The sequence below is a fragment of the Rhipicephalus microplus genome, chromosome 4 (assembly GCF_043290135.1).
Source record: "Rhipicephalus microplus isolate Deutch F79 chromosome 4, USDA_Rmic, whole genome shotgun sequence".
Lineage (NCBI taxonomy): Eukaryota > Metazoa > Arthropoda > Arachnida > Ixodida > Ixodidae > Rhipicephalus > Rhipicephalus microplus.
Window position 1 is genome coordinate 88,134,753 of NC_134703.1, and position 72,089 is coordinate 88,206,841.

Sequence of the window (72,089 nt, forward strand, 5' to 3'; positions counted from 1 at the left end):
CAATGCGCACCCTAGAGCATAACATGGCAGAACACAGATGAGCAAGTGAGTGCCTTATCACAGCTCAGTTCAACATTTGAAACGGACATTCAAAATCTTTACTATTGTTACACAGTACAACGTCATTCCGTAACTTATTCCATGTGTCAATAGCGGATACAATAAAATAATTCTTGAACGATTTTGTGTTATGCTTCAGAGGTTTAATTTGCTTGGTGTGTTTTGTCCGTGAATGCGACGTGTCTAGAGTGAAAATTTTTGTTATCTCTGTTTTGTAGATACCGTGGAATATCTGAAAAAAAGAATTTCATGATGTTGATATTCATTCTTTCGTGCAATGTAAGAGTATGAGCCCTAGTTCTTAGTCTTGTTACGAACTGCGTTCTACGGTAGGAATTAAAAATAAATCTTAAGGCTCTATTTCGAACCTGTTCACATTTTGCGTATATGGCTTCCATATCGGGCATGCATATTCCAGCAACGGAAGTACTGTGGTTTTATAGCCCCGCCGCGGTGGTCTAGTGGCTAAGGTACTCGGCTACTGACCTGCAGGTTGCGGGTTCGAATCCCGGCTGCGGCGGCTGCATTTCTGATGGAGGCGGAAATGTTGTAGGCCCGTGTGCTCAGATTTGGGCGCACGTTAAAGAACCCCAGGTGGTCTAAATTTCTGGAGCCCTCCACTACGGCGTCTCTCATAATCATATGGTGGTTTTGGGACGTTAAACCCCACATATCAATCAATCAATCAATCAACTGTGGTTTTATATGCTATAAGTTTTACTTCAGGTGTCACGTCACCAAGCCTCCGACGAAGCATCCAAAGCTTTTTTGTGCGATTTATCACAGATATAATATATATGGCGGTTCCAGTTCAAGCTATCTGTGACGTAAACACCCAGGTATTTATATTCTGACACACGGCAGAGTGGTTCGTCATTTATGACGTAACGAAATAAGAGAGGCTTGGTTTTTCTTGTAATCGGCATAAAAACTGTTTTGCTTGGGTTCAACATCATTTGCCATTTTTTGCACCAAGAGCCTATCATGTCAGATGTTCACTAAGCTTTTCCTGGTCGTAGTTCGATTCTGCCTTTGAATAGATGACTGTGTCATCAGCATGCCCCGCCCCGGTGGTCTAGTGGCTAAGGTACTCGGCTGCTGACCCGCAGGTCACGGATTCGTATCCCGGCTGCGGCGGCTGCATTTCCGATGAAGGCGGAAATGTTGTAGGCCCGTGTGCTCAGATTTGGGTGCACGTTAAAGAACCCCGGGTGGTCTAAATTTCTGGAGCCCTCCACTACGGCGTCTCTCATAATCATATGGTGGTTTTGGGACGTTAAACCCCACATATAAATCATGTGTCTTCAGCATAGTGCTTAATGGAAACATCGGGCGAGAAGCCGCTGTTCATATCATTAATATATAGTAAGAACAGCAGCGGCCCTATGACAGAGCCCTGCGGAACTCCTGAACCTACCGACTGGCTCGTGCTGTTTGTACCCCTAATGCAAACCACTTGCTCTCTGTTTATCAAATAAGCCGCTATCCAATTTATGAGCTCATCGTTCTGCAGGATCATGCTAAGTTTATGCAGCAATCTTGGATGTGGGATTTTGTCGAATGCTTTTCTGAAATCAAGAAAAGTAATGTCAACTTGCCCTCTGTCATCTAAGATTTGACTAATGAAATGTGAAACCTCGGTGAGAATTGTCACTGTCGAGAAACCTCGCCTGAAACCATGTTGTTGTTCTGCCATTAGTTTGTGCTCTTCGAGAAATTCTGTTAAGTGCTTAGTAAGTACATGCTCCAGTGTTTTACAGCACGTGCTTGTCAAAGACACAGGCCTGTAGCTGTTTACACAGTCTTTCGCACCTCCTTTATGAATCGGTATGACCTTAGCACATTTCCAGTCATTAGGAATCTGTCCGTCACGCAAAGATTTGTTAAATATATCAGTGAGATAATAAGAGCACCATTCAGCATACCTTTTTAAAGAGACACTCGGAATGCCATCTAAGCCAATTGATTTCTTTTTATCAAGGTTTAGAAGAAGGTTACAAATGCCTTCCTGTGTAACGACAATATCAGGGATTGGTGAGGCAGGACAACCTAGGCTGAATTCCGGCAGTATACCGCCATCATCCGTAAAAACCGATTTGAAATAATCATTAAAAGTACAGGCTAACTGAAAACTATCGGGTAACAGTGCCGGTTTCTTTATTTAAATACACAGTATTCAATTTTTTCTTTCGATAAATATCGCCAAAATTTCTGCGGTGCTGTTTTAATAAACTGCGTTAAAGATTCATTCATGTATCGCTTCTTTGCGTCAGCCAGCTCAGCTCTGAACGACAAAGAGAGCGTCATAACGTCAGCCGATCTGAGACTGTTTACTACTTTTTCGTTTTGCCCGCATGCGCCTTAGTTGTCATTTCATGTGAATAATTTTTCGCGAAACCCATGGATTCATTCTTTGAACCTTTTTTTTCGGCCAGGTATGTAACGTTTTATTAGTGTGTGTACAGTTTTTTTAAACCTTTTCGACGCATCATCAACCGTTGAACTATCACATACAGCATTGCGCTTAAAATCTTCAATGTCAAAATCAAAGCTCAAAAAAGTCCAGAATTGTAACATCATCAGCTCTAGAGTAGTGGGGCACTATTACAGACTTTGTGGCTTGCGCTTCATGACGCATGCCCAATAGCTGAAAAATCACCATACTGTGATCTGAAATACCGTCCATCACTTCACAAGTGTACTTTTGTTCAGCCAGTGATGGACTCAAAAATACAAGATCAAGTAAAGAGCCACCCTTTTCGTGTACTCGTGTGCATTCCTGTACAACTTGAACCATACTGAGCGAGAATACCCCATCTAGGAGAGCTCGGGATGGTAATACATCAACCTGACCCGCTTTATACTCCGCCCAGTTAATACGCGGAAGATTAAAATCACCGGCCATTACAGTTTTTCTTTTTAAATTCTGAAATTCGCTATGTGAGAAGTCATTGAAAGCTAGCATGTAGTCTTCCGAAGAATCGGGAGGACGATACACTGCAATGAATGTGAACGAACTGCCGTATAAAGTCATGTCACATGCAATACATTCAATTTCAGGTGGCGAAGAACGTTCTATGCACTCAGTTGATCTTTTACAGATAATCGCAACACCACCACACCTAGATCCGCGATATCTACTATAAGCTATCTAGTTTGGAGGAAGAAACTCGCAGTTTTCAATGCATTCATTCAACCAAGTCTCAGTAACAATAAGTACATCTGGTTCATGCTCAAGCAAAACACTTTCAATGGCTGAAATGTAATTCAAGACGCTGCGCGCGTTCAGATTAGTAACCGTCACTGCATCAGGAGTAGTGCCCACGTTCCTGGATTTTCACGTGGTTTTGAAGATTATCAGCAACTAAGCATGGCTTCCGTGAAACGGGGTTTTCGTCCCAGAAATATGTCTCCATGTTCACGCAAAGTTTTGTCATGAACAAGGCGCGCGCGCCCACCGCTTCGTTTTTCTTCTTTTGCACTCTCCCAAAGGCGCTTGCGACAATAAAGTACGCGCTTTGAAAAGTCTTCACGCACCGAAACACCTGTTCCTTTCAATTTCGAACACTTCATCAAGATATCGCTCTTTTCTTTGGAGTTGTATAAGCGAAATATTACAAGCCTGGAATGGTCTCGCCTTTTTCCAAGTCGGTGTATGCGTTCTACACTACACGGGTTTACACCTATTACAGAAAAGAGCTTTTTTGGTTTACAGTTTCAAACAGTTTATCGGCTGATTCACTTGGTCTCTCAGGAAGACCATAGACGATAAAATTATTTCTTCGTTGCCGATTTTCCAGATCGTTGACCCTCCGAGAAAGCACAGCCACTTGCTCGGTTAAAGCAGAAACCGCTTCTTTAGTTTCGGTCGATTTTGGAAGGGATGACTCAATCATAGACAGTCGTTCTTCAAATTTTTTTTTTGACGCTGCCATTATCTTTTACTTCCTTCTGAAGCGCACGTTGATCACGTTTTATATCAGCAAGTGTCTTTGTCTGTTCTTTCAATGTTTGCAAAATTTGTTCAATTTTTTCCTTTAAGTACAGCGGGACCGGGGTTTGTCTCAATATCACTGCTCCTAGCCAACTTCAGCAACACAAACCAGCAATCACAAGATAGAGACAACAGTGTGTTGGGGCACAGCACGACTATAATTAATAGTTTATCGCTTCGAAAACATGAAAAGCACCGCCTCACCTGTAAACAAGCAAAGACAAGCGTATTTGAGGTCATGCTTTGGTGAGTGCTGTTTATGGCCTATGCGAGGGCCTATACGTAGCTCTTAAACGGTAAAATGAAGTTCATTGTCTTTTGACGGAGCGAACAATTCAAGGTACCAAAATTCAGCAAATACTATTGTGTCAATGTGGTCAAAGTACGAAAAAATAAACAACTTTAAAATCTGCTGCGTCAAGCTGATATGTTGAGAGACTTGGGCGCAAACATTGGAATACGTTACTTCCAATTTAACGTTTTCCTGTTATTATTAAATTTGTGATAGGGACATTAACGAGAATAGAGTTTGTAAGTAGGTTACTTCACCGTAATTGATTAATTGAGACTTTTTGGAGCCCCTTTTATGAAGTAGTTTAACGCAATATTAGTGTGTGCGTCACTGAAGCAGCTCCTGAGTTTCAACTAGTAAGCAATGGACGACGAATTTAAATTGTGAATTATTGATGGGAATTCTTTTGGTTGACGAGACGTTTCCGGGCAACACTGTAAGACATATGGCTTTTATTGCATTAATTTACCCCAAAGGAGATTCGTTAAATTGTAGCTAAACATCTCGCGTGCTTCAAAAAAGCAACGTTAAAATTTGGCCCTAGAAACACGAATTCCAATCAAGTTCGATGATACCTTAAAATCGTGCAGTGTCCTTACCCTTCCTTTCTCATTCAAACCAGTGTCTAGGTGGAAGTAGGCTGTCTCTGATCATGGGTCAAGCTCAAACTCATAGTGCTGCTGTATATCACAACATGCCATCAAATCACGAGAAGCGCGGTTCTAAAAATGCCAAATTGTTGGCAATACCTCATAAATGAAGGAAAATCTTCGCAGACCTCTCACCAGATATTGTTAAAAAGAAGAGAAAACACGTATATTGTTTTGGACTCCTCCGTTGGGTCATTTTTTATCAAACCAAACGTGGTTTATCTCTCTATATAAGAATTGGTATAACACGAAAGTAAACCGATCATTACAGGTATAGTTAAAGTTTTATTGTGCTTTGTTTCAGCAACAGCAAAAACATTCCAGTCACGTGAAGAACTGCAAGCAGCTCAAAAACTTGCATCGCATACCTCAAGCAGAAAGCAGGCACGAAATTATAATACACAAATCGAGCACAGACTCACAATTGTCACAGCTAGACACTTAAAACGCGCTGTTCAAGAAAAAATAATGGCACATGAAAAGAACGGACAGGTATGCACAGGATAAGCACGAAAAGCTGTCGAAACTCTCCCTGCACCGTGTGTCAGCAGCGCGCTCCTTTCGTAAACGCAGCCGAGGCAGCGTGAGAAGTGACCTTCGTCCTCTGCCGAACTACGAGAAGAGACCACGCTCCGTGGAGGTGAGAATATTTAGGGCCCGTCGAGCCATCCCGCCACTGATAACAAAACGCGCTAAAGTTTCCGAGCTCTGGGAACTGCCAGATGATTTATATTGTATATAAATGGCCTACCCTTAGCATTCCTGACAACCTAAGCTCCGTGGCGTAGTGATTAGCGCCGCGCGCTGAGAATCGAGAGATTGTTGGTTCGATCCCGCGTGAGAAATGCTTGCCTTCTGGTTTCTTTGTTTGAAATCTCTTAGTGCATATGTTCAACGTCACTTCCGGTATGAAAGTACGTCAGTGGATCCGTGGTGGACCCCGGCATAAAACATTTTTGTGTTGAAAAAAAAAATCTGTCGCAGTTATCCAGATTCTTCACTGCAGGCTAGGCAAGCACCAAAACTGGCTGAAATTGTGCCGTTTTCTTGTGTTCCGGTGAAGTGAAATCATTTATTGCACTCTTTAAACCATGTATCATTAAGAGTGATTTTACTGGTGGCTTCTCGTTTCTAAAATTTCTTGTTGCTGCCTACACAGTCACTCATTATGAAAGAAGATTGAGTTTTCTTTCGATTGTGATCCCACCGCTGGGCAATTTTGGCCTGTTTAATTAGATCGCTTTATCTTGTCCTACTACCACAAGCCGCTTTTGTAATCGTACGAATCAAAGAAGTAACAATGTTTCTTTCATCACATAGAAAATCAGGTGACATTGAAACAAAACAAGTACACGCTGCGGGCTAATCAGCCTTAGAACCACGAACACCGCACACGTAACGACAGTGGCTCGGCTCTACTTAGAAGCGACTGCATACAAGACAACAACGCGAGAAAAACTATGAGAAAAGTGTTATTGCGTGTTGACTGCACAAGCTGGAGATGTTAGTCTAGCTTTTTCTTTGGCGTGCTACTCCGAATTCTGGGTTATAATTATGGCACGCACAATTATCCTCAAAACAAACAAACAGTACATACTCTCCCAGACAACGGTAATAAACGTGGTTTGTAGTGTGTGGTCAGACTAAAGTTCATATGTTGGAGCCCTGGGCGTAGGGCCCCAGTGAGAAACGTTTAAAGATCTCCTTTCTTCTTTCCCTTGAATAAAGATGGCTCTCTCTCTCCATCTGTCTCTGGTGTTCTTTCAATAATTAATTTCACGGGAAGGCTTTCTTCGCCGCTGTGATTCTGTTCTTCGCTATTAGATTCATAAAGCAGAATCACGTTTTTTATTTGCAATTATATATAAATCAATTTTCTCAGCAAAAAATTGCACCAACTAGCTTCGTTGCTGATATGGAGGAATCGGGTGCAACTTGAACGATAAATTTACGTCTGTTATATTTTATGTGAAATTCGTACCAAGCATCGATTTCACTTGGTAATTGCACCTTGTAAGTAATACCGTTTATGGGGGAGGCAATCACCGGGCAAATTACAAGGGCTTATGTATCGGCCCCAGAAAATGCACCACAAAAGCTCGAGAAATATAGAGTAGGTTTATTTTTTCGTTTTTATAATGTGACAACGAACGCCAGTTCTTGTCCAAACACAAGGTCAGAGTCAATAGTGCACAAAAAATTGTATACTCTGTTAAGGCAGCACAAGCATCCCACATTGATGAAGACTCGGCAAGTATCAATTACAACTCACACCATAACTCAGATATTAGTATAACTCAGATATTAATACGATATTAGTCATTGCAAGCTATTGAAGAACACTTAAAATCTCGTATGTTTTCCAAACTTGTCCAGCCTATACTATGCTTGGAACATATCTGGAATGTTTCTCTTCCAGTAAGCACTCACGAAAATTCCAGCGCTGATCAGTGCTCCCTTCCGTCGTCGGTACAGCTCCTCGGAGACATTCAAAAAATGTTCACTTATACCTGGGCGCATGCACTCGATTCTTTCAGGTTGACTTACCGCACTATGCGACCCACTTGATCAACAAAGCTTCTTCCCTGGCTTCAAGATCCTACTCACTCATTCACGGCCTTGACAATCCGTTGCCGTCTTCTTACATCCGCTCGCGTCTCGATTCGCGAAGCTTCCGTGTGACTTCCGGCGTGTAGAACAGCAAAGCTGAGAGAAAGGGTCGAGATACTTCTCGACTGTTCGTTTGTGGTATAAGTCGGGTAATGCGTAGATTTTTCAAATTCTCCTGATCTTGAAAAGGCATTATACTGCGTTGGCAGAGCCTTCGGTGGAGGGGGTAATGCCATCCTCTCGGCGTCTTATGATGTTTGTGTGTGTTTTTTTTTTCTTCCTCGTGCGCGCTCCGTCACGACATTGCGGCAATTTATTGATACGTCAGGTTTAACGTCCCGAAACCACCTACTGACTATGAGGGACGTCGTAGTGGTGGGCTCCGAAAATTTCGACCACTTGTGGTTCTTTAACGTGCACCGAAATCTGAGCACATGGGCCTACAACATTTCCGCCTCCATTGGAAATGCAGCCGCTGCAGCCGGGATATCATCCCGCGACCAGCGAGTCAGCAGCCGAGTGCCTTAGCCACTAGACCACCGCGGCGGGGTGGCATTGCAGCAAACCGTCGGCAACATTATTTCACGCCTCCTTCTTTATTATTTCACGCCAGCTTCTTTATTATTTCACGCCAGCTTCACTCCTAAAAAAAAAGCAAGCTTTTTTTTCGGAGTGAAGCTGCTTAGTCCCGCACTCCACTGTCGCCGTCGAAGCTCCCTGCGCATGGCAAGCGCACCGAGCAAACTCGCACCAGGGCACTGGTGCGGCGGCAGATGACTCGTGCTGCGCCAATCGTACTAGCCGCAAACTCACTCGCCCACACATTTCAGCCACCGACCACCGCAGACGCTATCCCCACCGACTCCCCACCCTATTGCCTTCATGAAAGCCAGCAGCGAGATCAGGCGCATAGTCATTCGTGTTACATTTCTCAGGAGCTTCGCTCATGGGTCATTCTACTTCAAAGGTCCTAACCATTTTGGTGACCATCTCAAATATAATCGAAAAAAGAAATCCTGCTGATTTACTGCATTCAAAAACAGTGAATTGCTTGAATATTTCGCAGAGAGAACATTTTTGGTCACGTGGGTGATTTGCGAACTTTCCGGAACGTCGTCTGAGTGCTGCTTGTAAAAAAAAAATAATTTTAAAAGTACCGATCCTTCTTTCCTAACCGAATTCAGTCTACATGTTAAGTAAATGTGCTAGTGCAAGGTGTTTCAAGCTCATTAATAGCGGTGCAATTTTTCTTGTCTAAAATTTAAAATAACACATTTTGGCTAAAATCTTGGAGACAAGATTTTAGCCAAAATGTGTTACGTTTGCATTTTTCTATTATAACACTGTACTTTGTATGAATATACGAGCAATAAATACTCACTTGACACAAGATATATATTGTGTAAAAAAATCTTTAGACATCTCAAGCTATTAAACTTTACGAGGAAAACCCCTAACTTCAGAAAATTGTCATTTTTGTCTATATTTAGACGCTATTTGCACGGTATGGTGTTTCAATGAAAAATCAGCTTTATATTTAAATCGAAAGAAAATATGTTTTTTTGTATGTGGCAAGTTTTAGTATTACAATTTTTGCTTTAAAGAAGAAAGTATTTTTTGAAGTTTACCATTGCCGCAATGAAGAACTTTTTTCCTTACTTTTCTGTCTGTCTCCTATTTCCCCTTCCCAAGTGCAGGGTAGCAAACGAGACACTATCTTTCTGGTTAACCTCCCTGCCTTTCTTAATATCATATATATATATATATATATATATATATATATATATATATATATATATATATATATATATATATATATATATATATATATTAAGAAGTCAGAAACTGTCATATGGCCAAATAGGAAAATAGCCATCAATGGGAAATTTCAATTTTTTTCTGAAAACCCAAATTGTAATGATAACAGCTGCCGTATAAAAATAACTATTTAATTGCTTTTCACTTAGAAATAAAGCTGAGTTTTCATTGGAGCACCACAAGGTGCAAGTTGCATCTCAATATGGAAAAAAAAAACAATTTTCTTTTAAGTCTGGCATTTTTCCTCGTCAAGTTTAACAGCTTTAGAGGTGTCATAATACATTTTCATAAAATATATCTTCTGGGGAGAAAGTAATAATTTCTCAGATATTGAAACAGAAGGCAGTATTCAGTAGCAAAAATGCAAACGTAACAGACTTTGGTTAAATTCTTGGAGGGGTATGTGTCTGAAATATTGCACTAATATTACTGACCTTCGAACGCCTCACACAAGCTCCTTCACTTAACACGTAGGCCAAATTTGGTATAAAAAGAAGGAGCGGTGATTTTAAAAATATATATTTACAATTTTCACGAACAACACCTGGACGACATTCTGGGATGTTCAGAAGGCATCCACGTGACCAAACATTTTTTCTCTCCAAAATATTCAAGCAATTCACTGTTTTCAGCGCAGCGAATCAGCAATATTTCTTTCGAATATATTTGAGATGGTAGCCAAAATGGCTGGGACGTTTGGCGTGGAGTGGCCCTCACCAATTGTATTCGTACACGGAACTACTGCTAGTTTTTGTCATAGAAAGCTGGATAGCGGGAGCGTGCACAACTTTCGGAGACTGTTCGCGACGTATGCGCCACAACTTCGATAACTTCAGGCGCGATGATAATGTCGTGTTCGACTTCGAGTGCGACGACTGTTTGTGTTCCGAATTCCAGCATTGTCCTCTTTGAAAGGGGCCGGTGGTCAAGATGCGCGAACATGATCGCGAGCTACCGTCTAAGCGTGTGCGCCAATAGTCGAGTCATTCGTTATGCACTGCTTAGCAGTGCTTCCCAACGCCCGCACCTTCTAAATGGCTTGAGGTTCACGATTGCCGTTATTAGCGTGGAACAAAACTTTGGTCCCCTACGAGTCTTTCCAAAAGGTCATGAACAAGTCACCAGGAGATGCGCCGCTGGGTTAATAATGCTGCATAAAACATGGCCTCCAGACGATAGCCCTAACCCAATTAAAGTTGTTGCTTCCTCTCATCCGCCGATACGGCGCACGTGTCTGACGCTTTCGACTTGCGCCACAACGAGAAGAATGCTCGTTGAGTACAGCGACAAGGACGACCGCAAGCTCGGAACAAATCCCAGGGCGGTTCCGCACCGCCATCATCCATATTCCAGTGACATGCGAAGAGGCTGCGCGACAGGAGAGTGTCGAGCGGAAGGAAGGTGGAATAGATCGGGCAGTCTCGCAGTCGTACGTACTTCCTGCATGCCTAATGAATTGCAACCTTGTCGCCGAGTGGTTCGACGCGCGCGAGAATAAATGAGGGATTTGGCAGCCCGCCACTGGAGCGGAGGGTGTGAATTGATTGTGCAGCTCTAATTTGTCGTATTCACAACGTTGGCGTTACCTGTTGACCTTCCGGTCTCGGCCACTTGGATCACAGTGGTTGTAATAAATAGCGTCCGTACTGCAGCCACTCGACTGTTGTGATTGATCGCATAATTAACGCGGAACTGGCGATGCATACAACCCGCGCTTCTATGTGGGAGCCAGCTCGCGCCTATGCGTGGATGAAGAGTTAATATATTTTTAGTTGCAGTTTCGTTAGCAACATATTCGAAGTACGTCTCCGCTCCGGTCGCACGGAGGCCTAATACATCACAGACGACGTACTGACCGTGCTGAACTTCATTAATCAGTGAATCCACCATCCAGGTAAAGAAGTTGTCTATAAAAACAACATTGTGACAACAAATTCTAATGGTTTCTAATAGTCAGAGAGAAAGCATGACAAGATCTATAGGAGAATATTTCAGGCATTTCCATGGGTGAATATTTAGCACGCACAAAGAGATAACTTACGTTTTGAAAAGTATCATTGCCACCAACCCCTCCCCTCCCGTGAAAAAGAAGAAATATTGCCTTCTCTGGATGTTTTCTGGTTGGCTAGCCAACCCTGGGGGACTGGCGTAGGGAAATCGAAAGATGTAGAGAGGGAGAGGAAGGAACAAATTAAGGAAATGAGCTGTGCATTCGCAGACGTGTGCAGGACAGCACCACTAGTCAAAAGCGTTCGCGCAAGCTCTCTATCGTTAAGCATAGTGGCTTCATTCTATTAATGACAACTAACATACAATAGTGCCAGAGAAAATATAGGGAATGATATTAGAAGTAATAGTTATTTCAATATGAAAAAGAAGAGTGAACGAAAAGATATTTCGTCACCGGCAAGTTATCTCTCCGTCCACTTTTCTTGCATGCTAATTAACAATCATTAGTTCACCTCTTACATGCTAATTAACACTAATTATGGGAACTCAAATGAATCAACACGTTCTTTTTTTCTTTGGAAGAAAAATAGGAGGAAAAGAACTGCAGGGAGGTTAACCAGCCTATAGGCAGCCGGTTTGCTACCCTGTGCATGGGAGGGGGATGGGGGAGATGAAAGATAGAGAGCGGAGAGGGAAGAGAGATAAACACAGTGTGCACATTCGGCAGCACACGCGCACACAATCAGTTATTGTCCAGTCTTGTCTTTCGCGGTGTGTGACATTGCTGTTACAGCCGCTTGTTCAAGTCCGTCTCGCGTAGGAATTTCAACAGAGCTTTTGTCACTTCTGCTGCAATGTCTTCTCTCGGGCACTTGAAAAAATAGTGTCCACAGACATTTGGCTCTTGTCGATGCGCGCAAGAACGGACGCCAGTGACTGTCTCTGGATGTCACACATTTTCATTGGAATTTAATACTGAGTGCCTTGGGATCATGCCATGTGAATTTGCCGCACTTGCAGACAGTGTATCGTAATTCGCGCCTGAAGAAGAGATTTCTAACTGTTGTGCTTTTTTTTTTCAACAGTAGCAGCAGCAGTATGATTCAAAGCACATCGTTTTGTTTTGTTTTTCCTTTTTCGTTTTTGTTTTCTGCAAGCCAGGTCTCGAAGGTCAACGAGTTAATTTTATGTAAATACCATACTGACATACACGTTCACCTAAGATGCTTTTGATTAGAGCTTAGTTACTAAATACTGATACATCGTCAGTGCGGAATCGACGCACGACCGCTCCTATTGGGATTCACTTCTCACCGGCGCCCAAAGAGTCATCTTAGCGGAGAGGGAGGCACCCATATCCTCGTTGCTATGCATCCGCCCAAATCGAGCCATCGTATTGGCCGGCACCGGGGGGAGCCTTCGCAGCCAGGTATTTCGGAAGCCCGCGCAAACGTGGGGCGCCCCCGAGGAAATAATAACAACCGAAAGTCGTCCGACCTCGTAATTAATGCCAGTGATAGAACGATGGCGCGAAGAACATCCGCGAATCTCACGTTGTTCTCGGCGGGCAAAGCTGGTATTAACCTCGGAGTTTTCTTTTTCCGTTGACAGGACACTACCAGCTCGAAACACGTCAGTGGTATTCGAATGTTTGTGTGAGATGATGACAGCGAAGTGTTCGCGCAAATACGTGTATTTCGCACTCAACGGAGCGACAACCATCATCTCCGATAGCGTTGCCATCGCCCACCCTCGAATATTAACGTTTCGACGATGCGGATGAGGATAATTTCGGTGCTTGGAGTTATCTTTGTTGTAGCCGAAGCATGTAAGTCATTTTTTTCATCTCTATTCTTGTTTGCAAAAAAAAAAAGAAAAATGTGTGACTTGCAGCTTCAATAAGTTGTGTGGGCATGCCGTTGCAAACGCTGCGTCCGACTGTCACTTTTTTTTTTTCTGGTGCTCTGAAAAATAACGCCAAACAGGGACAGACACAAAACAAGGACAACATCTGTGCTTATGCTGCTGTGCGCTGAAATAAATTGTATTATTTCCTACCAACAAGGCCGCATTTCCACCTTTGTACACCGTCTTAAACTGCTAGTACCCCCTTGGTATCCCCGTGGCACCTGTCGCGTGGCTTAGTCCGAGGAAGCGGCATCGACTAACGCCTGCAGGGAGGCCCTATTTCAATGGGAATGATATTCAAGAACATCCGGGTATTCAGATTTAATCCGGAATACCCAACAATACGACGTTCCTCAAAATTGTACGATTGTTAATCGTTAATTCTCCGAATTCAGATGCAGGCTAGAAGCTAGAGGTTCATGTGCTTATATTTCGGTGCACGTTAGAGAACCCCAGGTGGTCAGAGCTCCCAGAGGCCTCCACGGCGTCTCTCATATTCCCATTGTGGTCTCTTGAGAAGTTAAACCCGAACAATTTAATATTAGTTAACGTTACGCCTTCGATCACCAAGACTGAGACCATTCGGGGCTCAAGCCAGTATATCTTCTTCCATTTGAATTTGTATATGTAGTACTAAACAAAATGAACAAATAATAACTCCATACGCAATAACAAACGTAACAACAACGATAAGGCAGTCGCATACACTACATGGCTCAGTGTGATCATTACATCGCACTTGACAGGCATCCTTTCCCGGTAGGTCAACCACATAAGCCATGGTGATGCACAAATAAGCATCGTTGTTTCGTCAACGTGCTTCATCATTTCTTTTTATTGGACTTTGATCTCGGTGGCCAGCGGCCACAGTGGCATTACGTTGTTGTTGTTGCTGTTGTTGTTGTTTTCTACCCTTAGATATGGAAACATCGTAAAATGCCTAACTTGGGGGGGGGGGGGGCTATTTGAGAAATCATTGTTTTTTTATGAGGCACGGAGTAGGAAAACGAATCCATTTGGACCACCTAAACGGGCACATGAATCTGTGTGCACGGGCGTTCCTGAATTTCGCCCCCATTGAAATGATGTCGCCATAGCCAGGTTCGAAACCTCCTTCTTGTACGTAGCAGCCAGAGAAGGTGCCTACTAGACTTACGCATTGTGTCGCTCCACTTGTTTTGCACCGAATAATTAAGCTTTTAAACATAAAAATGTCCGGCTTTGTTACTTCCGCGATTGACTTCATGTGTGCAAGTATTTATGCATGTATACCTATGCACAGTGGGCATTGCAGATTCCTTTTTTGTTCCCGTGAGGGGTGGCCATCTGATACAGAGTGATAAAAATGAGGTATTATGGTTTTCCAAATTAATTGTCAAAGTTCAGCATGGAAAGGTACGAGAAAACCCCTTCTGCAGATAAGGTACGTATCCAGAGGAGGAACGTGAGGGGGGGGGGGGGGGGACAAGGTCACGTAATAAATATCGCTGTCAGCATGATACAAGACAGTAAGGATCGGCGTAATGTTCCGTCTCTGATGCGACGAGCAGTCCTTCCTTGCTATAACCAGCTGGCTGCCAAAAGGTAAGTGTTATACACTTTTCATAAGTCTTCGACCGTTCTCAGGTGAAACTCCGTGCGCAACTGCCATGCAACATGACATAGGAGCTTTGCGCTGACACTGACATTAGTGTGTGCGTGTGTGTGTGTGTGTGTGTTTGTGTGTTTGTGTGTGTGTGTGTGTGTGTGTGTGTTTGTGTGTTTGTGTGTGTGTGTGTGTGTGTGTGTGTGTGTTTGTGTGTGTGTGTGTGTGCGTGTGCGCGCGTGTGTGTGTGTGTGTGTGTGTGTGTGTGTGTGTGTGTGTGTGTGTGTGCGCGCTGACCCACGCACACTGTTACCAGAACATCTACGCTACTGAATGAATAAACACATCTTTAGACTTCCCGTCCGAATTTCGAGGTGAATTTTCGGGGGAAGGGTGTTGGTGGCGCGGATATGCGTGTAAACGTTGCAGCGTCGAGTCCGACCGAAGGGTCCTTACTCCCCGCGCGCATTACCCACGTGCTACGTATACCTCCAATCTGGCTTTCCTCTCCCCCGATGCACTTGGTGTATGCGGAAGAGCAGAAAGGAAGAGAGGGCAGCAGAGAGAAGACGGAGGGGAGCGAGGAAAGCCGTGAGATATGTGTCGTGTCTCCGGAAATGGGCGCTCGTGGGCGCCACTTCTGATGTTCCGGTGCTGACTGAATCAACACCATCGCACAACCAGGTCCCCAAGCCGGCAACGCACTTCCCTTAGGCTAACGCTGTGCGTTGCTGTCTTCTTTACGTATATAACTATTTAAGAATGTATCCTCCTTTCTTTTATTTCTCTTTTTTTTTTATAACGTGTACTGGATGTTTCGCACGTCATTGCGTTTTCGGTTACATGCGATGAATAAGAAAGCCACTTGTATAAGCGCTCGTATGCGACGATTTCGGCAATGATATACGAGACCACGTGCTGTAGAAGCGGAGCTTCCTCTTTTGCCTTGCAAAGCACGTCGCCAGTGAAAAACGTTAGCCTGTCAGCAATAAAAAAAAAGAAAAAAGGGGGGGAAACAAGGAAAAGAATAGACAACGACGTACTTGCTTCACGTCCTGGCACGAAGTAGCTTGTGGAGTGTGACGCATTTGTTATGCAAACAGGGCTGCAAAGAGCGGCTTTCGTGTGTCTTCTCTGGCTTCCTCGTGCAACCTTTGAGAAAAAAGTCGAAAATGACATTGAAGTATTGTGTTACAGCCAGTTTCAACTGGGGAAACCATCGTGCCACAGATATGATTCTGGTTTTGATATTTTTTGTGATGTCGATTATGACCGTTAAGAGGTCCGGGTTGAGGAATAAACTGGAGATAGTTATTCTGGCTACTGTTTCACTTTTTTTATATTCATATGTCGCATCTAACGCTCAAAAATATCCAGCCTTCTTAAGGCAACGATGGCTCTTCTGGTTTTGTGTTGCTAGGATGGCCAGAATGAGCCACCCAAGTGTTGCCTAATGTTTTCTTTTTCAGCGCGAAAACGCTCCTGCCATTCTGAGCACATTCCTACATGAGTGACGACCATTTATTACAGTGTAAAAAAATTTCACCCTTTCAGAATTTATAATACGCTTAAAAGATTGTTTAAATTCACAGTCCTAGCAATATAAATTACAAACAGGCTGCTACGTTTACTGCTATGTTAACAGTTATGCAGGTGCAAGTGAGCTCATCGGTAGGTGAGCTCTGCCTTTGAAAATGTATAACTTTTTAGCGATGGGGTGAGGCATTCAGTAGTGGATTAATAAAATGCACGATCAGTGGAAGAAGCCCTACAACAGTTGAAATGGCGAAAAAAAATCGCATTTTCGCTTGACGATTGATTGGGCCATTTTATAGATTTCTTTCATGGTAAGGGGTCCTAAATATGGACTTCATCACATCACTAAGGGTGTTTTCTTCAATATAACTATCACGTTGTTGGGAAACCTGGCCCTCATACGTCTACTTTTTTGAGGGAAAAAAATGTGAACGGAAGCCTTCTTTTTTGTACAATAATAATGAAAACTAACACACAATGATGCCAAGGAAAGTATAGGAAATGTTATTAGTATAGCAGTTGTATTGTACGTGGGAAGAAAAAAAGGTGGAAGAATTTGAAGATCGCAGGTTCAGTTCCTGCCAGCGGAAAGTCATCGTTTCGTCCGCTATTCTTTCTTCGCATTTAAATTACAATTACTGCTAATAATACCTCCTTTACTTTTGTTAGGATTATTGTCTCTATAATTCTCGTTAGTATGATGATAATTTTGATAATGAAAACTTTATTTTGTGCCTACCTGTTTGAGTATGTTAATCATGTATAAGTAAAGAAGAAAAATAAGGTTCTATATAACCATAAAAAAATACATGATTGTGACGGGAAAAGGAACACAACTAGTGGGACTAATTACAACGTACTTTAGGAACAGTATTTCTTATTATCGAGCCTTTCTTATTTATATTTGCCAGAATATGAAAGGTAGGATACGTAGAGCCAGCCATCACTGCAGCATAACTGTAGTGTACAAGATAAACACACAAACAACAAAAATTAAGAATAAAGGGAAAAAGAAACTAACCAGAGGCACTATGTACATACTATATACTATATAGCGCTTATAATGCATGAATTAGCACAGTAGGTATGGGTCTAGTCCAGTTTATATGTCGGGATCACATTGCGGATACAGGGCGCTCGTTAAAGAACCCCAGGTGCTCGAAATTTCCGGAGCCCTCCACTACGGCGTCTCTCATAATCATGTGGTGATTTTGGGACGTTAAACCCCAGGTATCAATAAATCAACATTGCGAATACAGTCCGTACAAACAGTGGCAAGGTATAATATGAGTTAGATTCATATTATATCAGTTCATTTGATTTGTGTCCAGTAAAAAATCACGGCGAGCACTCACTGCGGGACCTTGATTGTCGGAATGCGGCCACGGTCCAAGTATTTTTCTAATCGTAAATGGTCGTCTGTCAAGTCGGTTCAAGTGATCCCTCCGTTCAGCACGTTGTTGATCCTATTGCGGACATTCTATAGAATATGCTCCTCTGACGCATCGACATTATCGCAGTGGTCGCAATGCGGGGACGTTCTTTTTATGAGCAATAAGAAGGGAGGTGTGCATGCAACACCTAATCGTAGACGGTGCACAATAGTGTGTCAAATGGTCTATCGATCTTCTGATTAAGTTAAAATCGGAGAGACGGATCAATTTGATATAAGAGTGAAGACTTTGTTGTTGTTGTTGTTGTTGTTGTTGTTGTTGTTGTGGTTGTCGTCGTCGTCGTCGTCGTCGTCGTCGTCGTCGTCGTTGTTGTTGTTGTTGTTGTTGTTGTTGTTGTTGTTGTTGTTGTTGTTGTTGTTGTTGTTGTTGTTGTTGTTGTTGTTGTTGTTGTTGTTGTTGTTGTTGTTGTTGTTGTTGTTGTTCCAATACACCGGAAACTTGGGCTAAGAGGTTAAGGACTTCACCATCTTGCTCACGGCAGTCGCATGGTGTCTTCAGCGTATCGTAATGTAATATAGGTTATGTGCGTAATTATCCTCTTCATAAAAGCTGCATATGTCATCCGCGTATGTGAACATCGCAGCAAGCTTCTACTCCGTGACATTGACCTAGAGCTACTGGACTGCTTTTTTCCACCATGCTGCACATACATTACGAGCAAATAGATGGAAGGCTGTTAAGTGGGTAACTTCTTCTTTCGGGGTCCTTAGCGCACACGTGCACTCGGAGTGGCCAGGTATCGGTGGCATTATAATCTGGATGGTTGACACGCGATAGAGTGTTTTGCCGACCAGAGGGCACAAATGAAGAGCCCTTTATGAACCACGTGTGCATGGAAGCCCGCCAAGTGGACTGGTGCTCCGTTCCAAATGCGCGCTTCGCTTCGTCTGCGTACAAAGTTGGCAGCGCGGTGCATGGCCTAGCCGCATCGGGCATACTGTCCGTAACCAGCGCCGACAGCTGTGAATATATGTTTACCTCACAGCTGCGCATGTGCAATTCGCATTAGAGGAGGAACCAGTATAGAGCTCCTTTTTTTTTTAATCATAGTCTTCGGCTCAGGTCTATTAGGTACGGAGGGGTGATGGCTTTTACGAAGAAACCGGTGGCACTCTGCCCACAAAACCAGCATTGAAAGTTAGAACACTGAATGAGTGCGATTCGCACGCACTAAGTCGCCCTATATTGTATTATAAAAGCGTCTGCATGAACTCCAAGTTAATGTCAAGGCCCTAATGTGCGCTGCTGGGTGTATCAATTAATTAAGAGGAATCTGTGAATGCATAATCAACAACGAATCTCGGCGCCACGCAATATAGCGTTTCTCATGCAAATCAGTGACCGTTGGCATTTACACAAGCGTATGCCAATGATCATAGCTGAACCAAGGAACTGTAAATGTGACGGGCCTCTCAAAATGCTTGCGTGCTTTTATTGGATCATTTCCGACACTCATTCGGCACATATTCGCGTCACACTCTTCTATGAAGCGGTTGAAGCGAGAAGTTTGAGTTGCACTACTAACTGCAATAGACGATAAAAAAAATGCGATTACTATTTAGCAGCATCCCTTCCATGTGCAGCCGCTCGGGCCACGGGTTTGAGAACCCTGCAATATAGTATAGTTTAGAAATCGATGCCAGTTCAGAGCATGGACGTGGTATTACTATATTTTCCAAATGATTGGGGAGGCGAGGGGTAGGAGTCAATCTGGATTTACAAAGCGTTAGCAAGATGTGCTGGAGATAACGCAATTACTCAGAATTTCTAGGACCACTTCAGGCACGTGGAATCTATCTGTAATTTTTAACAAAAATTGCTATTTTCTTTAGTCAAATTTATCGCTGCAATACACTATACAAGTGATATTTAGGGCTACAATAAAATGACATGCAGCCTATAGCGTTAAGGGGTCGTCCAAGAGAAGTGATGTGATGCTGTGAAGTAAGAGAAGTGGTGCCTGTGATTCAGAGCATGATTAAATTGATTTGTTTTAAAATTGTGCTTTTGGATTTGCTTGTATAACAATGACACCGTGAATGAAGATAATTTTTGGCGCTCATTTCTTTGTTTGACACAACGATAGCGAGAACGATAGAGACAGGAAGAGAGCAGAGTGGGTCGGGGAAACAAACGGGGGCTGAGGGATAATATCATAGTTGAAATCGAGAATAAGAAATGGGCGTGGGCAGGCCACGTAGTGCGTAGTTAGGATAACCCCTGGTCATTAAGGGTAACTGACTGTATTCCCAGAGAAGGCAAACGCACGAAGGGGGGACAGAAAGTTCAGTGGGCCGACGAGATTTAAAAGTTCGCAGGTGTAACGTGGCAGCAGAAAGCACAAGAACATTGCTGATTGGCGGATAATGGGAGAGACCCTTGCCCTGCAGTGGGCGTAGTTACGATTATTATTATTATTATTATTATTATTATTATTATTATTATTATTATTATTATTATTATTATTATTATTATTATTATTATTATTATTATTATTATTATTATTATTATTATTATTATTATTATTATTATTATTATTATTATTATTATTATTATTATTATTATTATTACGATCGCCGCACCAAAGTCCCCTCTAGTAAATTGTGAAACTCCATGCAAAATGCAATGTGCTGTACCAACTATAGCCGAAAAAAAAAATAGCCCTCCTGACTTGTATCTTTGGATGCCCACGCGTAACGTGTTTCTACGAATGCGTGCAGGGATCCCGTTCCCGAGGCCACTGTACGAGTGCGGGCGCCGCCTGGTGCGAACCACTGTCCACACCAGCACGCGCATCGTGGGCGGGCGAGACGCGGCGATTGCCGAGTTCCCTTTCCAGGTGAATCTTGCTATACGCATGCGCCATTCGCCGCCATTTAACCTCAGAGTCACGTGCTTGCTAGTATACTGTTATTCCGAATTTTAGGGAGCGTGAGTGCTGGTTTAAGGTGGGAAAGGAGGGTGAGATTGGATACGTTATAGTGAATTAGGTCACTATAGAATCGCATAACAGGAAAATAACAGGATGGTATTGGTTGGAATTGTGATGATGATGGCTGGTCGAATAGATTTGATCAGTTAGGACGTCCGACTGTATATATAAGCTTTTAGTCTTACACTGCCCGCGTGCCGTATAGTTATCATGTACCACTTTTGTTCATATTGTTTCGGTGTGCACGCCCTATCAAGCCTGCCTGTGCTCACGAAATGCCGTTGGTACAGTTGATTTTTAATCGACTGATTGATTAAATAAATAAATAAATGATCGATTGATTAATTGATTGATTGATTGATTGATTGATTGATTGATTGATTGATTGATTGATTGATTGATTGATTGATTGATTGATTGATTGATTGATTGATTGGAGGAATCGGCAACTTGTACGCAAGCGAGTGATAGTGTAAGAAAGGAATTCTAAACACGTGGCACGCCGACCGCATGCAGCCCGCCAACGGCTTACTGAACGCGGCTTCGCAAGGAATAGAGTGTTTGCTATTGTGCTAAATGTTACACTCGCAACGGTGTTCTCGAAATGGTACTCACCGACTGTGATTATTAACGCTTCGTTCGGATAGGCCAGGGAGACGGGTCTGGCCTCAAGCGTGTTTAATTTCGACACACCTGGGGTGGTCGCTATGCGTTGAAACGTAAGCGTATCAAACACTCTTCTTCAGCAGCAGCGTATGCGTCGGAGTTGGTCTGGAAATCAGAATCAATATGTTTGTTGTATCCTGACGCCAAATCCTTCTCAGTAATATATGGGATATTGATTAATATGTGAGGTTTCACGTCCCGAAACCACCATTAGATTATGAGAGAAGCCGTTGTGGAGGACTCTGGAAATTTCGACCACCTGGAGTTCTTGGACAAGCGCCCAAATCTGAGAACACGGACCTACAGCATTTTCACCTCCATCGAAAATGCAGCCGCCGCAGGAATATATGGGATATGGCAAATGCGTTGTTGCAAACGCACACGCTGTAGGTTTGGTTTTGTTCAACTCCCGCCCTCTACACACTATTTCGCCTCTACCTTGTTCACTTCTTAGCCCTCGAGGGACTAAGTTTCACGAGTACAGTCCGCCAAAGGAGATAAGTTTTGAGACCTTTTTTGTAGGTCGACATTATCAAGATCGATTCATCTGATAACGTCCTATAGACGGAAACCACAAACTACAAGATATGATCGAGGATCAAAGAAGTCTGAGCGTAAATTCAGATTTAGGCGTTCCGTGGCCAAGCCATTCGTACGTTCTTGCATGTGTATGGTTTGAAGTTAAGCCACGGTATAGCCTTCTATAGTATTTTGAGAATATCGCTACCTTCACATTATTTGCTGTCGTTACCTGCAGTACACATAGGTATCGGCTCAGATAACGCATAGTATTACTTTTCTTTCGAGTTAAAAACAGCGGGTGGTCTTCCCTGAGCTTTGGGTGGCCAACTTCGTCCTGCGTGAAACACCTTCAAACTTTTCTCTGGCGGGAGCGATCTATCTAGATGAATATCGCGAAACTTTACCGCACTCTTCATCTTACAGCATACGCCGTCATTATGCAAAGTCAACTCCCTCGGAGTTCAGCCCATGGCTTTTATTTATTTTTCTCTCTCTAGCTCTCTCCTTTTTCGTTATTGTTTTCTGGTTTTAGAAGTTGCCCGCGTAGTTTTCTAGAGCTTGCATGTAGAACCCACCTACATCAGTGATCCCCGAGCCAATCTGTTATGTGGCGATCTCGCGTTTCTCAACCCAGGCTTTCCCAACACCACGAGCAAGCCCTCAATGCCGAGCACACGCACTGCAAACGCGAAATGTGGACTCGCATTTGCTTCGCCCACCTGGGCAAATGAAAGAATAGAAAAAAAAGAAGTGAATGCTGAATGGGATGAACGATTCTGTAACTGAAAAGATCTCGAAAACAAAAGCGGCTAATGACGAAGAGCAGTAATCTAATAATGCCCCCAGTGTTGGCGTGTACGATAATTCGCTCCCACCGTCCCGTGCTTATCTGTGCTGCGTATCTTTTCTGGACGCTATCACAATTCAGTTCCGACGCTTTCAATTGAATTCCACCTAATCAAGCGTGCTGCGAAGGGCAAGAATTTTATAGGGCGGAGATTCAGTTAAGAAAATTGATTAGCGTTGTATTTTTTTTTCAAGCTTATGGCCTTCGCACGTGTTCACACACGCCACAAGCATGCTCTATATCTGCTGCCCCATTGCCGCCATGTTTTGTTTGTATTATTTTTGTTAATAACTAAACGGTTAGACGGATATACCTCGACATTTAGGTTTTCGTAATTTCCGGAGCCCTCTACTACGGCGTCTCTCATAATCATGTGGTGGTTTTGGGACGTTAAACTCCACATATCAATCAAACTACCTTGACATTTCTTTCTTTGAACTGCGGCGGCTGCATTTCCGATGAATGCAGAAGTGTTGCAAGCCCGTGTGCTCAGAGTTGGGCGCACGTTAAAAAACCCCAGGTGGTCAAAATTTCCGGAGCCCTCCACTACGGCGTCTCTCATAATCATAAGGTGGTTTTGGGACGTTAAACCCCACATATCTATCAATCAATTTCTTTTTTTTTTTTTGAAGGTCGTACGTCTTGATTCACGCGGTGTGTATGTGGGGAGAAGAGGAAGCCAAAACAACACATGGGGGCGCTGTCCAACACTCTGGACAGGCAGCGCCATCAATGGTAAAAAAGTAGAAATCGAGGATGTATATTGCGCATTTTCCCTTCCCGCCAACGCGTTGCCGCTCACTCACTTGCTCGTGCAAAGAGCACGCGGTGCGTTTGAATCACCTCACAGTGTACCGCCTGCAGTGCGGCTTCATAAACATCTCTGAGCTGGACAAGCACTTCCGAGAAGCGAATCCAACGAAAGGAGCAAAGCTCGTTAGTCAAGTTATGATTTGGAGCAGAGGACAGAAGACGAGGATGCCCGAATCACTGTGAGATGCATTTCTCAGGTCCATGACAATACCGTGTAGGACGTATGCCTCGAGCTAACTCTCATTCTGCCTACATGAAGCCGAGTACTCTGGCGATGTGCTAGATTGGCGTTTTTGAACACCATTTAATTGTTGTTTTGATGTGGTATCTTGCAGTAGCAGCCATGTACTGTCATGTGCGAACATTTGCGGCGTGCTAAAATAAGTAAATTAAAACTAAAGTTGTACGACCATGCCATTGAAGTGTCCGAGAAGAGTTAGAGTCATGTCTTCCGTACAGCGGGAGCATGACCCGCTGACTTCTCCGCAAAGCAGCAAGCTGAGCTTTAACCACAGCGAGTCAAATAGAATGCTCGCCTCGTTTTTTTTTCTCTTTTTTTGCTTTCGTGTCATATTTGCTCCATCTTTCGCGAACACGGCTGTGTTCGCCGGCTGTCCCTTGCTGGGGAACTGATACAGCTTTACACGCGGAGAGCGTCACGTGGCGTTGTCTGCATTGTTGTGGCAGCCCACAACACCGCAATACTTCGAACCTTGCAGACGCTTCCCTTGAGGCCGCTTCTTCCACCGCGGAGAGGCAACTTCGCACAGCGAGCGTATAGTTTTAGCGCACCAAGCTGATGAGATGGTGCCGAAGTTCTTAGCACCGGCTCCAGAACGCGTCCCGCGCGTGTGGAACCCACCCCCGTTTCGGCGAAACCACGGTGCAGGAATACTCTTCGTGAGCGAACGCCGGAACTATCCGCTGCCCGATAATGTTCTGCTTCGCTAGGAGCCTGGCAGATGGCGCTACAAATTGTGCTCCGGCTTCCCCTCCCCTTTTTAGTGTAGGAAAGCCCCGTGACGTAGAAAACTAGCGGTGCTCATTCATCGTCACCACAACACCCTCGCCGCACAATCAACCTCCTCCCTTATAACCCCCCCTTTCGCAGTGCCGCTCTATGCATATCGCGTGGTTGATAGCACGCGATTACCCGGTTTTCTAACGAAGGAAGGAAGAAGGAAGAAAGTTTAAGCGGAAAGACAGGGAGGTTAGCCAATTCTTAGATCGGCTGGCTACCCTGTGCTGGGGAAAAGGGTGAGGGGAATAAAAGATGTTAAAAGGAAATGTTGCGAAGTGAGAGAGAGAGAGAGAGAAATAAAAAAATTGACGGAGGAAAGGCAACATCAAAAAGTATAAGACACTATAGTCTGTCTCTGAGGCCAGTCGTCCGCAAAAAGCGCAGCAAAGCTTTCAAAGCCTTCTGGGCTGAGGATGGGCTCGGCCAATGACCCAGAATCCTACGTTCCGACAAAGGCCGACCATCCAGTCTATCCAGAACTTGTATCCCGATCTGCAGCTTCGTCTTCCCTCGGGGATATCTCGAGCTGAGGAGACTCTTCTATGCCGCCTGTGGCTTGGAGTGGCCTTCACGAACGCATACTCTTTTCTCATTGGAATGGCCAGCTCTTCTACATGCACTTACTGCAGCTGCGAAGAGACCATCGCGCACCTTCTGTGTGGATGCACCCATTTCAACGCGCAAAGACAATGACTGCGGTTTTCTCAGATTTGGAAACCGTCACCCACGTGCCGGTTGTACTTTGCGGAATTTGCCAGCAGCCCACCATGGTCCTCAGTGCGGAGAGCCATCTATCAGCACGCCACAAATGAGAACATAATCGGTCCCTCCACGCTAAGCACTCGCTTCGCGGCGTTCGCTCACCCAAAGAATTCTTGCAGCATGGGCGAAACACAACTGACTCGCCTATGCCACAGAGTTTCCTAAACTTAACTAGAGAAAACTCTGTCGCTGCGATCGTTTAGCGACCATGAGAATGATGGGTAGTGCACACATTTGCCTAGTCTTCGTACTTGCGGGCGACGAATTGTACTTGTGGCTTCGTTTATGACTGTGTTTAAATTTTGTTTTGGAAAAAAAAGGTTCAACCATTTTGACCTTTCCCTATTGCAAAAACAGCATGATGTCAATACGTGTTCTGGCACTGGTATACACGCTGGAGACGCCAGTACACGCTTGTAATCACTGGCCCTTCGCTGGGCGCACTGGGAAAAAGCTGTGTCGCACTGGTAGGGGCACTGGCTCAACCGCTGTGATGCTGGTGCGCACAGCGAAGCGGTAGAATTCTCATTGGTTAAGCGCTGGTGAATACTGGAGCACGCAATGTTTCTACCAGCGCAGCTGCAGCGTGCATGTTATTGCAGTGTGTGCCGTGGTTTGTTTCTTTGTTGTTGAATATAAAACGCTTGATTCGATGGCAGGGAGAGATGCTACCCTAACAGATACCAAGCATACGTAATTTTTTTTAACAGATACCGAGCATACGTAAGCGGTCTTACCCAGGGTCCGGCCCAGCGAGCATTAAACCTGTCATGCCAGCCGCGTTCGTATATATGTTACCGGCGCTTCTTGCTTCGTGTACACACGACTTTAAAGTGTGAGAATAACTGTAAAGTATAGTTTACACATCCATGGACCTAAATCAACTATTTTGTCTAGTGTCGATGTTCGCACAAGGAACGCTGACGATCGAACGTCACACTTTCATCTACGCAGGCTGTCACCGAAAGCTGCCGGCCGCACTTAGCCGGTACTTCTCCGACTGATATGTAACATCACGCAATTTTCAGTTGGCAATTTAGTACGCCTTCGTGAACTGACTCCCCGGCATATGTTTTCAGCGGATTGCATTGTTATTTCTATGGGTGTTTTCTTTTGATTGTCGGTATTGATATAACTGCATATATCTATACACTGGCACGCCCGCTGTTTACTGCCAGCGGAGGCCAGAAAAACGGCTGTTGCTCGCCATCGCCACTCTGTAAATGCCTATCTGGCATTGATTGACCTTTCACTTACTTCAGGTACAGTTGAGGTAACAGTTAGAAATATTTCGAAGCTCAAATGCAGAAACTTCAAACATCGCAGCTCAGCTGCTTCGAAAGCAGCCTTACCCAGTGCCCCGTCCCAGCGAGGCGTATCGTGCCACCCGCGTCGGTGTACCTGCTGCCGGCGCTTTTTACATTAAGTAGGCACAATTCTAAAGTGTAAGAATGACTGTAAAGTACAGTTTAGACATCCCTGAGCCCAAATCAACCATTTATCCACGTGTGTGGTGCCCACACAAGGAGCGGCGACGATCGATGTGTCGCTCTTTCAGCAACGTAGGCTGTCACCGAAAGCTTCCTTCTGAGCACAGCAGCCGGTACTTCGCTGACTCGTACGTAATAACACGCAATTTTGAGTTGGCAATTTGGTACGCGTCAGTGAACTAACATACTGGCATACTTTTTCAGTGGATTGCATTACTCATTTCTTCGCCGATTTCTAAGTTGCAGGTATCGATATAACTGCAAATATGTTCTCTGGCACGCCAGATGTGCACTGCTACATCGTCGCTTGCGCGAAAGAAAAATACTCAATATTCACTCGTGTGCGTGGATATCTACCAAACAAGACATGTAAATCATCTGCACTTGTTGACAAGTAGCAAGTGCTAGAAACGACTATCAAAAGAAAAAAAGACTATCGGCAGCAACAGCTGACAATCTGTGGCTGCTCCTCCAGTCAATCTGAGATTTTTCAGAGTTAAGATGTAGACGCTTCAAAAAACTTTGCGCTCTTGCTAATATCTGCTCGTTATTCGGCGCCCGGGAGCCATTCGTCACTGTCGAATCAAGACGCAATGGTTACTTGGAAAGGAATATCGTGTCAGTCGTGACTGTGCGACTCGTAAACATGAAGTTGAACGGCGCGTTCTTCGGATAATTAGTCGTTTTACAACCCCACATGCACGTTCTGGCGTGGCGTAGTGGGTAGCGTACTCGGTTAGATATCACGAGGTAGCGAGCTCAAATTCCGTCATCCAATGTTTAGTTTTTTTCAAAATTTTATTATTTTTATTTTTTATATTGAATGCGCGTTATTTTACTTATATATTTATTTATTTATTTATGGCTAATGGGCGCCTTCGTTTCATCCCTGGGAAGCCATTTTGCGCAGAGTACTGGGACGCTGCCGCTCCAGCGTCCCAGTGCCTGCGCTGGGAGGCGCTGGTACCAGAGCCATACTGGGCCCATAATCAGGCATGGCACTAAACGCTGGTACCCAGTGGCGCTGGTTTTTGCAATATGGTTGTGGCTTGATTCGGCAAGGTAAGTCTTAAAAAATGAAGTGGTGAAGCGCTATCACTGAACGTTTGCTGATTTTTGTTTCGTTAAAAAACAGTTCCAAGCCACACGAACACACACGGAGCCAAAAGCAGGCCAGAAGTACGAAGATTAGCCCAATGTGTGTACTAACCATCATTCTCCTGCTCGCTGAAGCGCCGTGCGTTGCAGCTCCCTTATACACTAGCGCCAGAGTTTACTCTAGTGTATATTGGGGAACTATATGGCTTACGCCCTCTCCCGCGCCTCTCCTCAAGTTTTCCGGAGCTTTCCACCAGGGCCAGGCGCGGCGTTGTCATCGCTCCGCAAACATGAGCTTCGGTTCCTTAGAAGGGGACGTGCGTGCGTGTGTGCATGTTGGGCTACTGATGAAACGTGATTAAGTATGGTGCGCAGAATGAAATGAAACTGCGTCGACAAAGCACTGAAGTAGGACTCATATTAAGGCCTAGCGTTCATTCTGATACTTAGTTATTGAAAAACTATTACAAAAAACCGTGGGTTTCTCATTTTAATCCAGCCCTTCTAATTGGTGCTGTCAGTTTTGTGCTTGCAGCCGTTTTGTAATGCCTCGCGTCATCGTATGCAGTGAAGTGGAATTAGGACGCTTGATAAAGGCTTATATCTATAGCTTTCATGGCGCTGTAGCACAAAAAGTTTCCTAGGTCAGTTATATATGTCACATTGCTTACGTAACAGCTATGACGTCCGCAAGTTGTTGTTATATAATTCGTAGCACAATTACACTAAATTGCCTTTTGCCTGCAAGCTTTCATACCCCATAGGTATTCCTTTAACGGTTTTAAAGTTCATATTTAGAGGACAGTTGAGCTGCTCAATGTTATTAGCGGATGTCATGTTATGTGTGAGTTATTATTCTGCAAAAATCTAATCATTCAGTTCTTTTTTTTTTTGTTTTGTGTCTGTGTATAGGGCCCTTTTCAGAAGCCAGTGAAAAACCTTATTTCCCTACGCCTTTGTATGCTGTTTACGCATACAAATGATAATTTTCGGTGTTTCTCATCTCGCGTACTTCATTATTGTGTACATGGTGGTCGATGGCTCCGGAAATTTCAACTAGCATGGATTCTATAACGTTCACCTTAATCTACGCATTTCCGAATCTCGCGAAAAAGTGGCACGGATCCGGTCCCGCAACCGTCCGGTTAGCAGTAAAGCACATCAACCTCTATATAGAACATCAGCGCAGGTATTTACATATTCATGTTTACACAACTGATAATATAAAAAATTGACTGCGTTTACTGCATATAACTCGCTTTTATCAATATACCACGTGGAAAAGTGTGAATGTGTATACGAATGCAAGCATATGTGCACGAGACAAGCAGTAGTGTGTCTATGAGGTACAAAAGCATATTTCATAGTCAAGATGCAAGTGTATCGAAATGTTATTTGTATGAACTCTATCCACGATGTGATCACACTGTATGAACTCAGCCCATGGACTGTGCGCATGTGTTAATGTAGTATAATGTTTATATGCCCATAGCGTCTCTGATTTTTTTCTTCTTTGATTCTTCTTAATTTTTCGTATCTGTGTGCGTATTTTGTAGATTACTACCATTATGTTGGAATAACGGGCTCTAACGTACCCTAGGTTTCCACAGTTTCTCATACATGAATAAAAATTAAACGAGCATTAGCAGGAGCAGCGGTCATGTACACCACTCTCGTTCTTCTATTTTCATCTTGTCAATAAAAAAAAAAACTCAACATGTATCAATGTAAGCCAAGGCGCTTTCTGCTGGCGCAGCTTTATGCATTAGGGCTTTAGGGGCAAACTTTAGTGCGCACACGCTTTAACAGATGCTTCTGCGTGCTAACAGTGAGTTTCTTAACGCAGGTTGCTCTTATTCGGAGAACGAATGGCCGAAACGTCTTCTTTGGGGGAGGGAGCCTCATCACAGACAAGTTCGTGCTAACCTGTGGTCACTGTCTGGCAAGGTATGGGACGCGTGCCATGACATGACTTCAATTGCATATTACTAACATCTTTGGCATCGCCATACCTTGTTAAGACATACGGCAGCACAAGTGTCTGTCACTGGGCTTTGCCAGTCTTAGTGTTTTACGTGTACGTTAGGCGGTATTATTATTTTCAGCATATATAGTTTTTGCTTGGCTGCATATGTGAACTATAGTGTTGCATGGCTCGAGTGTATTTTGAGTTGTTTTTCAGGTCGATGCATAAATAGACTTCATGAATATATGATGATTTTTTCTAAAAATCGACTGAGATACATAAACACTTTTAAGCGCTTTTCTGCAAAATTATTTTCATTACTGATATTTTTAGGAATTCAATTCGCTCAGAAAATGAGTAAGTGGTGCTATATATAAAAACGTTATCTCTTACACAACACGTACGAAAATGTAGAGAAGGTGAAATTCTCATGGAAATCAACAAAAGCCCACTTACACTTTTTTTTTTTTGCAAACGTGACCAGCGAAAATATTTCGTCTGTTATCACTGATATAGTGAATTATTCCAAAATTCACTGATAATGTTCGCTCACGCAAGACAGCAGAGAAGAATAAAACGTAGCTTCTGTCTTTGTTCTTTTTTTTTGTCGTTCTCTACGTGCATCTAGCGCAGAACAACCAAGAAGTCAATTTATACTGGCTAACCTCTCGTTCTTTTGTTATACTGCACCTATAAACTTGGCATCAAACGGTAGTATGTGTTATCTGCTGTTCTAACGTGTGTTTTCTGGAAAACTGCAGACATAGGTTACGTGAAAACAGCGGTACCTTTTGATGGTGGCGTACATTTGTGCAGGGAGTCAATGCAGGACTTGACCGTGTGGTTGGGCTTGCATCGCCTGTCGTTCCCGTCGTTCTTCCAGTGGCGCTCGAAACCATGCGCCTTCTTCATCCACCCCCAGTTCGACGAGGCGACGCTGGTGAACGACATCGCCCTGCTGCGCCTCAAGGACCGAGTGCCCCTCTGGAGGCTGGGTGGTTACGTGAACACCATCTGCCTGCCGCCACGAGGATTCCGGCCGGAAGGGTTCGCCCTAGTCAGCGGATGGGGCTACACGTCTGAAAGTAAGCCTACTCTAACGCATGTGTTATTCTGGGCGCTGTCGAGTTCGGCTATGGTGTCGAATTTCGCAATGACTACTTTAATCCAACCAGAGACATTCCCGATGGAGGCGGAAATGTTGTAGGCCCGTGTACCCAGATTTAGGTGCACGCTGAAAAAACACCATGTAGTCGAAACTTCTAGAGCCCTCCACTACAGCGTCCTTCATAATCATATGGTGGTTTTGGGACGTTAAACCCCACATATCAATTAAATCAATCTAACCAGAAAGGCCCATAGCAACTCACTTGGTCAATCAGGGTTCGCCAATGGCGAAATTCGACTACACAGTGGCATTCTAGACCAGTACTCTCAAGACTGCTACTGTGGAACGATGTTGCCTCACTATTGAAAAATCTTGGCTAGCCTTGTCGCGTGTTTCTATAATGTAAAGAGTACGACAGCGGGACTTCCGATCGCCATCGCATGCGAAATAGTCATGCTACTTCAGAAACGTGAGGTGTAACATCATACCACTGGCTAAATAGATGCATACCCATTTTACCAGTGTCAGTGGTTGGCCCATGTTGCTAGAGAGCCATTAAACTACGCCGTATCACTTCGCGGCTCTCACTGTTTTGTCAACATCAATACATATTACCAGAACCAGAGTGCGACAGCGATGTGCTGTTCAACCAATACCATCACATGTGACTCTCCCGCATGTGGCGGTGACCAGAAATCAGACTGTTCCACCTTTTAGACTATCGAAACATGCAGCGTTAACATATATTAGCGAAACGAAGGCTACTACTGACTGCGTGATGGTATGTGTTGGCCAATATAGGCTAATGTTAGCTGTCTACTGTTATGACTTCTTTGCTCAGTCTTATACTAACTAATAATTGCTTGCTGTTTTGCTTAGTGGTCTGATTAGCTGTCTACGGCAAGTATTGTACATCCAACGAAGCTACATGCTCCTGCAGTATATTCTCAGAATAACGACGCATCATTGCCTGCTCCATAGAATCTTTTTGAGGATTACATCACGGGGCAATTAGCTGTACAATAAAATGTTATAAAATGGAGAGTGTCGTAGCACTATATTTCCGCTTAGTATTATAGTCACCCCACCAGTGTTACAAGGGAAATCATCAGACGGCCTGACGCTACCATACGCTGTAAACTCGAAGTGCATTCCCAACAAGCTGGTTACCAAGTCGCGCAATATCATCGTAACATTGATGGCACCGAGCTCAGCTGCGTTACTGGACGAGAAGCTCGTGAAATGCGAAACACAAGCGAATAGAGCTCCATATTGCATTCCACAAGCTGTTTCAACTTATCATCGCGTGTTTGCTGGCTATATAAAAGTAGCACGTTTGCGTCTTTCCGGTAGCCGGGAAGTCAGGGACGCGGAAGGTGGTTGCCGTGAAATGAAATCGAATACAAGATAAGAAGTGAGGCGTATTGACATCGAAGTTATTGGGAGTAGAAAGGAAGAAAACCAGTAATATAATAATTAGAAATTCGGTTTAGGTGAATGCCTACGTTGTTCCTTGCGTTCCTATCACGCCACTTTGACATACGAACAAGAACTAGAGGGGAAGAAGGGCCTTTATTGTGTTTTTAAAGTGCCCAATAATTCCTACCTTATGACGTTTTTGCCTAAATTCCTACAAGTGCTTATAGATAAACATTTTCCAAATCGGCGCCTATGATAACTCTGTCAAAGACGTGACATTTCCCAGCGAACTTCCGCAACTTTGACCGTATCTGTCTATCTATTAGCCACCCACACCTTTTAGCTTTCCTGGCTGTTTCGATAACGGGAACTATACCAAAAATGGTATGACATAGCAAGACTGTTTGGCGAGCATAAGTGATTACTCATAGCATGAAAATCATCACGTTTATGTCATATAATGTGAGGATTTACATTTAATGGTCTTGCAGCTCTTGAGGTGGCTTCGTTCACATGGCATGTTGCAAAACTGGTATGGTATGACATGACAGCATGACGAACACAAGCGACAAATTTAACGTCAAAATCATGACATGCGTGTCATGTAACATGACTACATGCCACACTCATGGTGCGCTCGCGGCCACTTCACTAGCTTCAAATACATCAAATTTGGTATTACGTGACCTGAACGGATGAAAAAGGTATATGAGTGGTGCAGTCGTGATTACGTTGCGTTAAAATTTGTGAGTCAACAGTCAGTGACAACTGTAACGTTTGAGGACAGAAACGAACACGATATGTCAGTCCCAGTCACAATTACCGGTTATATAGGTCGAGTTGTTTTCGGTGATTAAACTTAAAATTCAGTGAGATGGTGCATTGTTCACGGGAGTTTAGAGGACAAAAAAATTAGCTCTCGTCCAGTCTTGCAGCTTTTGCGAATGTCGTTTTTCGTGCTCAAAAGCCCTGACAGTTCTCAATAATCGTTACAATTTTACGGTGCCATTTGTCAGACAGTGCTATCTATAATTCTGAACTCTCGACCTATTTCCTGCTCCATCGTTGCCAGATGGTCCCACTTCCGACGTGCTGCAAGTCGTGGAGCTACCGCTGGTAAACCTGACCGTGTGCAAGCAGCTCATCAGATTCCTCGTCGAAGACACAAATATATGCGCTGGATTCCTCGAAGGTGGAAAGGACGCATGCACGGTACGTAGCGCCGATTCGTGTAAGCGTGACAACTGGCGTTAGGATTAGTTATTCTGTTAGTTAGATCATTATTCAACGAATCCAGGTATCACTAATCAACCGACTCCTATCGCGAGCTATTAGTTATAATGTTACTGTCGTTACTGAGTTCGATTGTTAGTTAACTAAAGTCGATATCGTTAATTGACTAATGACTGTCATTTTTCGCTCGTTACAATAAGGCTATCGCTAATCAACGGCGCTAAAACTCTCAGGCTATATGCTGCGCCACTAACATGCATGCAGTTTCGTATACGCTCTTAATGACTCGTTTTTGAAGGAACTAACAAATCACCCCGACTATAGAGTTATCTCCACTCAACAAGCATTTCTCAAATAGTGTCGGTAAATTAACATACCGAAACCACTATAAATTTGCCAGCAGAGGCGTAGGCAGGCATTTTTTTATCGGGGTGGGTACCTTTTTAATCTGAAGGGCATGGGGGCCAGGTGGGCAGGTGTGGTCAAGTGTCATTACATGTTTCTATGCCATGGCGAAAAAAAAACAAAAAAAAACATTATAATGTAAAAGGGGAGGAGGGGGGAGCATGGGCCAGTGTGACAGCCCTTGGCTCCGCCACTGATTATGAGGCTGGACACAGTAAAACTGCGGACTGATTCTAGTCACCTGTGGTTCTTTGAAGGAACACTGAAGAAGAAAAATAACCTGGTTTATATTGACAAACTGCACTCTGTGAACTCTAAAATCATACGATTCCATATCATAGGTTGATTGTTAGCGGAAACAATTATGGATGAAGCTAAGTTTTTTTTTTTAATTTCGCGCCGATATCTCCACACGTGGTGCAAGAAATTTTAAATTTATTTTTGGGATTTTTATGGCATTGGCCTAATGAAATTTTTAGAAAATTCGTATGCAAAGTTTGTGGCAACCATAGATGACAACGTGCTTCATTTTTATCGATTGGAAGCTACGTAGGATCCAGCGGACGCCTTCAAAAGTTCTTACGTAACAATATTTAGTGCGGGAATCTCAAGGTGGCATCGCCACCAGCATTTTCTCGCTTATACTAAGCATTGTGTCATGGTAAGAGTGGTGTTTCCGGGATTGTGAAATCGTAGTACACTATTAAGCGAGAAATCGTATTGCTCTTTATTGTCCCTTTATTATTGCATTTCGCCATTCAAACAACACACGGCTGTCACGTCCTGCTAAAACGTTGGAAATAACTCTGCTACATATTGGCACGCCAGCACTAATGTGCACAGACCACTCATATCTCACACAAGCAGAGCACTCATGTGTATGCCCCTTCTGTCCTTGTTTTTTTGTGCTGTTATTTCGTTACAATGTTTCCAGAGCAACTATAGCTCGTGCACCGACAAGCGTTAACTTACATCTCCCCTCGGCCACGTTCCTTGACTGCCGATCAAGCTTGAGACATCACGCTTTATCTGTATTCATTATCTGTGTAGTAATGAGCTCCTAATGAGAAAAAAAGACATACCTCTTAGGCTTCAGTTCTGTTTGTTTCTGCAGGGCGATTCTGGGGGACCGTTGTTCCAGATCATCGACGACACGGCCATACAGATAGGTATTGTCTCTTGGGGACGAAGCTGTGCGGTTCCAAACTCCCCCGGGGTCTACACCGACATTCAACCGTACCTGCCATGGATCGAGAACGTCATCCATAACACCAGCACAGCGCTGCCAAGTCGACGACCTCGCACAAGCACAGCTGATTTTGTTGCCAGGCATCTTGGACCGTGGAATCGCAGGACTGTCACCATACGGCGACGGCTTCCAGCGAGTGGGCTACCATTACGTCCACGCTACGGCGTCACCCCATCTAATGCGTCAAGCAACGCGGCACTCCGCGTAACTGCGTAATGCGTCGTGGATTGCAGTTTTCGAGAAGAAAACGCCTGACGCTAACTCGATAGTAGGCATCTCTAGAACAGGGTACGCAAAAATTAAGTGCTTGTCGCCCCTGAAAAAACTATTTTAGATGCGAAGCAGCTGGGGTCGAGCTCGAACCGGTGTGGGGCATGACGACCCTTACTGCGCATGCGCGTTCTCTCCTCCTCTACCTTCTCTCCGCGCGCCGCCTCTCTCACCACATAATGCAGACGCAAGGAGCGTCCATTAACCTATGCTCACTCCTCTCTTTCGCTCCTCCAGGCATCCCTCCTCGCAACGTTTTTACTCCCATTGCGCATGCACGTCCCCTCGTCTTTTCTCGGGTCACAACGCCGACGAAGGCAGCGCCTTCTAGTGAGTTTCTTAATTGAGAAAACCGACTGCTCACGCTGCGCAACGGTTCACTCGCCACCCAGTATATATATAGGCGCTAGATCTTAACTTCCAAGGTAGTGCCGCAGCATGCGGCACTACTTTGGAAAATTCGCAGCATGCGCGCTAACTAAAAGCGGACTGCGGGTTTCTGTGTCCATTCGGAGTCTTCGGTGTCTCATTGCCCATCGGCAGCAATTGGCATGTTCTAGTAGGAAAAACCAGTCCGTCATTGCGTACTTTGCACCTTCCCAGGTTTCTCTTCTGCGCAACGCCAAGATGAGTGTCATCGTCAAGTCGCCGCCAGTCTAAGTGTTAGCGCCCGCCACTGCGCATCTACACGTAGTTCGCTTTAGCGGGAGATGTATTTGTTTCTTAGATGAATTTTGTTTTGTTATATGAGTTTTGTTTCTTACACCGTGCCCCTGCACATGGGTCACTCGCTATCATCTTCAGTTTCCAGTTAAGTGACGGAAAAAGCGTATCGCAGTCAATGAATGTTATCTGTGCGTACCCTGTTCTAAAGCTGCCTAGTACGGCTGCTATAGGGCTATATTTGCAACTGCTGCGTCGCAGACCATCTGTTCTGTCGTGTTCTTATTGTACGCCCACTTACGGTGAAAGCTGGAACTTTAAGTTGCAGATTGTGTGTGTGGGGGGGGGGGGGAGGGGAGGGGAGGGGGCATCAATAATTAGTTTTTGAATTCAGGCAATTCGATAATGAGTGATAAGCGATCGCTCATAGCAATGAGGCACATTCTGTCTTAAAAAACGTCAATGGACACTGCAGTGATCTCATGATTCTATCAGGTGATAAGACATGTTTGTCTTGGGCCCTGATGCGCCATGGAATGTAGAATAGCGTAGAAAAATACACTGGGTGCAGATCTAGGTATTATGTCATATCATATGGATCCAAATCAAATTAAGAAGGTCTTATTCAGGTGTACAGCGAACACTGCACACTGATGAATGTATATGGCCCCACTTCTAACGTACGTTTGCCACCAGGTATACTACAACAGCACCATTTCTTTCTCTCTTCAATTTTTTTTTTTTTTGAGAATTGAGAGAAAGCAGGGGGTTCACTTATCTGTCGTCGTCCGTGAATTTGCATGTGAGGGCATGAGTATCCATATATAAAATTTAGCTTTTTTTTCGGGAGAGGGGAGTGAATCTTTTGAATTTGCCAACTGGTTACACCAAAAATTCTTCACCAGCTCGCAAAAATCTTCAAGTTGGCTAAACACTGACGTCGTCTATGCCACGCAGCTTGCAGATTGCTGAGCCTTATTTGGAGTATCGTGAAGTCGCCGTTGCAAGAAAGTCGTGAAAATTAATTGTGGACCATCGCAAACACATGCTGCGGGAAAAAAACAATTCGTGAGCAAGCGTCCGCGATGATCCACAATAAACTTTCATGACTTCACAAACCTCAGCACCTTGGGGTGTATTGCGTAAACAGACGTTTAAGCACCGCGTGTCTAACCCATAATGGAAAGCGTGCTTCTTTGACACTGTGCAATTGCACTCGTCTACTACATTTAACAGCGAGCAATGCTGTGGAACCAGAAAACCCTTTCAGCAGCGACTACATGTGGCATGTTTTTAAACCCGGTATCGATCGCACTGCCAATCAGCTTGCAGTCGAACAGTTCATCTCATGGAGGGGCGTTCCTTATAGTAAGAAGTACGAACCATTTTTTCCTAGTGCGGGTATATTTTAGTTTGCTTGCTGTAATGTTTCTCGCAGTGCTCTACAACGCACCAGGAGGGTGACTTTTAGAGGAAGTGAATATTGACAAAGTCTCATGCAACTCATATGTGTGTAGTTCTTCACATCGTGTGTTCGTGTGTGTCTATTATATTCCGACGTCTTTCTTTATATAGCGGGTGATGTAGATTCAGTAAATCGAGACTAGAGGAAAGCGTTTCACGTGCCAGCTACTTTCAATACTTCCGGGTTCTTTCAAAGACTTTACTATAATCTTCATTACAGGGGAAACAAACGTTTCCTTATTTCTGTGATAACGATCTTTTACTCTGTTCAATGAGACCTGTCTAATATGTGTACCGGTGAGTAATGCTGTGGAAACACGAATTTCTTTTCAGCAAAGACCACATGTGACATGTTGTTCTGACCCCGGGCCTTGTCAACGTCTTTGACTACTGTACAGTGCCACCGCTATGCGTACGTGCCAGCGCATTGATCTCCATTTACTTCGTTTTCTTTTGCGCTCATCTCCCTCTGTCTCTCTCATCTTTCTCCTCCCTTTTTCCCCCGGCGTAGGGTAGCCAACCGGACTGCTGTCTTTTCCTTTAGTGTTCCTTCCTTACATTCCTTGTATTTCGTCTTCGTCTAATGTTACACATGTTCATCAGCCATTTTTTTTATCATCGCAACATTTTTCATGTTGTCCATTCCTTGATGAAGGTTGTATAAGGGTGCAAAACCTGAACAATCAATGTCGGTCATGACTAGTCCAAGTTGGTGTAGACATGGTTTTTTCTGAGAAACTCAAATTAGCCAGTTTTGAAGAGTGTCGCTTCGTGCTTAAGCCGACAGTCTTGAACACACAACTTGAGAAGAGTTCGTCACCGTCGGAGCGAGTCACAAATGTCTGTTGCACGACTCCCACGCCACTTGTTTGTTCACCGCATAAATCAGGGCGGGTGGAAAACTGGCACAACAGCCGAAAGGCTGCCTCGAAGCATAGCGCGTCGTGGAGGAGCCTCCCTGTGCTCGGAGGCCCCTTTCCAGCTGATGTACCAGTTGTCACGTGATCGTAGAGGGCGTTGACGAATTTCGGCTAGGCGGAGCCCGCGCACCATGACGTCACTACAAACGCCTCAGTATGTCGAAGTGGCCCACCGCTGTTCACAAACATGGAAGAGGTCTACCGCTAAGTTTAGGCAAGGGTATTTCAGGTGCACTTTTTGGCAGGGGTTACTAAGAAAAGTGGGACTGTTTAGTTTTCTTTTTATCATTGTGCATGCCAGCGTACCTCAAGTAAGCACAGATGAAATCCACCAAATGTATCGAAGTGCGAAATGGTCTTTATTAAACATGCTCAAAGTTCATCCACTGTAAACAGCGTAACGTTCGAACACACATTATTTACCATTGTGACAGACATGAACAGAATAACCACACTTGACGCACGAGTTTCATACGTCCAACTCAACACACAACCGAACAGTTCAGATCTGTACAATTATATACAGTGAGGTTATATTACAATGAAGTGTCTTGTGATGAGTGATGTGTTAAAGTGCTCAAATGATAGGGTGAAAATGTTTTCAGAGTGACGCGGTTACTGCCGATTCAGCGGAGCATATGTTCTTGTAGAAAATGGCAAAATAAAAGTTTAGCATAAGCAGTCTATATTCTCTTCGGCATTATTGATGGAAGCTCTTTTTTTCCTATAACCAATGTCTGGGAATAATTGTTACTTGAAAACAGCTAATACTACTTGAATGTTTAAATTTGGTAAATATGTAAATTCACATTGTTGGATGTTTAATTTTATTACTCTATATGTCTAAGCTAACCCGCGCCGACCTTGCAATCCTGCAGCCATTCTCCCTGTCTCAAGGGGTAACGCTTTTTACGTTGTAAAATGCAAAAACTGAGGAGGATGTATTATGATAATGTTGATAATGATCATCATGACAATGTGTTCGATGAGAGAGATGCACCGTATGATCGATGAGGATTGTTACAGTGTCAATGAAAGCACGAGGAACTTTACCGCATCTTGGGCAGTCGCATATCCTAGGAAGTGAGGGTAATACTAAGTGAAAGAGGTACCGTGAAACGGAGTTCACATGGAAAACAATGACATCATACTGCAGCCGAAATACTGTGTAATCGTAGCAATCTTCCTGTTCTAAAATGTCACGCTTTTTAACGAAGCGCAATGATCAGACTAGTGCGACAGACCCTGCACGCTGACGGCGTGTTGTCACTAACCCGAAACAGTATTCTCACAGTTCCAAGTAGAGGGACGATTTGGCATCAATTTGTTAAAAATGCCTAAGGGAACTAGGGGCGATATGGGACAAAAATTTGTTCAAGAAAAAAAGGGACACTGGGGACGACGAAACAGCACCGTCCTCAATCTACCCTGCCTACGAAGACTTCGCCTTTCCCGAAGGCTGACGACGACTTCCCGCTAAAGAGGCAACTACGTAAGGCACGAAGCCAAACATCGTCGCTGCAAGAAGAGCGTTGAAGAGGAATGCCGAAGCGTAGAAGACGGCCACGTTGGTCTTGGGCAGCGAGACCCACTCGGAAGCCTTGCCGGCGCCCACAGCCAAGACGGCGGCCAGCACTCGCATGGACCAGGTGAACTCGGTCGCCTTGACGACTCGCTGGTAGAAGCCGGAAGTCATGACCAGACCCATGCCGAAGGGGAAGGCGCAGTAGCGCATCATGCTGAAGAAGGGAGTGGTGTCGACGTGGATGTACTCCTGCTTGACGCACCATTTGACGGCCCGGTCGACGGACCACAGAGGGTCGACGCCCATGAGACGAAGGACACCGTACGTAGCCAACGCGCTGGCACACAAGCCTACGCTGATCAGGACGTACTGACGGCGAGTCACATGGTCAGTGTCTATCTTGCACATGAACTTGGCCAGCAAGCAGCCTGAAGGACAAGAGAAACCATGTTCGTTAAGTTTGGCGCACATGGTCTAGCACATTGTAAGATAACTGCAGCGTTTGTTAGGAGGTGTAAATTGGTTTATACAAACAACGACATCGTTCAAGCTGCATTACATGTTAGGCTCAATTTATTTCTCATTTTACTAGCCCGCAGCAACAGTGTTCACAAACAGTTCAGTTGAGGCACGGCACACTACATTCTATCGTTTGGATCATGATGCATGTACATGCATGCTGTGCTGTTCTTGTGCCAATATATTAGTTAATTGGTCGTAACAACCGGGTACTCTACGGCAACACCACCTGTGACTGCTTATATCTACGATATAGAGATCCTTCGTACGATTAAGAGAGCCAGTCACTAAAATTCTTTTTTTTCGTATAGCATGGAAGTGTGGAATAGACTTCCAGAGTACGCTGTTACTAGCGCAAATGTCAAAGCGTTTGAGTGTTCGCTAGAATTGTACTACCGGCAACATGAAACGTAATGTCTGTTTTGTCATTGTGTAATGTTTTTGTTTTTGTGTTTATATTCCTCCCTGTAATGACCCTCAAGTGAGGGTTACAGTATTAATAAATAAATAAAAAAACAGCGCAGCCTTGTGTCTTTCCCTTCCTGTTCAATATGCACGTTTGTTCTTTCACATTTTATCTTGTTAGCACCTCGAAACCTCTTTCCTTAACTCTAACCAATGCCCGAATATCAAGTCATGTTGAAATTACAGGAGAGTGATAGATGCAAGGAAAGGCGGGCTGGTTAACCAGACGCACCTATACAGTCGAACTTACCAATGATCATGCCCATCAGGCACTGATGGGGGAAGTGGGCTGCGATGTAAACCCGCGACAGGCTGACAATGCAGAGGAGCGCCGCGTAGGTGCACCAGTGGAAGGACGAAGCCCAGGCCTTGCCCATCTGCTGGGCGATGCCAGTGCGGCGCAGCGCGAAGTCCAGGATGATGTACCAAATGGCCGCCGAAACCATTGCGTGACCCGAGGGCGATCCTGGTCCGGTCTCGCACGTTAACGAGTACTGACGAATTGCGGGTGTACCGGTGCCAGTGCGGTTGTACATTTCCGTTTCGTGCACCCACCAGTAAGGACGCTCCCCATGCAACATCCTGCGTGGACAAAAAGAAAAAGCACGCGTGTAAACAATTGGTATACCTCCATCGTTTATTTTCATTTAACCTATAGCAAGACACAAACTACCTCGAGTTAAAATAACGTGCTCTTCTTTTTTTTTCTCACTCTCTCAAACCCAATTTAACCTTCTCAAACTATAGACGTTAAAAATTGAAGCAATATTTTTACACTAGTTATGAAAGACGTACTTGTCTTGTTATTGTTAATTCAAGGCATTGGAGGACTGAAATACGTATTGTTTCAATATCAATGTTGCCGAACAAAAAGAAACTAGATAGGATAGCAACCGTGCGTGCCTATCAGTAGTAGCATGTGACGCTAGTATATTGTGCCACGCATGCTGTTACCCTTTAAAACTCAATGAGCAAATGAATACACGTAATACATTTTTTTTCAAAGCTGTTCATTCTTTTAGCATCTCTTTCTAAAGAAGCTTTTGAATGCCGTAATGAACAGAAGTTTTTACAGCCCCGTAATTAAATAATAAAGTCGGGCTCGTAATCCGGATGTTCGTTTAAACGCTAATACGCTGAAGCGGAATCAGCTACTCATTCGGGAAACAATAAGAATCGTTATCCAGCGAACAGTATTCGCATGAAGACATCGCAGTGAAATCGCGTCATTTTTCACTGCTCGAAACATTCCGGCATAAGGTGAAAAAAACATATCATTTCAGTTGAGTGCGACAGTATAGGAGGTGTTATCATGTATCCGGCTGTTGGTTTCAAACAGGACGTGGAATTTTGTATTTTATCATTATGAAACAAAGACGTTGATCTGCTGGTAGCCTATTCAGCTCAAAAGTATCACTCTAAAACATGTGCAGAACACTCAAAACAGTAAAAGGTATTTTTATCTCCGTCTGTTTTTTCATGATAATTTTTTATGCACTTGCGAAAGGAGTAGACAATGTTAGTGCAATTATTCACAAAAAAAGCAGAATAAGCTTGCTCAAATGACTGTGGTATGTGGTATGTGCACACCATCAATATTGTCATCATCATCATCATTATTGTATTTATGAATGCTGCAATGTGAAAACCTCTTAGAAGAGGGCCGAAATCACCCTGTCTTGCTTCAGCCGGGTTCACGGGTGAATCAAGTCATAAAAGAAGTTAGCGCATGAAAGAATGGGCATAACAGAACAGAAACCCCTGCTATCAAATTAAAGGGTGCACCTGCCCACGCATGCACAGGTATTGTAGTGCCGCCTGTAAATCAGGAACACCTGTAGGTCTCTCGCGTAGATCTCCGCGTGCGCTTGATTGACAGGTGCCACCACAATGCCTGAACATACGCAGATAAGTTTTTTGCGTCTGCTTGTTTTTTCACCGTAGCAAATTTTCTCAGTTGATATTTTGTGTTAAGATCTGTTCTCTTGTTCCCTTCTTTTATGTCTTTCATGTCCGCACTTGAACTCATTGACTTCCTTGAACGATAAATCCTTACAAACTATAGTTCAACCCTATTGTCCTTTTAAATGAGCTATATACGAAATTGTGAAGTCAGCTGTCGTATCTCCCAGTTGCATCTGATCCTTTGGATCACGTAGAAGACTGACATTTTAGAGTGCCCAAAAACGCTCACCATTTGAGCACCTGGTTGGACCACTCGGCGATAATGGTGACCCACATCAGCCGGCGTCCCACCGTCCAGTCGAGACAGTAGATGAGCGGTGCAAAGATGAGGAACGCGTACCGGGGATCTCCGAAGTTGGAGATGGCGAAGAACAGACCATGCTGGTGCTGGAACCTGCGTCGCAATAGAAAATAACGACATTAACTTCCTGTCACAAATGACCATCGCTCATTGGGGGAGATGAACGGATTAAAATCTTTATGGTGGTCCTCAAGGATTCCACCCCCGTTTTATAGGGGGAGTATCGCGGCCCGCTCCCACGTAGGGACGGGGAGGCCTATAACGTCACCGAAAAAAAAAACTAACTACACAGAATTCAACGCGCTGGTGCGCCGTGCCACTGAAGCTTATGATACGCAGCAGAATAATGAAGCTTTTTTTTTTTGCTATGTTTCGGCGTCAGCGCAGGTGGCGTCCGTATAAATAATGAGTCAATTTGATGCTGTGTAAATATTCTAGTGCGTTTGCAACTACAATTGCACGCCTCGTCCTATTTTAGAAATGCCGGCGTCAATGGGGAAAAAATATTTTTTTCTGTTGATCCAAAGAGCAACAACATAAAGTACGTTATTGTAATTGTAATCCCTGTTTTATGATAAAACCTGTGTTCCGTTCTTCGTCCAGGTTCGACAACGCATATGCCCCTAATTCCACGAGAAGCCTACCGCATTCATATATGATGCTTGTTTCTCGAATGTGCTAAGCTTGCATAATGTGATATAAATGTGGGGTCCAGCAGTATATGGTAGAGCATCACGGTTTATCGAACAGCGAGAAAATATGCAGCGTTATTGACCTGATATCACCAGCAGGAACAAGCAAGAACCACTTAGTCCATGAAAGTGAAAGCTTAGCCCATTTAAGTCCCTGACTGCGTCCCTTAACGTTCTTCATTTCAGATTCAACTTAACAGCAGGGCGAGTTGGTAATTCATGTTACTTAGAAATTCTAGCGCGCAACTGAACATTGACTACGAGAACATTCAACGTGTTGGCGACGGCAATGCAGAACATACCTATAGCCGAGAAGTATATAGAGTTATATAGAGTTCTACATGCGTGTTTAGAGGCATTTACATGGTTTCGAGTCTATGGAAAGTAACAGCTCTTCGCACAAGTTTAAAGACTGCTCGATGAACAAGGTCATAGCGAAACACACCTGGTCTGAAGAGACTGGATGGCGAACATGCCATTATCGTGAAGTGTATCCATCAGGATCATTTTTCTTTTGCAGCCGGAGGTGAACGAAGCGTCAACGAGCGGTACCTAGGGTTGCCACATCCTGTAATGACCGAGAAGAGAGCATCGATAAGTGAGCCAGGCAGTGCGGCATATAACGATCGTTGAAGGAGCGCTCGCTTTTGCCCGTTTCGCAAGCAGTGTAATCCGGGATGGATGTATTCGGCTAGACTGCTTTGCTTGTTTCCATGCGAAATTGCAGCGTGGCTCAATATAACTGATGCGCGTCTCGCCCCCTTTTTGTAACTTTCGAAGTCTACTACCGCGAACGTTTATTTCCCGGGCGTTTTCTCTTCGCAACTTGTACTGACAATCATATTAACTTTCTAAAAGCTGCAGAACTTTTGCAATACCACGAAAGCTGGAAATTAGCATAAAACAGTGCATTCGCGAACCATGGTTTATATATTACAACGTTCAATATTAGTGAAACTTGCAGCAGGCAAGTTACCTTCTACAAATAACAAAAACCAAAATTGCGAACTTGTAAAAAAATGTACGCGCACTCTATGCGAATGCTATGACGGCATGGGATGAATTTAAGGTTGCAGTCGTGTTGATACAAGGAAAGGCTAATAAATGCAATAGTCTGTGCTCACCAAGGACAGTGGAACGTTGATTCCGAGAGAATGCTCAAGTCCGCAGCAGTGCTAAGGGCGAAGGAGTAGCGTTTCTCACAAAGAGTGTTAATACGAAAGACCGCGACACTCGAGTTCTTGGAGGAACTGTGGAAGAATCCGGAGGTGAGAACGCGACGGTCAGCAGTGGGGAGTCGCGGTCTGTGTGCCGTTACGACGTGAATACGAGTTTCTTAAATACGGGCGGCTTCTCGAAGCACCGCCAATTATCAGGTGCGGAGAAGAAACGGGCGTCACGCCGCATCAAAGCCCGATAGCCCCAGACGGCAATCGTGTGGGGGCGGGGGAGGGAAAATGTGAGGTGAAAGAAATAAAAAGCCTGGACAGCCGGCGTGCGCGGCGAATTCGCACGCGCGTTGGCGCGAGTGTGCTTAGGTGGCCTGTATCTACTCTCCCCCGTTCCCCGATGGCGTACTCGCCCTCATAACGTTTGTTGCCGGGACGGCGAAGCCCTTTTGGAGGCCGGACGGAGACACGTGCTACCGGCGTGGCGGCGTCATGTGCCGCTACGTAATTATGACGATACGGCCGCGTTGTGCCCGGGGTCTTCCGTCACGTGTGTCCGTGTTTGCGGGCTGCGCTGCGGCGGCAGACGCTCCGGCGCCCTTGGCAAGGAGGAGGCTTCTTTGCTTGTCTGGCACAGAAAAAAAAAATAAATAAGATCGTGCCGAGGGATTCTTCCGCGATGTGCTGGGAAATCACCTTTTCGATCGCTCTTCTCCGCGATGTCAGCCCATCCTCTCTCTATGCAACGTCTGCTGTCAAAACTGAGGGCCCACGCGTTCGATGGCTGACCAGCTTCTGACGTGCGCGGATGGTAAATTCGGCCGTTACGCCGGAGCCCATGTGGTTTGTAAAAGAAAGAGGGCAGCGGGGAACAATTAAGTGTTTCAGCTCTTCTACCAGTTCTTAAGAAAGACTCCTTGCAGCTATAGAACCGCCAGTGATGCAGGACAGTGCAGGATCAACGCCTTCGTGGTTCCTCTTCCTGCCTAGGCGTGAAATATTCAGCTAGCAACGGGTTGCTCGCTCTTCGAGCCGAGGCACAGCGTAGTTAATTAGCCGTGGTATTACAATGGTTAATGGGGTTGGAGTGACAACTAGAATGTCGTGGGATTGAATACCGGTTGCGGTGACCACATTTTTGATGGAGGCGAAGTGTTAGAAGTACGTATACCTAGATTTAAGTGCACGTTAAAGAACCCCAGGTACCCGATATTTCTGGAGCCTCTCCACTACGGTGACCCTCCTAACCAGGTCATAGTTTCAATTATTATATTATCTGCGTAGTTACTTCGTTCGTTCTCAGCAATCAGCTGTTCCTCTCAACGTCTAGTGATGTCCCGCCCTTCCGTTATATCGTGATTCAACATTCCTTTCTTTCTTTTGATCGTCTGATTTCTTTCCTCGCATAGCTATCACTTTCGTTTCCGCTGTCGACAGAGAGCTCCTGGCGAAAGAAAACAGAAAAAAAAGTAGATGTACATTCGAAAACAACCGCAGCTGGATCGCAGGCGATGGCCTCGTGTTTCTGTTTGTTGTCCCCCTCGGCGCGAGTTCTCAGCTACCGCTCTGAATCATGTCGTCAGCACGCGTTGTGCAGGTGACGAGAGCGAGATTCCAGCTTCCCTATCAACGCTCGCTTCCTCCGAGAGGGAGAACAAGCCAAGAGTTAAGCTGAGCCAGTGGTTGAACTTTTCGGCACATTTATAGTTTTAGTTTGCCCCCTCGAATAGAAGTAATGAAATACAAAGTGGTGGGATCCTGTTCTCCACAAATACTCCAGGCTTAAAGTGAATCAATAATAAAAAAATGATGGTGCATATCCCAAGGACGTGTTCTGAAAACATGCCAATTGGGTGGGAAAAACACAAAATAAATGTAAACAAGCATCGTATATACCACATGTGTGAGTGAGCCTTTGTCTGATGGTAGAATATTAGCGATTATGTACCGAAGACTATTCAATATGGTCACTGTCTTCTCACAACAGTGGAAGCAAAGTGAGCAGGCATGCCGTATTCCCGACTGTTTCTCCTTGGCTTATCTTTGCCTGCCGTGAGTGACATACTGAGCTGAGCTCTTTCGAGGCACCTCCAACGAGTGCGTTCTTCTTCGTTTCGGCGACTGTCAGATATCCGCGCCGTTCCTTTTCTGTGTGTGGGTGCTTTCAATCAGTGGGCCACAGTTCAGAGAAGAGCGTTCTACCACGCAAGGTCATTCGGGCAGCGAATGACCTCAAACAATACTGAGGACGTTGACGGGGGCGTATCAAAAACCCTAACGTCAGCGCTCATTAGAGCAATGACAGGTTTGTAAATATTGCGAAACCGGGTTTGTATTCTGTGCGACATCGATGACGAGTGGGCGATAGTTCTCCAAAGGACTTCCTGGAACACCGATAGCTTTCCGCTCTTAGGTGCGACATGAGCAAATGAAAGAACTGCATTGATGAAGTGATTACCAGCCTCTAACTTGAAGGAAGGAAGGAAACAGAAGAGCATAGTAATTGTTGGAGTTTTACGTCCCAAAACCACGACACGATTATGAGGGACGTCTCAATGGAAGACTCCGAAAACTTGTACCATGTTCCTTAAACGCCCCGCCGCGGTGGTCTAGTGGCTAAGGTTCTCGGCTGCTGACCCGCAGGGCGCGGGTTCAAATCCCGGCTGCGGCGGCTGCATTTCCGATGGAGGCGGAAATGTTGTAGGCCCGTGTGCTCAGATTTGGGTGCACGTTAAAGAACCCCAGGTGGTCTAAATTTCCGGAGCCCTCCACTACGGCGTCTCTAATAATCATATAGTGGTTTTGGGACGTTAAACCCTACATATCAATCAATCAATCAATCAATCAATGTTCCTTAAACGTGTACCTAAATCTAAGCATACGGGCATCTGGCGTTTCACCTCCATCAAAATGTGGCTGCCGCGCCGTGACGAGGATTCGACCCCACGACCTTCGGATCAGCAATCGAACTAAACCACCGCGGATGGTCAGAAAAACAAAAGGCAGGGAGGCTAACCTCAAACATGTCCGGTTAGCTACCCTACTCTGGGGAAAGAGGAGAGCGAGTGAGAGAGGAGGAAATGAGCAGAAGTGCAGTGCAACGTGACTGCGCCTAAGGGGATTGTGTATGCTGCCGACAATCATTCGAAGAGGCTGTCACGGCGCTCTTAATGCTGAACATCTTACGTGTCGGACTGTATTCTAAAGACAAAGATGGAAAAGTTGCAGGGCACCATTATAAACGGGAAGCTTTGGTTCCCCATCCCGTCGATCACCCACCACTCTACCTTCAACGTTAACGCAGCAAATTAAGCAACAAACAGTATACTTCATGAAAGTAGTAGCATACAGTGTCGGAATGGCGATTATTCAGTTATCGTCAGAGCTGTTCTAACTACGAGCGAATAATATTGATATAGCGACAAATGGCATTGATAATACTGCTGCAGAGTGAAAATAAAAAGGAACAAAGTGTTTGATCAAAGCGCCCTCTCAAATTCACAGACAAAGCACGAACACCCTGTGGGGCTTGGTCAACGCAGCGATATCTGGGGCAATCCTCAAAACAAGACACGCCTCTATTACTCCTGTTGTTCTGTAACGGCCTCCAAATCGGGTGTCCCCGTGGGTGTCGAAGAAGCGAAGTGCACTGAGATACCGAAAGGTGCTATCCTGCTCGTTTTGGGAGAGAAAGTCGAGTGGGGCGCTCAATAGAACGGCTCGAAGCTGATTCGTCAAAAGGCGGCGCTCCCTTCTTATCTCACGATTATGAACTATCAGTCAGTGACGTGCCGCGGCAATGCCGATATCGCCGCCTATCCCGTAGAAAATCGCGCACCATTAGTCAGCAGATTGAGAAGTGACGAGCTGCGCGCAGAAGGCGTGGAGGGGGTCAGTGGCACGCGAGTGATTAGATACTACCACGTTGTGGTGTTTACGTTTACTGTGTACGTTTACTGTGTACATTGATTGAGTTTTGCTCACCAACTGAGTTTATGATGGTGTTTATCACTATCTCCGTTGAAAGGTGGTGAAGAAAAGTAGTCGCTTAGCGTGTTTGTTGCGAATATGTATTACTTCATCTTATGAAGTATAGCATCCTGGTTTCAATATATCTTTTTACTACGCAGCTGTTTTAGAGCACCTTGTGCTGTCATCATCGATGTAGTGGTACATTAGTAGTAGTCGTCATAGTAGTAGTAGGTATTAGTAGTATAGTAGTAGTAGTAGTAGTAGTAGTAGTAGTAGTAGTAGTAGTAGCGGTGGTCGCATTATTAGCAGTGGTAGTATGAGCAGCACTATCAGTAGTAGTAGTAGTAGTAATATAACTTAGTAAAAAAAAAGTTTGGGCTAGTTGTTTTAGCATTATGAAGTACGAACAGCACGAATTCGACACGGAGACACAAGAAGAGGCCAAGAGAAGCGCTGCGTGACTAAGCGATTGTCTGTGTCTCTTCTTGTGCCCCCGCGTTGAATTCACTGTGTTCGTACTTCATAGTAGTAGTAGCAGACGCAGTAGTAGTAGTAGTAGTAGTAGTAGTAGTAGTAGTAGTAGCAGCAGCAGGAGCAGTAGCAGCAGTAGCAGCAGTTATGGGTGTCACGCAGCTCACGCGATCGGCATTGAACAAAGAAATAAACATAACGAGACCATGATGATGCTCGAGATGATCATTACCGTGATAGCGACTTCCGGTAAAAAAAACTGCGAAATAAATTCGAACTTTCGGTAATTACGTTAATTAGAGGCCCATTATTAGTAAGAAACTAAAGCAAGACACCTAAGCGCTTAAGAGGGTCACGAGTGAACGCACACTTCTCAGGAGTGCGCCTGCGCCAGCGACAAATGACGGGACACAAAGCGTTAGCTGAAACGTCATTGCCCGAGCCGGCAGACCACGTTATTTCGCTACATATCACGCGGCACGATGCGTTCGCTGAAACTCGGAAGTGGACTGTTAAGCGAACCACGTGTCTCGCTAGCCCACCTCTCACTCGCGTGCTTGCAGTTTCGCTACCCTACGGTTTTCATCACGTGTAAGAGGTTGAATTTGGTTTCTGTATTTCTTCATGGACGCTCTTATAATCATATCGCATTGTCAGCTATGCCCAGAATGACTTCAGTCTTTTATCAACCTTGTTCCAGTTTCCTTTATTTGCCAGCACCCAGATGCAGTTTTATTTCTTCCGGCTGCTTACTACTGAGCACGCTATGTAGTGGTAAGCGGTTCAGAGGCGTAGCCAAAATTTTTTTCGGAGCGGGAGAGGGGGGCAGAGGAAGGTGGAGGTTGTGAAGTCATACTTTTTGTAGGTTCGCGCGTGCGTCCGTATGCATGTGTGTATATATGCGCAAGCAAAATAGAAAGATTTTGGCGGTGAGTGAACACGTAGGTCGGTGAATGCGTAACTGCATAAACAACGCAGCCCCACTCCCCACAACAATGTAATAAGATACTGCAACATTCATCCACCAATACTGAAGAAAGGCAGGAAGCTGTGTGAGGCTCCGGGTTTACAACTGAATACAAGACAATTGGTCATTGTTTATTTCAAGCTCTAGATGCCATAAATATATGTAGAAAAAATTATGGAAGAGTTTTAATAAATGTCCGCCGTGGTGGTGTAATGGTCACGGCACTCAGCTGCTGACTCTAACGTCGTGGGTTAGATTCTGGCCGTGGCATTCGCATTTCAATGGAGGCGGATCGCTATAGAGTCCCGGGTAGTGTGGGATGTCTGTGCACGGTAAAGATTAAAAGATGGTGAAAATTCGGGAGCCCTTCATTACTGTTTTCCTCATATTCATATCATGACTTCGGGTGTAAAAACCCTTATATTATTATTATTATTATTATTATTATTAGTAGTAGTAGTAGTAGTAGTAGTAGTAGTAGTAGTAGTAGTAGTAGTAGTAGTAGTAGTAGAGTTTTAAAGAACAGGAACCGACATCTTGCAAGATACATTCGAGGATATTCAATAGACAGATTTAGTTGAGCGTCCTCAACAGCTCTGTGGACGTAGCCTGTCATTAAAATTTGCTGGCCGGCTGCGTCAGCAGAGCTGCCGCGGACGCCCAACTACATCTGTCTAATGTGAACTGGCGGTTGGCGGGACGCATCCAAACGTACGAGGTGGCTCGGTAACCTTTAATTAAAGGACAGACCATACATTACACGGGCATATTACTGGAGATACTATCTTGTTCATGGGAATGAAACGAACTGGAGTGAAAAAAGCAGAGCCACCCGTCAGCACTGCAACCATATCTGTGCGTTTCCAAAAATCGGGAATTTGAGAAGCACTCCAGAGTTCAACCATTTATTCTCGCCTATTGCGACTGACGTTTCCTGAACACGTATACCCTTCTTGCTAAAACGTGTTAACATGCGGCGTCTGTTTTCGTCCACTGCCTCAGCTGTGCAGTTTCCATGGAGAGCTACGCAACGAGGTTCCCGTTCCAACACCGTCGGAGAGCCACTGCTGCAAGATAGGCATCGCATCCTGTACCTGTGCTTACCTCACGCCACTTTATATCTGTAAGGTGACAAAGCTTCGTAGCGGAATAATGGTGACATTTATACTTGAAGAGTGGGCATGCTGTCCACTCGTTCAGCAGCTTATCGGGCAGCTATTCATAAGCACATAACGTTAGACTTATTCTTTAACGTGAAGTATTTCGTGCAAAGGTTAAGTATCACACACACTCGAATGCAACTTGACCACGAATGCAGCAATGGGTGACTTTTCATTAGGCTGAGAAAAAAAAAAGGAATTGCGCGAGGGGGGACTTAAGGTTGCAAAAATCTTGAAAAAATGCTCGCGTTACGTTCAAGTAAATGCAGTATTTATAGTTGTGTCTGCGGGTTACTGTTGTAAACGTGTCTTTCATATTTTTTTGTTTTTTGACGTTGTTTATTACGAAAGCTGCTATCGACATATCAGTCATTTTATCATGTGAACGTAATCATTTTATAGTGCTCGTGTGAGCCCCATAACGAATTTGGATACGGTTATACTCTTTTTGTATTTAACTGAAAAATACCATGGTCATTTTTCTTGTATCTTCCTTGTTTACCTTACGCGCTGCAGGTGATAGCAGTGCGTAAGGTATACAATGTTGTACAGTGAGCTAATAAGTATATATATATATATATATATATATATATATATATATATATATATATATATATATATATATATATATATATATATATATATATATATATATATATATATATATATATATATATATATATATATATATATATATATATATATATATATATATATATATATATATCAGAAAGAATGCTCTGCTCAGGCGAGTGCACTCGCTGCTTTGCACTCTATGTTTAAATATGTAAAATGAGCCGTATACGATTCTGCAACGCATCTGACACACGTGAACAAGTGACAGCAACTCGGTACAGGAAGGGCGGTAAATTGCGACTGAAGAATGTTACGTGTCAGCCTGATAGATTTATATATTGCGGTAAGCTGCATGAGGTCGTCGACATCTTGTTTATTCGAGTTTGAAATGTCATGTTCATTTGTCAGTATCCGCCTACTGGGCGTAAGGACTTTCTCCCTTATAAATGGCGAATTTGGGTGAACGCGCGGTAAACAATGTCAAGGTCGCCGCTGGGAAAGCGAGTCCGCAAGGAAGTGCAATAAAGACAAATGCGGAAAGAAATAGCGCTATTAAAGCAACTGAATCGATGTATTCAGCAAACACTGTAGCGCTAGAAATGACCCGCAGTGCAGCGCACTTGCAAGTCACAAAAGCATTGTACCGCGATATCACCAGCCGCCATGGAGCACGGTCTCCCGGCCGCCTCACCAACAGTGGAACTCTCGCACGCTGAACATCAGCTTCGTGTATATGGCGCCAAAAAAATATTTCTCCTCCTTTTCGGCGCAAGCGCTTTTGAGACAATGTTGGCCATCGAATATTCTCAAGTCGGTCAACGTATACTGTAGGTATGCTAGAAGCACTAGACACTTGGAAAAACACAAAGAAAGAAAGAAAGAAAGAAAGGAGGGAAAGAAGGAAGGAAGAAGGAAAGAAAGAAAGAAAGCAAGAAAGAAAAAACAAAGAAAGAAACAAAGAAAGAAACAGAGAAAGAAGCAAAAAAAGAAAGAGCGGCTCTTTACATCTAGGTCAGCGGTCGGCAACCTTGTAAGGCGGATGCCGAGTTGCATGAAGTAAAATTATGAACATAAAACATGGCGGAGGTTGCACTTCCAAATGGGGACAGGGGAGTATTTGCAGATATAGATTGAAATTTAGGCGAATTTCAGTTGACATAAACGAGAATAGCAAGTATGTTTATTTTCGGTTCGCGTGTCACAAGGTTACAATATACAAACAGGTTACGAGCTAAAACCCCCCTTCAAGTCAAAACTGCCATGTCGGTTGAGATAGACATTGACAAGGGAAGCTGCGTTCAGCCGTCGTGCTGGAGACCGCATAATGCTACTACACGGGCCACAACTTGCCAACCCTGATCTAGATTTATATGTTTATGACTATACTTCGCGCTCTTCCTATTACCTCTGCCTATATAATGATAGTTAAGGTTATAGATGCCAAAACCACGAAATTATTATAAGGGACGACTTAGTTGAGTGATTCGGCAATTTAGTCCACTTGGTGTTCATTAGAATGCCCCAACTATATATATATATATATATATATATATATATATATATATATATATATATATATATATATAGAGAGAGAGAGAGAGAGAGAGAGAGAGGAGAGATAAATAGAGAGGAAAGGCAGGCAGGTTAAGTAAGCTTGGCTCGGTTGGCTATACCCTACACAAGTACACGATCCTCTAGCGTTTCCGCCTCTATCGAAATGCAATGTGAGCGATGGAGGAATATTTTTCGCCGTCTAATAAGGAAATCCCTTGAAATGTTAAGAATAGCACGTGACTACGCTTTCGCTAGCATAATAAGCAGCGCCCTCATACGAGCTCATTGCGAGATAACGTCTTCGCTCATGAGCGGTGCCACAGAGCGCATTTCGTATCTCGGTACTGGCATGAGTCGCGATTTCGCCGGGATTCCTTCCCCCTCGATTGTGCACCACTATCATTATCTGTGTCTCACGGCTAACTGATTCCGTAAATATTGCGACCGTGGCGCTGTTCTCACCATGACTTGACCTTGCAAGACGAAAGCAACGCGTTGCTTCCACTGGGACGAGCCAGACAAAACAATAAAGTGATCAATATATTCTTTTCCCCACCTGCATTGTTTCCTCCATACTGGCTATCTCACAGTAAAGCTGCTTGGAGGCGCTACTTCCTGACGCACGTGCAGTTTGGGTCACGTGGTATATTTATATTTCACGGGTTTCTCTTTCTAGCCAGCCCCGCCGCGGTGGTCTAGTGGCTAAGGTACTCGGCTGCTGACCCGCAGGGCGCGGGTTCGTATCCCGGCTGCGGCGGCTGCATTTCCGATGAAGGCGGAAATGTTGTAGGCCCGTGTGCTCAGATTTGGGTGCACGTTAAAGAACCCCAGGTGGTCAAAATTTTCGGATCCCTCCACTACGGCGTCTCTCATAACCATATCGTGGTTTGGGGACGTTAAACCCCACAAATCAATCAATCAAATCTCTTTCTAGCCAGTAAATGATGAGCGCGCTGTTAATACGCCGCGTAAAATGGTGCTTTGTACGAGGAGTGACCAAAAAGTTTTGCAATTGGGCTATAACCAAATATGTGACAGTGATTCGTCACTGCTTTTTGTTAATGTCATTTTTTTTTCAGCCAAGCAAGGTCTGAATATTAAACCTCCCAGTCCGTTGCTGGCTGAGCATCAGTCAACCAAACATGGCATCGTATACCGTGATTTCAAGGCGAGGTATTGGAGCGTTATCAAATTTATGCGCTTTGAAGGGCGTTACACCGAATAAATTCACAGTAAGATAGTGCCTGTCCATTTTCGTCATATTCTGCAGTGACTCGATGGTTCAGTGAGTTTTAACGTGGTTGGGTACACGTGGAAGATGAGCCACGTGTTCTCAGCCACTTGAAATAAATGGTTTGGACCATTCAGCTTCAGCAGAGAACCTTATGAATATTCGCCCAATAGAGGCGTCCAAAGTCACTGGAGAATTGAACATTTATTCGGATGGTGCTTTCACTAACAATCACGATGTTGTGGGCATGTTAAAGGACTCGGCACGATCTCTGCTAAGGAGCCTCTCAGCGCAAAATCGACACCACCACGTGCGTTCATCAAGGAAACTCGCGGTCGCGGTTGTGAACCTCGTTGATACGTTCCCGCTTTATACAATTCCCAACTCCTACGCTCACAATATCACACCCTAAAAATAACCCGATTCTGATTATGCGTTTTCGCGGATCATAATTTATTTTCTGCGTTTTTTTTTCAGAAATTTATCAACAAGGTTCTACCGTATCAGTGGTACCCAGAAGCAAAGCAGCAGTTCACGTAGTGCAGCCAGTCGGAGTCCCGTCTCTTGAAAAAAAATTCAAGACACAACGCTCAGGCAAGAAGTTATGACGATAATTTTTGGGATGCAAAGAGGATCCTACTGCGTTCGTCCTGTGTATACTAATGCGTTCTTTTCAACCGTTCTTCTTTGTGTTTGAGCAGCGTGCTCCGAGTGTCGAGCTATGGCAGTTGGTAGTTTGCGCTCGTCCTGTGTTCTTTCGTGCGTCTTTTGCGCTTGAGCATCCCTCCTCAAGTATTGAGTCATTTCCCGTTCATGATGTGAGCGTTGTTGCCGTCACATCCATCGTCTCGCCCTTGTGGGAAAACTTACTTTATTTTGTTCAAGAAACTGGGAGGTTTATTTTTCGCTCTGAGAATATTTCCACAGTGTCACATTTTACCGTGTACTTGTGATGAGTTGCATGGAGCCAGCGGATGGCGCACCTGAAGATTGATTGATTGATTGATTGATTGATTGATTGATTGATTGATTGATTGATTGATTGATTGATTGATTGATTGATTGATTGATATGTGGGGTTTAACGTCCCAAAGCTACCATACGATTATGACAGACGCTGTAGTGGAGGGCTCCGGAAATTTAGATCCCCTGGTGTTTTTTTAACGTGCACCCAAATCTGAGCACACGGGCCGACAGCATTTTCACCTCCACAGCGCACATGAAGAGTTAGTTCAGATGAGGATGTACTATATGTCATCCGCATTTAAAATGAACATCTCATCACACTGAAGACCTCATATAAGCTGATGTTTATCAAATGGGAAGAAAAAAATTGTGTTTTTTGACAGCGTGACTGGCCACCAAAGACCAACTTTTGCCACATGAAGTGGAATAAACATTCAATTAATATCGGCTTGTATTTTAGTGAGATGCTCACCTTATCAGTGGCCGAGTCAATGCATAATAAATGCACGTGCAGTGGCCGTTCAGTCAACTGGAATTTTCGCACACGGTCGATGTGCAATGCGAGCGATACAGGTGTGTCTGCGGCGCGAGTACATGAGCCGGCGATGGATACAAGTAGACTCGAACGAAGCAGTTGCAGCCCCGTAGGCTCGAGAATTGGTGCCACGGACAGAGAGAGAGAGAGACAAAGAGGAGGGGTTAACCAAGCTCGGTTGGCGACCCTAGGTTGGGGGAAAGGGGAATAATAGAAAGGAATTGATAGTGGAGAAAGAAGAGAGAATGAAATGAACGAACAGTTAGCTTGAAACTACACAACGCCAATTCGAGCCGTCAATTCACAGGCGCTCGTGAAGGCCGGTTGTCCTCAAAATCCCAATATTTTGTGACTTTCAAAGTCGTTACTTTAAACCATGTCTGCAACAATGTAAATGAATGCGGCCAGATTGTGCAAAGCTTATCACTCGTCAGCGATTCCCATTGGCAGGCCCGCTTCGCTAATGATACGTTCAGTGTCACGATTTGCTGAAATTTTCCGTTATGACATTCTTAACGAAACATACTTGTTTTTCGCAAACACCAGCCATGACTTATATAAAATATTTTCTCTCGGTATAGCCATATTCTGATTGCGGCACGTTCAATAGGTACATTAGAAACCGTTTGCGTACCATGCAGGTGACAAAGAGAAGCAGGCACACGATATCGAAGAGTGCGAACCCGAAGGTGCCGTTACCGAAAGGCCTTTCTTGTGGCCGAATTGTTTTCCCGGAATCTCGAGGCTTTACATAAGGGTGACCCGAGCCCCCTTTAGGAGTTGGAGGATTGTGCTGTCGCCGCGCTGCAAGTGCTCACGCCACCCCCTCATAAAACGCGGGACCGGTGCACTCGACAGATACTGGGCTTATCACCTCAATGACGCTGCGAAAGAGATCACCTGGAATACAATAAAAAGAAAAGTAAAAAAAGGACAGAGACTCTCGCACTGTAACCCTTCCACTGTTTTTTTTTTCTTTCTCTCTCTGCAGCAATGTGAACACCACGCAATCTATACCGAGAAAAACCCCTTGTTTCACTTTGCCCTGACAAAACACTTTAGAAAGTAATCGACCCGCGTTAGCAATCATCAATTACAGTGTTTCCACACTCTGCTGACTGGTTATAGCGTTCGGGCGACCACCATGCACGACAGCGATTGTCACGATAGCGAGGCGACTGCCCTGAACATGTCCCGATAATGAACGACATCGCGAGGACGTTGTTTTTTCCCTTTTTTCCTTTACAATTTTTGTACGAGTAAGAATAATTGATTGGTTGTTACGCGGGGATTAACGTCCCAAAACCACCATGCGAATACGGAAGACGCCGTAGTGGGGGGCTCCAAAAATTTCGACCTCCTGGGATTATGAATAAGAACAGTCCGTGTTTTAAGTAAACCTGCCACTTCCTCACATACTTGCCATTCTGTTCTTGTGGTTGTGGTGCTTGAATGGTGACCCAAAGATGGCGCGATCGAATACCGGCCACAACAGCCGGCATTATATCCGGTGACCTTCGCTTCAGCCGTCAAGCATCATGACCGCTTGATTAACACGACGAACAGCTGGGATTCACCCCCACGACCTTCGGGCCACTGTCAAACATTATAACAATCAGACCAAACAGCGGCTATGTGAGCAAGTGAGGCGGAGGCAGCATTTTGATAGAAGGCACACGTTATGGAGGTCCTTGTACTTAATTTACGTGCACGCCCTAGCTAGTCGAAATTTCTGGAGTTCTCTACTACGGCATACCTCTATACATACTGTGGTTTTGGGACGTTAAACTCCTCCAACAATTGTTACGATTACTTACGCACGCAACTGAGCCCGTGAAATAAGGCTAAAGACGTGTCTGTCGGGGTTGTGTCCGGCTAGAGTTAAGATAACTTTTAATTATTACTGCAGTATCACATCTTTGTTCGTTTTGTGTGTGGCTATGTGCCAGAAAGGAAATGGCCATCGCTGAGATCGTGGCCTGCACGTAATCGATCCGGCTTCCGCTGTCATTAGGGGGTGGTTACGAGTACACGGGTCAACATAGTAACGCTCTTATACAAAAGCGCCTCATTGTACACCAGCAGTCGGACATGGTTCATCAATTAATGCTATCACAGTAACAACGTCGCGAGTATCATATCAATGGCCGTTCTCGCGCCGCACTTACGTAAGAACTGTTTTAACACTAGTGCTTATAATCACGCCACTTCTCACAGATAAGCTATACGTTCTAGATTAGCCGTCCTACAGCGCTGTTGCAATCACGCTGGCCACGATTGGCTTTTGTCTGATCGTCGACGAGACCATGAACAGACACGACGTACATGCTACATTCTTTCCGAACAGAACGCGAAAACCCCACACTATCGCAGTTGGCTTAAGTCTGACGTGATATTTCATCGTATAGCTTGCGGTCGCACAACAGACGTCGAAGAAACGACGCGGTAGTTCACGTGCCGCCCTGCGACAGGAAACGTGCTCTAAGCAGCCCTAATTGTTCCGGTGAAACTTTTTTTGTTCTCATCTCTCTATACTGCATCAATTTGCCTATTACGTACGCGGAAGTGATATAAAGCCAGCGCACTTTCGATTCTCACATCGACAATCTAGGTCTACTAATTACCTCTTTTATTAGAACTGCACATCACAGCAATACGTGAATTTATTCGAGGCATGCTTAGTGCCTTCTGTGTAATATCCTCCTCATCACTATTACTATAGTAAGTGAGAACGTAGGAAAGGTTAGTATTTTAGCGCGATGTCTGCTACTTCTGCTGTAGTACAATGCGAACATAGCCCTGCATAAAACTAACAAATAAGCGAGCAAGACAAGAGCCGCTACACCTTAAACTTTCACCGGCTCAAACAAGAAAGCAAGGAAAACAACATCGGTTGAAACACACTAACGCATAATTTGCATAGGTGTTGCTTAGGTGTTGCTTTGCATAGGTAACGCATAGTTTGCATAGAAATAGGTGTTGCTCACCAGAAATCTGATTGGTTCTAACTTAAAAGCAAGCCAGTCTGTGGGAAACGACAGCGCGTTTCACCCATTTGACCCGAGTAACAAGGGAACTAAACTTCGACGTAACAAGTGTACTATGTGACTTTGTTATCAACTATAGCGAATGACACCCAGCACCCGTTCCCTGGCCCGGCTGTTTGATTCTGCCCTGTCGTCTTTTTTGCTCAGAAAAATGGTAAGTTGGGCGAGTGTGTAATTATTCGTAATGCAACTACGCAAAAAACGGGCGGAAACACGAAAGGAGAAAAAAACACAAGCAGGCGCCAACTGTCAACTGAAGCTATATTGCAAGAACAAGGCAAAATAGAGGACAGGATAAAAAATCAAAAGAGGGAAATGGGCGGGGAGACAAAAAGGCAGGAGGGACCCAATCAACAAAAACCCAGGCCACATCAAGCATAGCACGCCCGTCATACAAGACCAAGATAACTCAACTATTTGTCATTGAGGGCTACAGAGGGTACACTGACACATGACTCAGATTCCTTGTGAATGTGCGCAGCCTCAATAAGTTCGCGCACTTTCTAATTCTTATGTCAAAACTACACCCGGTTGATAATCTGCACCCATTTGTGTTTTGGGTGCGAAGCAGCTTAGGGTCGAGCTCAAACCGGTGTGCGGCGTTACCATCCTTACTGTGCATGCGCGTCAGCTCCCCTTCTCTCTCCTATTCTCCTCCGTCTTTCGACTCGCAGCGCTGACGCATCTGCTAACCTAAGACTCTTCAGCTAACCTACGCCCCCCTCTTTGTTTTCTACAGGCATTCATCCCAACGTCGTTTACAACCCCATCGCGCATGCGAGACCCCTTCTCCTCTTTCTCCTCTCCTACGCTCCCCCTTGCTCGCTTCGCAACGCCAAAGCACGCAGCGTTTGCTAGCGAGATTGTTGATAGAAAAAACCCGGCTGCTCGCGCTGCGCAACCGTTCACTAGCCACCCCGTACATAGGCACTGGATCTTATTCTCCGAGGTATACTGCCGACGGGAGATTTCTCCTGTGAGTTGTTGAACAAAAAACATTCGCGTGTGCGCGTTAACTAAAAGTGGACTGCGGTCTCAGTCGGAGTCTTCTTTCTCTCATTGCTCATTAGCCGCGATTGGCAGGTTCAAGTAGGAAATACCGTGCCATCACTGAGTGCCTTGCGCCTCCCCAGGTTTCTCTCCTGTGCAACTCCGTGATGAGCGCCAGCGTCAACGACACCGTTAGTGTAAGCGTTAGCGCCCGCTGCTTCGCATCCACACATGATCCCCTCTATCGGGAGATGGTGTAATTTTTTCTCTCCTTTCGTGTCCCCGTACGTTTTTGGCGCAGGTACATTATAGGTCTTTTTGCTCCTTGGTGTCCCAAGCAATCTCATTGCCAACTTTCATCATATTGACAACAAATTCTATTCATTTATTTATTTATTTATTTATTTATTTATTTATATTCGCTCACCAAAGGACTGAAGTTGCACCGTGGGGCACCCCTATGTGGCATGTTCCTGGAGGAGCATGGAAGTAACTCTCATGCTTTGATCCGCATTACGGCGAAAGCGGACAGCATGGTCAAACTTATACTGCGGGTATCTAACATGCATGGAGGGCTTTGTGAGGTCAACCTTATGAGACTATTCTATGCCTTTCTCATGAGTCACATAAATTACATTGCCGCAGAGCACAGACGAGACAGGAAAGAGCAAAGAAAACTGGATGTGATTATTAGAAAGTGCGTTAAGAAAGTCTTAGGTCTTCCAAATAACACTTATGTATGCATAATACATTTCACGAGATTGCAGCAGCGCAACCAACAGCTCAAGCTGGGGGGGGGGGGGGGTGATTTTAAAAGAAAAGTGAGCCCCGTAGCTGTCTCTCAGGGGGAGGACACCTCAACATTAGCTCATGAGGGGTGGCATAAGGAGGAATTAAAAGGATGTAATTAAAAGGTATGGAGATAGAGAGAGGGGGAAGAAGAGAGCGTGGCACAATGACAGCGAGGCACGAAAATAAGGAGAAGATAGGAAAGGTGGACAAGGTCGCAGGAGTCCGAGGACGGGGCACCACTCGACGAGAACTCATGTCGGCGTCAGGAGATGGCGTAGGGCGAGCCCAGTCAGCCAGAGCTGTGCTGTCGTCGGAGATCGCGGGGGCACAACCGGTCGGCACGACACCCAGAGAGCAAGTCCAGCTCAAACTGCAAGACTGTCCTCTTCCAAAGCTGACAGGCGCGCATCCTGGAGTTCCTGGGCTGCGAGCCCACTTTGGTCGCAGACAAAAAATATACAACTCCCTGCCAAATTGAGGGAGCCGATTACGGTATCACGAATTCCAAGAAACGTTCACTAGGTCTACAATGTAGGCCGCCGGGTTGCTACGGCTCGGTCGCTCCTCAGTTCCGCTGCTACCACCCCTGAACTTGAGGCGTTCGTTGACGCAGCACAGTATCCTGGAACAGCCAATTTCGTGGTTGTCGTCACTAACCTTGATGGTAAACTCCTCACTGCAGCATCCCTTCGAGATACCACGCCAGCCAGCGCTGAGCACGCTGCTATAGCACTGGCTGTGGCTATTCCCACGTGCACGTGCATTTTCACTGACTCTCGGACTGCTGTACGAGCATTCATGACGGGGTCAGTTTGGTGAGCAGGCGGCCCATATTCTTACCGAAATTTCAAATTGCACTGCAATCGATGGTCACATCACCTGGTGTCCTGTCCACATGGGCAAGAATGTCCACCTTGTTATCCCTAATGCAAATGAGGCTGCCCATGCCCGTGCACGCACACTGTCCCCCCGTGACGGGCATTCGGCCTCTGATTTGGGGGAAGGCATCCAACAGCTTGATTCCCTCCTCACTTTTAACGAAATGTTTATAGGCACTATCAATAGTCCAGGCGTAGGTTCCCGCTCCCCCATCCGCAACTCTCGAGAGCCCAGCCAATCACTTTAGGTATATGCTGTAAAACGGTACTTACCCGTCGCCCTTAGCTTGCAGTAAGTTTATTGACCCCATAAAGCCTCACTGCCCTCATTGCGATGAGAGACGATGCACGTTATCCCACATGCTCTGGCAATGCACGGCGCTGCGCGATGGTGAGCCTCTCAGCACAGAGGACGCCTGGAAGACTGCAATCACCAGCTCGAACCGGGAGGCCCAAATCCGGGCCGTCCATAGAACCCGCAGTTTGGGGGAGGGGCATGCCCTTCCTGTCCCAACGTGGGTGCGGCCCGCAGCTGACCCGCCCTCTTGAGGGGCATCGGCTCCTCAAGACAATTTGTGAATAAAGTTCGTTCACTGACTGACTGGGGCACCCCTTTGGTAGATTGTAGAGCGACTTAGACGTAATACCATCATTTTGAACAACTAAATCGATTGCTGCTCTGTCTTTCTTTCATTGGGTGATTAAGGTGCGTATTGTAGGCCGTTTCCAAGGATGTTTAATTTTAGTATAACTTCCCCTGCCGGATAAGAGTGCAGACATTGAACAGGAGAGCACGCAAGTGTACCGTGAAAATGTGCCATGTAAAGCACGTCACACAAAACATAGTTTATCTTAGAAGAACCAAACGTGCGTAATACGCCATCCAGAATGGTTTATCTATTTACGAAAAAAACGGGCCAAGTATTTTCAACGAATGTACTTGCCTGCGCAACCATAACCCCGGCCATAACAGCAACTCAGCTATTCCAGCGAAAATACGCAGATCTTCGCGAATCATCATGCAGCAGTGATGGCGTGCCTGCATATCCTAAGTCACGATACGTGAGGCGCGCTGCCATGTATACGTGTGTTCCCGAGAGACGAGAAGAACGGCTCGAACGCATAAATACTCCGGAATGGAAGCAACGGTGCGACTCCTCTTGCTACCACTGCTCTTCGGAATTCACTAGTCTTTATATGCAGCGGGCATGGTGCAAGACTTCCGATATAACCTATGAACGCAGCTACACTCTAAAGTATGTGTTCTGTCGGTCAGTCTCCCTATGGCTTACAGCATGTCAACCATTCATTTATTGTCATTTTGAATTTTTTATTTATTTATTTCACACGCAGAACGATACGAGTGGTTGGGAGCATCTATAAAAATTCGCTCAACACGTTTGTCTAAAAGGGCATGATGCGGCGGAATCGGCGTCCATGTGCCGGAAGGGCGTCGACTAAACTCCCTTGGCTTACCGAACTTTCGCGCACTCAATCATCCGTGCTCTAAATTCAGTTCAGTTCAGTTCAGTTTATTAACCTTAAGGGCTTCCCGAAAGAAGCATTACATAAGGAGTGGGTTACAACTTCTCACATAGACATTTCATATTGATTAGTTATATGCTGCTGGAACAATGATGGACAGGTGATGGCGGCAATGTCAGCAGGAAGGCCGTTCCAGTCTTTGGCAGTTCGGGGGATGAACGAGGCGGAGAAGTGAGCAGTTCGGGCATGTGGGCGCGCGACCTGCTGCGGATGACCGGTGCGGTGAGAAATGCGTGCAGCGGCATCTAATGAAACGAAATGCGATGGGAGAGTACAATTTTGTACTTCTTGTTTATCATTCATTATAGCTGGGACTGTAACAATTTGTTCCGCTCCCCAATGCTTTCTGATTCTAATCAGCCATCACTCATAGCGAGCCTTTCTTTGCGATTACATGGTTAGGAGTCACCCGAACCACCGTGGACGCGTGTAAATGAAGAGCACTACAAAGGAGTCGCCGAACTATTACTTATTGTGTTTGTTATTAGCCTGTTTAAATTCACTAATTTAATGGTGAATGGCTGGCTTATATTCAGATGAACGCATCTATGCAACATCTCCGACTTCTAATGTAACAAACGGCAGTTTGCGGCTTTTATTTAATGTCAGACGTAACTTAGCGTATTATGAAGAAATAAGCGATGGATTGATTGATTGATTGATTGATTGATTGATTGATTGATTGATTGATTGATTGATTGATTGATTGATTGAGTGAGTGAGTGAGTGAGTGAGTGAGTGAGTGAGTGAGTGAGTGAGTGAGTGAGTGAGTGAGTGAGTGAGTGAGTGAGTGAGTGAGTGAGCGAGCGATCCGCTGGATCCAGCCACCAGTATCTTGAAATTTTGTATTGTGCTGCGATGTTATTGATAGATTTTCAAAACTATTATTCTTAATAAAAAATGACCCAGATTGGCGGAATTTCGTAATTGTGGAACTCGAGCAAGTTCCACAGTCACGTTTATACAATCGATTTTGTGTAAGTAGCAAAATAACCACTATAAAATTTTTAAGAGCGAGTCTACGAGAATCGGTTTAGTCAATTAGAAACCATTACGTTGCATGTGATCCTCTGCGGTAGTGGCAATTAGTAATTTTGCTTGGCATTGATCGTGTGTCTGTGCGCTCCCTCAACCTTGATCATCAGCATTATGATGATGATGATCAAGAAGAAGACGTCCCTACGTTACCTGTATTTTAATGTAGCGTGACAAACCCAATTTTTGTGTTCTGTTCAATATCCCCTACATTATTCTACATGCCTTCACATCTCTCTCTCTCTCTCTCTGTGTACATCGTAGCTACAGCAGACGCAAAAATACGGTAATCCGGCAGCCTTCTCCTTTTCTAGACGGAATTTCGGTGGCAGGAGTGGGCAACGACCGGTAGGGTCGGTGCTGTTTACAGCTCTCCACCTGAGAACGACCTTTCGCTGTTTGTCTGTTTGCCTCCGCTGGTGGTGCTGCCCGTGTCCCGTATTCGCCACCGAAAGCTCAGGGCCTCGCCGTGCGATAACTTTGTTTGCGTATGTGTTTGCAGGTGGGCACGCGCGCGCCCCCTTTTGTTTTTCCGCAGACGTTGAGCAGCCCTTCGGAGATAAGGCCCTCCACCGAGACGCTGCGTGAGGGGCGTCATTGTCTCGAAGAGGCGTGTGCCTCGGTTGACTACGTCTATACACGGCTACCTTTATTCAGCAGGCAGGAGCTCATGCCCTCTGACTTATGTGACATGCGAACCGAGGAACGTCGAAGGCGGACTTTATGGAGAGGCTGGAACAGTTCGCCTGGTTTGCCGCCTGGCACGGCTACTGCGTTTCTGTGTAAGAATTATGGTATATATGACGATTGCTCATATACCCAATGGCGTTTGGACTAGTACATATACATGAAACTTTTTTACACGCAGTCTTGAGAACAAAGAAGCGCTTTCTAAACCAGCAGTACGTTGGTTGTACGTTTTCGTGGGTGATTTTGCTACCACGCCTTAACGCTTACGGGTCACGCGATCCTTCCATATGATACTTTTATGGGAAATGGAACAAACGTTTACTTTTAAGGCTTTCATAGCAAGGCCATTTTGGTCCCCAGGATGGATATGGAATTTCACTAGTACAATAGCATTGAATGAATGCAAAATATACGGTGGTATTTATCTTCACATGAAATTGTAATTAGTAGTGTGTTGATCGAAAGTTTGGTTTAACGTCCCAAAACCACCATATGATTATGAAAGACGCCGTAGTGGAGAGCTCCGGAAATTTCGACCAACTGTGGTTCTTTGCCGAGCACCTGAATCTCCAAGCAACGGGCCTACAGCATTTTCACCTCCATAGAAAATGCAGCTGCTACATACGGCGTGCGTGTGCGTGTGTCTGTGCGTGTGTGTGCGCGTGCGTGTCTGTGCATGTGTGCGTATGTGTGCCTGCGTGTCTTGTGTGTTTGTGTGTGTGTTTGTGTTGGTGCGTGTTTGTGTGGGTTTGTTTTAGTATTGCGGAACAACTACACACCCATAATACCTGGGGTCCGTCAACGTACATCGCCATGTGTGGTTAATAGTTTTCTTTCTCATTATAGAAGGCAGAAATGAAGCGTTTTTTCAACCGATCCACAAAATGCTACAGCTCCCCAATCATCGTTCATTGATATGTTTTCTCCTGCTATTCTCTGGCATAACGTTACCCTGATATATAGTTCCCCTGGTGTATTGTATCCCTGATATCCTTTGATACTTGTCAAAGGCACTTCGCAGCCGTTTTTATGTGTCGTCGACTGTTGCGTACTGAGCGCCACCGTCTCTGGCAGGAACGTTAGCCGTCGTCCTCCATCGACTTTCTTATCGCAAATGTACTCAATTCAAGTACTTAGAAGACCTTCTGGCTGATATAATGTAGCCCTTACACAGTTCTGGGCGTTTCCTCCAGGCTTCCATGCTATAACAACTGAAATAAAGAAGAGAACGTGAACTAAGGCATCGCCTGCATATTGCTTGATGTCTTGTACATACCTTCACGAAAACATTTCGTTTATGCACTGACCACGCGGTGTCGCAAGCGACATGGGGTAAGTTATTTAGGGAGCATCAGGGACCCTGACATAAGGATAATATTCTGCTAATTTCACCTATAGGAAGGTGAGAAGAAACCTATTGGAAGCGGCAAAGTACCTATCCCTTAAGCAGTGGTGAAAAGATCGGAAGAGTGACGCTGAAAAAACGAAGTGAACAGCCATCGGTTATCTTTCAAAAAGTTTGTTATTCGATAAATCTGGCTAATTCAAGTTCTGAGCATTACCGACGTCATTACACCTTCCATCGAGTTTATCAGAGCGCACAGGAAATTTCGTTTTTGGTTTAGGAGCTGTCGAACTCCAAAGAGCGAACATGTAGACTAAGTGCGATTGTATCTTTTTGGTGAATCTCTCGGGCGATGAAATAGTGCAAAGCTTGAAATGATGTCATTTCCTACTGCAAAAAAATATATATACTCCATTCCCGCCACTCTAGGTACCTAAAGACCGTTTCCCCATAGTGTAATTGAACCACTGCATTTGTCTGCAAAACACCCTTGGCCGAATAATCAGGATCAGCTGTTCTCGGAAAATAAAATAGTTCTTGGCAATTTTTACCACCATTTGACTTCGATAATACGACAAAGCTGAACTGCAGTCTCCACTTTTCAGTTATATGTCGAAGCATCGATGAGACGCGCTGTCCTGACAGAACTGTGGGAGCAAACAATTTAGATTACGAGCTTACATAACAACCTGAATATGTGATTCCCCCACGACGCTACATAAGTGTTTAACGTTTTGGTCTTTACGACGAAGACATTTGTTAACTACACTTCTATTTCACTATCTTCGCGAGAAAAGAAAACTCACAGGGCCCCTTATGTATTCTAGCAAAATGACTCAAACACGAACGCCATTTTTTTTTACTCCTCAGTCGATGTATTGATCCTACCCCAGCCCATTTCGAAAGCTTTCTGCACCTAAAATGGCTCTACATTGCCTCCGTGATGAGCCCACATTCGACCAAGCGACAATGTCACGTGATGACGTCAGAATATTCGGTCATCTGTGATGACATAATGACGTGTAATGGCGTTTTCATGACATAAGGAATCTTTTTTATCACTCATGTTAACGCCACCGATGCCGACCGTCAAGTTTCACGTTTGATGAGGCATCTTATGTTTGTCTTCTTCATCTTCTTCATCAACATCATCACGGCTACGCCCACTGTAGGGCAAAGGCATCCACCATAATCCATCAAGCAACCCGGTCCTGCGCTTTCTGCTGCCACGTTGTACCAGCAAACTTCCTAATCTTCTCTGCCCTCCTAGTTTTCTGTCTCCCTCTCCCGTGCTTGGCTTCTCTTGAAATCCAGTCAGTTACATTATTGACCAGCAGTTATTCTGCCAACGCGCAACGTGCCCGGCCCATGTCTATTTTTTTTTCTTGATTTAAACTAAGATATCCTTAACCCCGGTTTGTTCCCTTACCCCATAGAGTTTCTTACAAGTACGCTAGGGGAAACTCAGGCGCTAGTGTCTATGGGAGCTGCAACGCACGGCGCTTTAGCGAGCACGGGGATGATGTGTAGTACACAGATTAGTATAATCTTTGTACTTCTGGCTCCATTCGTGTTCGCGTCGCTTGAAGCCGTTTTGTCACGAAACAAGAATGGGCAGACGTTCAGCAGTTGCACTTCACCCCCTTAATCTTTTCGGCTTATCATTCGAAATATGGTCACGAAGTTCAAAAGGGTTCGTTCTTTTCTTCTAAACAAAACCGAAACAACGCAATAAACGAATCTCGGAGTGCGATTTGGGGCCTGTAAGTATGAAGACTAGGTAAATCCGTGTACTACCCATCATTCTCATGGTCTCTTAATGATCACAGCGTCATAGTTTCCTATAGTTAATTTTAGAAAGCTCTATACCTGACCCACTCTGCTCCCTTCCTGTTCCTTAAGGTAACACCTATTATTTCCCTTTCCGTCGCTCGCTGTGTCATCTTCAATTTTAGTTTAACCCTCTGTCGGCTGCGTTTTTCGCATGGCTGCCCGGTTGGTAATAACTACACGCACAGAGCAGACTACGTCGAGCACCGTGTAGGGTGGGCCGCTTTGTACTTAGCCGCACACCAGCCCCCGAGCCCCTTCTTTCTTTCGCCTTAAAAAGCGCGAAATTTCAGCCAAGAGTAAATGTAACATGAAAAAGCGTACGATCACGCGTTCCACTCCACGCAGCCTTGGATGCTCCTGCTGAAGAAGAAGAGCAGACAACTCTTTTCAGCCGCCTTTGAGCCCCATGTGCTGACGTGATGTGGCGCCTATTAACCTGCAGTTCCTGCTCTTGGTTCCCTTTCCTTTCTGCGTATCTTCTTCCGTTTGTTTACGCGCAGCAAATGAGCAGAACGCAAATTGCGACGCGTATGTTGCTGCGAAGATAAGATTTAATTCAGGCACCTCGAATGCACCCGTTGTCTGCCATCTTTTTGCAGCATATGTTTACATAAACCAAAATGTTATCAGTTTAAACCAGGTTATACACGTGCCTAAATAGGGTATGACGCTTTCTTGCCGTAAAATTCTTTTGCCAATGACGTTTTGTTACGTCCACTGCTCATAACACGACGAATTCATCGCATGAATCAACGCCTCTTCAGAAAAGCCTAAGCACCACAAAGAGTGTCTGTGTAGGCGTATAACGGCTGGTCAACCTAAACATTGTATCTACAAAATCAGTGCCAAAAAACGAAGATTTCGTCGTTCTGTGGCCATAACTACCGCAGAAAATTGAGAAATATTAAATATATATTTATCCAAGAACGTTTAATGCCAGCGCCTAGATATTCTGCTCATAGATCCTTTGCCGCTCCATTCATTTCATCGTTGATTGATTGATTGATTGATTGATTGATTGATTGATTGATTGATTGATTGATTGATTGATTGATTGATTGATTGATTGATTGGTTGGTTGGTTGGTTGGTTGGTTGATTGATTGATTGATTGATTGATTCGTTAATTTACTCCTGGATGCTTTGGTGCATTTCTACCCTTGTTTGAGCAGCCAAGATTCTCTAGCACGTTCTTAAATGTATCAAAGTACCCAAGCTTAGAATACTAATCCCTGCCTCTTTGTCATCAAACTTGGTTGAGGTTGCTGAGATTCCCCAAGCCGATCTGTAGCTCTCCATTAGCAAGTTTTTTGTGAGAACACCGTACAACATGACCGACTCAGTCCGTTCCCAGCACCTCCACCAAATGTGATGATGTTTATTGAGGTAACGAGGTCGTAATGAAGGAGGATTGCACAGCAAGGCATTGCAAGGCTGGCAAACACGGCAAAAGATGGCTCGTCTTCTTTTACAGGAGCACACCCATTGGTGCATCTGCTTCACTACCGAGGAAATGCCCGAAACCATGTTTGGTTATGTATCTCCGGTACATTTCTCGACATCAACACCTTGAAGACATTGCAAAACGTGAAAGCCAACAAATTGCACGAAATACTTCAAATTTTTATGAAAAGACTCGGAAAGCTTATCTGAGTTCTATAAGGTGCTTTCATTACTTCAATTGAATCGGTTCCTGCTACTTTCATTGATTCAATTCATAAACTAGTAGCCAGGCACCACGCAAGTCCAACTCTTGCGACAATGCCCCCGTGCTTCTTGGTTGTTAGCTGATACCCCTTCTTAGTGAAAACCAGCCTATAATGAAGCCAAGAAAGGCATAGGGGATGCTAACTGTTCTGTTTTATGTGTATTGTGGATAGGCTACAGACGCGAATACAGTGCACAAAAAGACAGCTTCCATATCCCGTAGCTACAATGCACTTAAAACGCTACAATTATCGTCCCCTAAGCCTTCCTTGGCTTCTTTATCACCTGGTGACACGGTGACACATTGTTCAATGGTGACGCATCGTCCTTAGTTTGCTTCCTGTAGACCAGGCACGTCCGAGTCAATGTCTAAGGACGGGACCACACTAGTGCACATGGACGACAAACTATGGCCCGCATTACCAAAGCTGAAGCCAGAGCTACAGCCATAACCACAGCACAACACACAGCGACTCGAACGGTCGCAGCAGACATTGACTGAGTAAACGACAGTGCTGGTTCCCCACGCCTTGCCCGAAACGGACCAGGGCATCCCTGCGACGCTATAGAATCTCTTCTAGACACGAAATGCTTTTGAACAAGCTAGATGCTCCGACAGCCCAAACTGCCCCGAAACTGCTAAAGGTTCTCATTTTCAGCCCTTTAGTATATAGTCCCCACGAATCGCCCACGAACTTCTCAAAGGCCGTAATTTCCAGTGACACGTCTGAACGCTGAAGACATGTAGGCCAGAGAAGCTCCGGCTTCTCCCTGCCATGGTGGCCGCATTTTCGATGGAGGCGAAAATTCTTGAGGCCCGTGTGTTTAGATTTACGGTATGCGTTAAAAAACCCCAGGTGGTTGAAATTTTCGGACCCCTTTACTACGGCGTCTCTCATAATCATACGGTAAGTTTTGGGACATTAAATCCCTAGAATCATTATTATTAAACGGGTACTGACACAACAACTTTGGCCTCGTGATTTTCTGCTGCAATGTGTTGCTGCGGGCCTGTTGGTGTCAATGGCACGATGGAGTCGATGGCTCGCGCAAACTTCAAAATTCTTTTAAAATACCTTCCCAGCTGTATTCTCGGTTGATATTTTGCAGATGATGTATTAACGTTCCTGGGACTCAACACTACAGGCTATCTCGGCCGCGAAATTTTGTGTCAGTGCCCCTCCAAGCTCTGGCCTAGGTGACTGACTGACTGCAATTACTTGTACGTGCAGTGCTCTTCTTCTCTCCTTCATTTTTTCTTTTTAATTACAATTCACTTGTCCTCAGTGCAGGGTATCAAACCAGATGCTCGTCTGGTTAACTTTCCTGCCTTTTCTCTTCTTGCCTTCTTTCTCTCTCTCTTTCTTATCAACTTGTCCTCACTAGGGCTTTGTGAAACAAAGAAATAAACCTTAAAATTGTCTTCTTTCAATCCAGCGATATCTTTGTTTCATA

The 72,089-nt window shown here is 44.8% G+C and overlaps 2 protein-coding genes across 2 annotated transcripts; one reads left to right on the forward strand and one right to left on the reverse strand.

Annotated features, from left to right (window-relative positions):
• Positions 1 to 12,841: 12,841 nt before the first annotated feature.
• Positions 12,842 to 36,647, forward strand: LOC119172783 (trypsin-1). The gene is made up of 6 exons (XM_075893289.1): positions 12,842 to 13,202; positions 20,578 to 20,696; positions 29,855 to 29,968; positions 30,804 to 31,059; positions 33,574 to 33,713; positions 35,254 to 36,647. The coding sequence occupies exons 1-6, from the start codon at positions 13,148 to 13,150 to the stop codon at positions 35,602 to 35,604; spliced, it is 1,035 nt and encodes a 344-aa protein (XP_075749404.1). The 5' UTR covers positions 12,842 to 13,147; the 3' UTR covers positions 35,605 to 36,647.
• Positions 36,648 to 39,856: 3,209 nt separating this feature from the next.
• Positions 39,857 to 45,472, reverse strand: LOC119172192 (glucose-6-phosphatase 2). The gene is made up of 5 exons (XM_037423220.2): positions 45,297 to 45,472; positions 44,618 to 44,740; positions 43,409 to 43,573; positions 41,465 to 41,796; positions 39,857 to 40,658 (listed from the first exon to the last, which is right to left on the reverse strand). Exons 2-5 carry the CDS (start codon positions 44,677 to 44,679, stop codon positions 40,138 to 40,140), a joined length of 1,080 nt encoding a protein of 359 aa, XP_037279117.2. The 5' UTR covers positions 44,680 to 44,740; positions 45,297 to 45,472; the 3' UTR covers positions 39,857 to 40,137.
• Positions 45,473 to 72,089: the final 26,617 nt, after the last annotated feature.

Coding starts and splice junctions, on each gene's coding strand:
- LOC119172783 (XM_075893289.1), top strand. CDS start 13,148: ATGCGGATGAGGATAATTTCGGTGCTTGGAGTTATCTTTGTTGTAGCC. Junction 29,969..30,803: donor TGGCAAGGTATGGGACGCGT/GCCATGACATGA, acceptor GAGTCAATGCAG/GACTTGACCGTGTGGTTGGG. Junction 31,060..33,573: donor ATGGGGCTACACGTCTGAAA/GTAAGCCTACTC, acceptor CATCGTTGCCAG/ATGGTCCCACTTCCGACGTG.
- LOC119172192 (XM_037423220.2), bottom strand. CDS start 44,679: ATGATCCTGATGGATACACTTCACGATAATGGCATGTTCGCCATCCAG. Junction 43,574..44,617: donor ATCCAGTCTCTTCAGACCAG/GTGTGTTTCGCT, acceptor ATTGCGACGCAG/GTTCCAGCACCAGCATGGTC. Junction 40,659..41,464: donor CCTGATGGGCATGATCATTG/GTAAGTTCGACT, acceptor CTTGTCCTTCAG/GCTGCTTGCTGGCCAAGTTC.